General features: G+C 45.5%; 1 protein-coding gene across 1 annotated transcript; it reads left to right on the top strand.

Moving 5' to 3' along the window:
- The first annotated feature begins 30,311 nt into the window (after nt 1–30,311).
- SLC1A4 (solute carrier family 1 member 4) lies at nt 30,312–55,130 on the top strand. The gene is made up of 8 exons (XM_040623406.1): nt 30,312–31,004; nt 39,456–39,498; nt 41,731–41,793; nt 43,372–43,538; nt 47,875–48,108; nt 49,295–49,489; nt 49,796–49,930; nt 52,251–55,130. Exons 1-8 carry the CDS (start codon nt 30,478–30,480, stop codon nt 52,483–52,485), a joined length of 1,599 nt encoding a protein of 532 aa, XP_040479340.1. The 5' UTR covers nt 30,312–30,477; the 3' UTR covers nt 52,486–55,130.
- The last annotated feature ends 16,959 nt before the right edge of the window (nt 55,131–72,089 follow it).

Raw genomic sequence — 72,089 nt, 5'->3', positions numbered from 1 at the left:
CCTCCACTCTGTCCTCCCCCTGCAGCCAGATTTACCTCTCCAAAACCGCAGTCACGCCATGCCACTCCCTACAAAAAGCTCCTGGTCACTCCCTGTCCCCCGTGGATGACCGTCGGCATGGCACCTGGTCCTCTCCAGCCCAGTCCTGGCCCTTCTCCGCAGGTTCGCTCCCAACGCATCCTCACGCACACCTCACACCCCAGCCGCAGAGCTCACCAGCTCAAAGCTGCCTCGGGGGTTAAACACTGTCTGGCTGCACAGGGCACCCAGAGCGTAGCAAGCTGGGAGTCCTGTGTCCTGGGCACCTCCCCACCAGGCCGGCTCCTAGTACCCGCCCGTGCCGGCTGATGGCTGAGCTTTGCTCGGCTCTCTGAGCCAGGAGACATGCCCTTAGCTGGGACCCCAGCCAGCCCTCCACTCCCCAGATCCAGGTTACATACTCCAAGAAAAGGGGTAAAATGAAGAACACCTGCCCTGCCACTATTTGTCAGGGATTTTTTTTTTTTGAGATTTTATTTATTTATTTGAGAGAGAGAGAGTGCGTATGCTCAGAGGGGGAGAGGGGAAAGGAGAGGGACAAGCAGACTCTGCACTGGGCTCGATCCCATGACCCTGAGATCATGACCCAAGTGGAAATCAAGTCAGAGGCTCAACCAACTGAGGCATCCAGGCACCCCTCAAGGATTTTTTTTTTTAAGAAAACATTGAGGGCCGCCTGGGTGGCTCAGTCAGTTAAGCGCCTGCCTTCAGCTCAGGTCACGATCCCAGGGTCCTGGGACTGAGCCCCACGTTGTCTCCGTCCTCAGCAGGGAGTCTGTTTCTCCCTCTCTGTCTGCAGCTTGTGCTGTCTTGCACTCTCTGTCTTTCTCTCTGTCAAATGAGTAAGAAAAAAATCTTTAAAAAAATAAAAGGATTAAGGTAGTGCATATGGAATGGCCACGAGCTCTGTTCCNCTGAAAGCAGGTGAGCCACTGTCCCCTTGGGCTCCTATGCCTCCTCCTGCAGGTCTCAACTTGGGACTGGGGGAGGACGCCAGGGATATTTCATCCCCTGGCACCAGGGGGATAATTGGCAGTAGGTACTTTGTGTTCCAACTGCTTAGTAACACATGTAGGTACTTGTGGTTTGACAGGCAAAAGCACAAGGGGCCTAGTTTCATGGATGCATTGTATCACATCGGGAAGTGGGCAGCAAGCAGTCCATCGCTGCAGGGGATGGCCTCCGTGAGCCTCCATGATGAAGGCTGATGCCAACCTGCACCGAGAACCTGGAAGCTATCGGTTCATTAGGATGTCTGCTCGCCCCTCCATCCATCCATCCATCCATCCATCTATCCATCCATCCATCCATTCTTCCATCCATCCATTTCTCCAGAGTATGTTAATTTTGCCTCTCTCTTGTTTATTGCCAAATAAGACATTGTGGAAGAATACTATAGACTATTTGTGTTCCCCAAAAGTCATACGTTGAAGCCCCAATCCCCAATGTGATGGTGTTTGGAGGTGAGGCCTTTGGAAGGTGATTACAGCTAGATGGTATCATGAGGGTAGAACTCTGATGGTGGAATTAGTGCTCTTATAAGAAAAGGGTGCAGGGCACATGTGTGGCTCAGTTGGTTATTAAGCGTCCAACTCTTGGCTTGGGCTCAGGTCATGATCTCGTGGTCATGGGATCAAGCCCCTCACCAGGCTCTGTGCTGAGTGTGACGTCTGCTTCAGATTCTCTCTCCCTTCCCCTCTGCTCCTCACCCCTTCTTGCTCACACTCTCGCTCTCTCTCCAAAATAAATAAAAATAAAATCTTTAAAAAAAAAAAAAGAAGAAGAGGATGCAACAGGATGGTGGCTGTCTGCGAACCAGGGGGAGGACCCTCACCACACATGGATTCTTCTGGCACCTTGATTTTGAACTTCGAAGCCTCTAGAACTCTGAGGAAGAAACGTTTATTGTTTAAGCCACCCAGTCTACGGTATTTGGTTATAGTAGCCCCAAGTGACTGAGACAAAGAATAAGGGAAATTAGAAAAGCAGAATAGCTCTCCCAAACTCATTGCGATCCTTCCTTCCTCCCTCCCTCTTTCCTTCCCCAATTTCTTCTATCCCGACAATGGACAGGGAGTTGCTAAGATGATAAGTTACAAATCAAGTAAACTCAGTCCTTTTCTCCCCCTATTGCAGCTTATCTTTTAGCTTATGAAGTATTTCAAACGTATGGAAAATTGTGGAGAATAATGTTAACAGTCACCCAGCTACCCATCACCCACTCCAATGAACATTAACCTTTTGCCATATTTGCTTTGAGGTTTTGGGTTTTGTTTTTTTTTTAAGGAAATGAAATGTCATGGCTCAAAGTTGCCTCCCTCAACCCCGCTGCACCTCCCTTCTGTACCAGCTCTCCACAGCTGGTATGTAGTGTTTGGGCAGGTTGGGGGGCTTTTACTCTGTGGGTATAGCCCCATACACAATGTACTGTATTGTTTTTTGTAGTTTTGGATTTTATATACATGATATTATACCGTATGCATCCTTTTACAACTGGCTTTTTAATTTTATTGCATTTTTTTTAAATGGCATATGTTGTAGATGCCGGTTGTAACAAGTCCGGCAACACAGAGGTGGGTACAGGAAAAGTCGATCGTCTCCATCTGCCCCTCCAATCCCACTGCTCAAGGGAACCACCGTGAACAGGTGACGCGTGCCTTTCTGCGCCTTTCCTCTGCCCGCGCAAACACACAGAAGGGCTCCGATGCCGAGGGAAGAGCCACAGAAGGTTCGGGACAGGCTGCAGCAGGCAGGGGTGGCCACATGAACAGATGTTGCTCTCTGGTGCTGCAGCCGGGAGAGGAAGGGCAGTCAGAGGCTGTCGGGGGAGGTGTGCAACTTCCCGGCCCAGCCGTTAAGCCACAGCCGGCAGGTTTCACCACCCATACCCCTCTCACCACGGGCCCTGCGGTCTGAAGGCTGTCCAGGTCAGTTGATGAGCAGTGTCCTTTCTATAAAGTGCCCTTGGGCTGGGACATGAACAAGGTCTGCCTCTGGACAGCTGGGTGACCATAGCAAGTCGTGGAAGCTCTGCAGTGAAGAGCCCAAGGCCTCTCCAGTCCTTTCCCATTGATGACCTTCCCCCCCGATCGTCCTAGCCAGAAGCTGACCTGCCAGTGGGCCCGAGATGTCGGAGAAGCTTTGGGAGGCCAAGCTGGCTTTAGCCGCAACCAGGAAAGGGTTCACAGAGGATATGTGTTTTCTGACCCCTTCAGGAACCTGGAATGAGAACACAGAATGCCAAGAAAGTTTCCAAGTTTGGGGGGTTTTGTTTGTTTTTTACTTTTTATGAGTGAATAGGACCAGACACGTTATGCTTAGAGCTGGACTGGAATGTTGTTGTTGTTGTTTTCTTGCCAAAAAAGAGCCAATAATTAGAGCTTAAGTTATTTGTCTTCAAAATGCAAAGCAGTGAGAGAACGTGAATGGGAGACAAGTTGCTCCAGGGAGGAGGCCTGCCGGGTGCTGGACTGCTGAGCCCACTGCGGTGTGAGAAGTATCAACCTGGCTAGGGCTTACAAATCGGGATCTGAGCTTGACCCTAGGACCCCTCCCATTGTTAAATTCTATAGTTCTGTGTTTTTCCTTTTTCCCATTCATTCATTCAACAATTTTTTTGAGTGTCTCTGATGTTTCAGTCGTTGTGCTAAGAGCTGGGGATATCCGTGAAAAATCAGACAAACCCTCGCCCTTGTGGAATTCAGAACTTTTTACAGTCATCTCAAAACACAAAGACTTCTACTCTTTATCAGTATTCCAACAATTCATTCATTCATCTTTCCAATGATTTCCACAACACCCTCATGCCGATTGGATATGGGTATTCCTGGCCCCATCTCCTCATTAGGCAGACCTAGAACTAATAAATATGAGAGAGAAGCATCAGCATGAATGTTGCAACCTTGAAGGAAACACACACAGAGGTGGAAAGGCCCAGATCTCACTTCCTGGAACCTCTATCCAGCTCTTCTCATGGCCTGGAAAAACTCGAATGTACGGATCTCCAGATTTCATACCAAGAAGGAAGTTGAGTTCCCAGACCTGACTGAAGAAGCAGGTGTCGAATTGGGGAAAATGACACTGGGGTAAGACAGCTAAGGCTTCCTGACTCCTTGGGTCACACAAAGTCTCCCTAGCCTGCTCCATTTCTCCAAAATGTTGAAATCCCCATCTGGCATCCCAAACGACACTGACTGGAAGCCCCCCTCCAGGCTGGGATACTGACACCTCCTCGGGTCCCACAGAGAGCCTGGTGCCATCCGGTCCCTTCCGTTGATGCCATCCAGTAGCCACGCCTGGGCTTCCTAATGTGTCCAGTGGGGCTTTCACAGGGCACTTAATAAGTTACCCACGCCCTGGTTCCCCTAGCTCCAGGCTCCCAGCCAAGTTCTCCAAATTGTGTTCATTAGCAATGAAAGGGCTTTTTAGCCTTGCAGTGGAATGCAGCGGCTTTTGTCTATTTCCTCACAGGGCTGTGAGTTCCGTTTCAGGCTGCTCTTCTCTCCCAGCACGGCCCACCCATCAGAAGGCCTCCGGGCCTGAATGTGGGCCTGCGGGGCCGGAAGGTGGCTCCCAACAACTCCCCAGGCGGTCTCAGCTGGCAACACAGGCAGAAGAGGTTATCTGAATCTAATGTTCCTAAAAATATGCTGGACATGTTAGGATATCAAATGTCTGTATTGCATTAGTTATAACACGGGGAAAATAATAATGCATTCCCAAACAAAGAAAAAACCTCAACCAATATCCTCTCAATCACTAAAACACTCAAACACTTACAAACAACCCACCACAGAGCTCTAAATAATCCGAATCGGTGGTTCCTAAAAGTGTGGTTGCAGACCAGCAAGCATCAGCATCGCACGGGAACTTAAAAATCCAAGTATCAGACTCCAAACTAAACCTACTAAGTCAGAAACTCTGGACCAGGGACCAGCAATTCTGAGTTTTTGCAAGATCTCCAGGAGATTTAGATGCATGCTAAGGTCTAGAACCACTCATAGAGAGCATTTAACAATTACTAATTATTTAACACTTAAAGAACTCCTTAGTGGGTATCTTAAGGGATTTCTCGTTCTTAAATTTTTATTATTTTATTTATTTTATTTTAATTTTTTTATTGAGGTATAATTGAACTATTATATTCAGATGTACAACATCATGATTCAACATTCGTAAACATTGCAAAACAGCCAGGGCAATAAGTTTAGTTACTATCTCTACCTTACGGGCCGATGCAACGTTACTGAGTGTACCCCCTGTCCTGTGCGTTACATCCCCACGACTTACTCATTCCATGACGGCAGCTTTGCACTGCTTGATCCCTTTCACCCATGTTACACCCACACACCCTCCCCTCTGACAACCACTAATCTGTTCTCTGTATATATGTATCTGGGTTTTGTTTTGTTTGTTTTGTTTTTTAGATTTCATACTTAAGTGAAATCACGTGGTGCTGTTTTTCTTTGTTGGTCTTATTTCAGTTATCCTAATACCCTCAAGATTCACCCATATTGTCACAAGTGGCAAATTCCATTATTTTTTGTGGCCGGGTGGTATTCCTCTGTGTGTGTGTGTGTCTGTGTGTGTGTGTGTATACATACCACATCTTCTTCACTCATTCTTCCATCGAAGGGCACTTAGGTTGCTTATGTTGTTTCCATATCTTGCCTGTTGTAAATGATGCCACAGTGAACATAGGGGGTGCATGTATCTCATTGAATTAGTGTTTTCATTTTCTTTGGATAGATACCCAGTAATGGACCTACTGGATCATATGGTATTTCTATTTTTAATTTTTTGAGGAAACTCCATACTGTTTTTCATAATGGCTGTACCAATTTACATTCCCATCAAGAGTACACGAGGGTTCCCTTTTCCACATTCTCACCAATACTTATTTCTTGTCTTATTGATACTAGCCATTCTGAAAGGTGTAAGGGGATATCTCATTGTGATTTTTACATGCATTTCCCTGACGATTAGGGATGTTGAGCATCTTTTCATGTGCCTGTTGGTTATCTGTATATGTTTTTTGGAAAAATGTCTATTCAGATCCTCTGCCTATTTTTAAATCAGATTGTTTCTTGTTATTGAATTGTATGAGTTCTCTATATATTTTGGATATTAACCCCTTATCAGATATATCATTTGCAAATCTTCAGTAGGTTGCCTCTTTGTTTTGTTGACTGTTTCCTTCATTGTGCAGAAGCTTTTTAGTTTGATGTAGTCCCACTTATTTACCACTCGTTTATTTTTGCTTTTGTTTCCCTTGCTTTTGGGGAGTCAAATCCAGAAAATCATCGCCTAGACCAATGTCAAGGAGCTTGTTGCATATGTTCTATTCTAGGAATTTTACTTGCCTGAGCTTTATTTTTTTTTAAGATTTTATTTATTTATTTGACAGAGAGAGAGAGAGACAGCCAGCGAGAGAGGGAACACAAGCAGGGGGACTGGGAGAGGAAGAAGCAGGCTCCCAGCAGAGGAGCCTGATGTGGGGCTCGATTCCGGAACGCTGGGATCACGCCCTGAGCCAAAGGCAGACGTTTAACCGCTGTGCCACCCAGGCGCCCCTTGCCTGAGCTTTAGAAAACAAAGGCCTATTAATTCCCCCATGAGGCAAGAGAAGTTGCTAGTCCAGGACATAGCCATAGGGGCAGGGAGGCAGGTAGAAACAAGGATAACATTTATCCCTCAGTGAGCCCTAAAAAAATAGACACTACTGATTTCTTCATCAGGAGAAGCTGCCAAAGCCACCCATTTGCACAGCACCTCACGTTTTCCAGGAAGGCATCCACCCACATCACAGACTACAAACTTGGATTGGGAAGATCCCCCACCCTCCCCAAACACACACCCACAGAGACCCTTGTCCCCAGAGGTCACCTGAAGCAGCAGTGTCAAGGTAAGGACTCCCTCACTCTGCAGCTTCTTATGGGAAGCAGTGAGCACCTGAGTTTCTGTTTTGTTCTTACAAAGAATGCAATGCATTCTTTATAATGAGTATTTATAGTGATTATGCATTAAATCATAGTTATTATTTAAAATGAATGAGAGGTATTATGTGGTGAGTACAGCCTTCCCAGGAGACAAGACTTGAGTTTTCAGAATTTCCCTTACGACTCCTCTAAACTGTAAGCCCTCGGAGGTCAGTGTCCCAGGTCTTTTTTTTTTTTTAAGATTTTATTTATTTATTTATTTATTTATTTATTTATTTATTTATTTGACAGAGATAGAGACAGCCAGTGAGAGAGGGAACACAAGCAGGGGGAGTGGGAGAGGAAGAAGCAGGCTCCCAGCGGAGGAGCCTGATGCGGGGCTTGATCCCAGAACTCCGGGATCACACCCTGAGCCGAAGACAGAGGCTTAACGACTGAGCCACCCAGGCGCCCCAGTGTCCCAGGTCTGAATCACCTCTGTCCTCCCACCCTCAGACACTACTGGCCTTTGTCATGATTTAGTGAATTAACTCCTTTTTTCCCCGGTTCTTCAGGGAAGTGCCCAAATGAAGATAAAAGATAAAGCCCTTCGAGCAATTCCCTGTGGACCTGTGCGAGGAAGCGCTTGTGATGTTTGCATCTGAAATGAGACCCTTGTGCCAGGACTGGCAGAATTCTGTGGATGAGGGGAGAGAGTAAGAGCTAGCCTGTGAGGAGAGCCCACTGTACACGGCAGGTCCAGAATCGAGGCCAGCATCTATCTATCCAATGGAGAAGCTTTTCCCAAAGAGGGAGGCCATTGTTTCTCTTCATTAGACTGCCCGGCACCATCCAAACTCCCACCCTCCAAATGTTTGCTGTAAAAATTAGGCAACATTTTTACTCAAAATTCACTATGTGAATCAAAAATCATTCCGTCAGAGAATTGCTGTTGCTTCAACAACGTTGAGGATTCAGGAATCCTAGGCAGAGGCTATGCCATAGACACCTCTCTGCTCTTCTCCTAGCCATAGAAGCAGCTCTCGTGCCTATATTGCTCATACACATTGTGAACCAATCTTGTAAAAAAGTTGAGAAGCCTATGAATTAAAGTAATTAGCCTAAGAGGCTTAAAATCCCATAACTTAGAAGAAGAAAAGTTGGGAAGTGATAAAGTATATTGCAGGAGGTGAAAACATGAGAGGCACAAATGTAGCCACGCACATATCCCATCTAACATGTGTGCAATGTATTTCAGTGCCTTCTAAGCATTAATTCTGGATCTTTAACAAATAATTTCATTATCTATTTATATTATATTAAGGAACTGCCTATCAACTCCTTGAGGGAAGATGTGATGTAAAATGGGGTTCATGTGAATATAGGCCTAGGTGTAAAGCTATTTGTGATGTTTGGCAAAAGGATATGAAATGAAAGCAATTGCGGGCTTGAATTTTATCAAACAGCCAAAATTTTTATCATGAGCACAGTTAACTGGAACCCTTCAGTAACCATGTTTTTCTAAACTCTAAAATTCTGAGGAAGAAACAAGTCCCCTGACAATAACTTCAGATTAGGAATATAACTAAAATGAAGGAGCCCCAAAGCCATCTCAAAGTGCTGGAATATGGGACCAGCTTTGTTCATGCTCATAAACTACAAGGAAGGACCTCACATCGTGGAGGATCCCGATTAAGAAACTGGCAAAAAGGGGCGCCTGGGTGGCATAGCGGTTAAGCGTCTGCCTTCGGCTCAGGGCGTGATCCCGGCATTATGGGATCGAGCCCCACATCAGGCTCTTCCGCTATGAGCCTGCTTCTTCCTCTCCCACTCCCCCTGCTTGTGTTCCCTCTCTCACTGGCTGTCTCTATCTCTGTCAAATAAATAAAATCTTTAAAAAAAAAAAAAAAAGAAAGAAACTGGCAAAAAGCACTGGAGATGGATGGTGGTTGTAGAACAGTGTGAACGTACTTAATGCCACGGAACTGTACACTGAAAAAATGGCCAAAATGGTAAATTTCATGTTAGGTATATTTTACTACAATAAAAAAAGAATAGGGTGAGTCGTTGACTTTCTTGGTTTTGTATGTATTATTACAGGTGTTTAGTAAAGACTCTTTGGTAGTAAGACTCTGTGATTGCAGAAAAGGAAAATTACAAGGATGCAGGGGTATATCCCAGAACCCAAGGGCAAGAATGCTAAGAGATCTCAAGGATGAGTAGAATCAGGAACTGAAGAGCCATTGAGACTCTTCTTTGTCTCTGCATTTCTCTGTGATTCTGTTTCATCCTCATTCTCTCGACAGCTTGGTGTCTCTGTCTCTCTGGCCCACAAAATGGAATACGCTCATTGCCTTCCCCTCTCCATGGCTCCCAAGTTCACTCTCCATGCTATACTCCCATGCAGAGAAACTTGCAGCAGAAATTTGCACTCTCACTCCCAGCTCCATATTTGGAAGAAAGGGAAGCTGATTGGCCCACCCTGGGTCAGGTGACCTCCTTGGTCCACTCAATCCTAAATTAAGGGGTGATACAAACATGGCCAATTTCTCTGGAGAACCCGGACTAATGCACCATATCATACATGTTTGGGTTTTGTTTTTTTTTTTCCGTTTTGCTCCTTTCCTTCACAGTTAAATACAAAAGTCAACTACCATAAACAAACAAATATCCAAATCGAGGTTAACTATTCCTGGCATTCAGCATGCCTAATGATTTCCATCTTTGCCTTAACCGAATCAGGACTAAGCTCTTCATTTTTGATCACCAGGATGGGCATTTTCATTTTCCACTTTACGTTTGTTTTATAAAAGAACCACTGCAAATATAATAAAATATTTAAATAATTAGTCCTAAACTGTCACATTGACAAAAATGATAAAGCTGCAGAACAGAGCAGTCGGCTGGCAAGCAACGCTACCGTGTGAGAGCTGGGAACATTCATTTTTCTCCGCTGATGCATGAGAGTCTGAATTTGTCATACAACCCTCCACTTAGCAGTGTCAGTTAGAATGTGAAAAGGAAGTTTCGGCTGTCTGAAAGCCCAACCATTAAAGTTGAGAACCACCTGTGCTATGTAGCATTGAGGTGTAAGCACAGAACTCACTCTTAAGTCCAATTTGGCAAGTGACCAAAAGTGAGGCAAGGAAGGACATCGAAGAGACTAGAGCAAGGACAGATTGTGTCTGCTTTCAGGAGGAGGGGAACTAGGGATGGCATTTGTTCTGGGCCTTAAAGAAAGGTGACCATTCCGACACATTGATAAAGATTATTAGGGTTTTAGGAAGTCAGAGAAATAATATTCTTTTTTCCCCCCTCCCTCCTGAGTTTTGAACTATTTGAGAGGCAGACGCAGGAGTCTGGTTGGTGGAAATGAAAATATCACTCTTATTGTCTGTAGAGCTGTTAAGATAACATGACCTAAGTCTGTGGCCAGTGGGTTTAGGAAGGCTTAACCTCTGAATTAGACACACTCCCCAGTCTGGGGCCCAGTTGGGTGAATGCTTTATATGCACAGCAGAGGTGTCGGACCAGAGGTCTATCCCAAAAGAGGAAGGGGCTGGGGCCAGCCTGCCCAGATCTTTCTCTTAGAGCCACCTACCAGATATTATTCCTGAGATGAAGATTGGGGCGGGGGGGGGGGTGTTAACAGTTACGCATGAGAGGGAGCTTGTGCTGAGCTAAGACACGAATGTGTGTTGTTTTTTGACAATGAGCATGTATGATTTTCATAATATGATTATTTTTATTGTAGAAATGAAGTCATTCAGAATTGAGTGTAAGAAAGGAGAATCAGTTTCACTCAGGACAGGGACTAGTGTCAGCAGAAAGAGTAAAAGAAGACTTGTGACTATAGCCGGGAGAATGCCAAAACCATCAAGCAGAGACTAACAAAGACTCAGAGTAACGAGCACACATTACTGTTTTTAAAAGAGCTACCCAGGAAGTGAACATTGTGTTACTATTGAGCCATTTGGAACTTGGAAGTGAAAATTTGTAGTCATAAGGAGGATGCAATTGGTTCGGTGCTGAGAGGTACAAATCAATTTTTAAATTTTAAATTAAGTTAAAATTTTAATCTAAGAGAGCATATACTTTAAAGAAATCTAGAGATAAGTTTTCAGTTTTCTTAATGTAAACTGTATTTGTCATATGGAATAAGTTACTTCTACGATTTGGGCCAGAATTTTCCTAAACTGTGCTCTGAAGAAATTTAGTGATGTTCCATGAAAATAATTGATATTGATCTTATTTTTCTACCAAACCTTATTCTAGAAAAACATATATAGAAAAAATCAACCGAGCAAATATCATTATTTAATGATCTGCCTTTAGCACACCCTCCTGCAGCAATCCCTGGAGGACATTTGCTCTGTGCTTTGAGGGAAGGGCAGCATTTACCGACTGACATGTGAGCTCATGCTCTCATGCCCTGAAATTGCTTGCACAACGTGCACTCTAACTGCCTTCCTCACCCGTAGAACCCTCGTGTTGTTCAGGGTGCCCCGGGCTGTAAGACTTGATTGTTCTGAGCTCCCTCATGGTTAGTAGCAGCCACATAAAAGCATTTGGTGGGTGCAGGGAGATTAAGGATATATCTACTAAATGGGCTTTCTGGAAAGATGTTTTCCTGATGAAAGGGAAAGACTCAGCTGCTTTGCAACTTTTGCCTTTTGTCCTTGATCTTTCTCCCGCCTGGGATACAGACTTCACATCTGGAGCTGCAGCAGCCAATTTGTGACCATGAGGACAAAAGTCACATGCTAAGGATGGCAATCCAAGGAGCGAGACAAAGTTGGGGTCCTTCATGACATCATAGGGTCACTGTACTAGTTCTGGTCTGCTCACCTCCAAATTTCTTGTTATGGGGGGAAAACCGATTTACTTACACCATTGTCAGATTCTTGTTAAATGCAGGCAAATGCAATCCTATTATATGGCCATGTCCATCACTTATTGACTGATTACCATTAATATCACATACCTGGTCATCTAATTTCAGTATATGTTCATGACATTTAAGCACTGCTTATTCAATAGCAAGCAAATGCACAGTACTAACATGTTTAACTTTAATCTATGGCCAAAATAAGAAAGCTTTAAATCCAAAGAAGGGCCTCGGGGCTCTAAATGGTATCTGAACCTAACACAAATTTATAATACTTTAAAGCGCAGATTTAAAAAACCGAGCTTCACCTTCCTAAAAGAAAAAAAAATCTAGGTGTGTGTTGCCCGAGATGAAACAAGGAACGCTGTTTGGAGTAGCCTAATTTAAGAGGACACAAATATCACACAACCTATAGCTGACATCCTTTCTGTGCTCCAATGTGTCTGGCCAAGGTAGGACTTTTCACAAGAGACGGCACTGGAACCGGAGGCCGGAGGCTGCACCCAGCAGCCGTCTTGGCCACAGCAAGGCCGCTCCCAGTAGAAAGACAGGGGATTTTTAAAAGACACACAATATTTAAAACACAATATAAATAAATAAAATCTTAAAAAAAATAAAATAAAACAAATAAAACACAATATAAAAGACAAAATATACGAAAAGTTAAAACACAGGACACAACATCTATTAAAATTATTTTACAAGTCTTATTTATAAAAACATGAAAAGTTGAAAGATGTTTTGCTTGAATGTTTTTCCTTGAGGAAATCCCTCTGTGAGACCCTTCCCCCCCGCCTTCTTTATACCCGCTTACATCACGGCAGATCTATGTCTCCCACGGTTCCGACAATACATTATCATTTTTAGTGCATTCCGTGGTCAAGGTTAAGGACGTTTGGGAAACTCTATCCTCAACTGATAAGATTTCTAGTTTAACCTACAAAAAAAAAGTGTTTAAAAATCATAGTGCAAGAGACCTGGCTGGCTCAGTCAGCAGAGTGTGCGACTCTTGACCTCAGGGTCATGAGTTCGAAACCCACACGGGTGTAGAGATTACTAGAAAAAATGAATAATTAAAAAAAAAAAAACATTGTCCAAGAATAAGAATCAGTGTGGTCTAGAAAATCCAGGTTAACATTCATAAGGAGAACCTGTTAGTTGTCACTTTTATTCAACTCCCAATCATATTTTTTCATTCATAAAAAATCAGATGATGAAAGTGGGTTATATTCATTGAGAGAAATTCCAGCAATGCCAAAGTACACTCTGCCAGGGCAGGCCACATCTGTTTTATCTCCTCCAGTCTCTCCAATCCCTAACCCTGCACACAGTAGGGCTTCAAAGTGGCAGTCCCGCCTTTCCACGGTTGATGAGCTAAGGTGTTGCATGGTGGACCTCTCCTACGCAGGATTTTAAAAATAAGCTTTTAACTTTTGAATAGTCTTAGATTTACAGAGAAGCCTGTGATGGTAATACAGAGTTCCCATATACCCACACCCACTTTCCCCTATTTTTACCATCTTACTTTAGAATGGTATGTACATTTGTCACAATAAATGAACCAATATTGACACTGTATTCAGATTTCCTTAGTTTTCACCGAATGTCCTTTTCTGCTCAGGATCCCATCCAGGACACCACACTACATTTAGTCCTCATGTCTCTTTAAGCTCCTCAGACTGTCATTGTCTTTGGTGACCCTGGCAGTTTTGAGTACTGGTCATGTATTTTAAAGGCTGCCCCTCTTTTGGGATTTGTCTGATCTTTCTCACATGATTAGACAGGGGTTATGGATTTCAGGTAGGAAAACCACAGAAGTAAAGTGCATTTAAGGTATATATTGTCGGAGCACCCGGGTGGCTCAGTCGGTTAAGCATCTGCCTTGGTCTCAGGTCCTGATCTCAGGGTCCTGGGATCAAGCCCTGCAGTGCGCTCCCTGCTCCATGGGGTCGCCTGCTTCTCCCTCTCCTCCCTGCTCATGCTCTCTCACTATCTCTGTCGCTATCTCTGTCTCTTTCAAATAAGTAAATAAAATCTTTTTTTAAAAAAAGGGTATATATTATCCATATGACTTACCATTGTTGATGCTGACCTTGACTCTTGCACAAATTTAGCCATTCCTCATATACTACTAAATGGAACTTCTGTCTTTCACATCAAAATGAACATCTGGTTTCAGTTTAGAACAGTCAGGGTTCCCAGTTAGCTTAGACTTGGGCAACCTAAACACGGAGATGATTCAAAAGAGAGATGTGTGACCTTCACACGGACCCTGGGCGTGGGAGGAGGTACAGGGTGGAGAGGAGTCAGGATGACCTGCCCAATCCTACAACATGCCAAACCCGTGGGGGAGGCTTGCCAAGGGCCAAGGTCAGCTGCCAAGCAGGGCCAACTGCCCAGGCTTCTTCCTGTTCACTGGTGATGACCTTTCATGGTACGGCTCGGATTTTCAACCCCCTCTCTTCTGCAGGCGCCTTCCTGAGGGTAGTGACTCACCCCAGCACTCTCAGAGGCAATAAGAGTCCAGGGAAGCTAGGCCAGAATACGAGGGAAAGAAAAAAGAAAACAAGGATTTGCATTTGACAAGGTCACCAGAAGATGTCTACTCTGCCTTTCCGTTATACTGCAAAGCTTTGCTGCATTCTTTCTCGCAATAATCAGACAAGATTTCAAATTCATTTTCCTTGGATGGAATTAGGATTTTGAGGGTTGCTTTTCTTTTCTCCTTATTCTGATACATTAACCAGTTCAAGTAACTGAACTGGACCACACAAAATAGTAATAAAAATAGGTTGTATAATTATTATTTTAGACAACATTTATTAAGCATTTTACAATGTACCAGGAGCTATGCTAATTCTTTTATGTCTATAGCTCATGCAGTTTGCAGGGCACGTTGTGGTTGTTAGCTCTATTTCCTAGCTGATTATATGTGGCACAGGAAGGTTAAGTAACTTGCCCAAGATCACATAGCTAATAAGTAGCCAAGAAAGATAGAAACACAGTCTGACTCGTCACTCCATATCCTATACCATTTAACAAACCAGAACTCCATACTTTTTTTTTTTTAAGATTTTATTTATTTGACAGAGAGAGACACAGCAAGAGAGGGAACACAAGCAGGGGGAGTGGGAGAGGGAGAAGCGGGCTTCCCGCTGAGCAGGGAGCGTGATGCGGGGCTTGATCCCAGGATCTTGGGATCATGTCCTGAGCCGAAGGCAGACACTTAATGACTGAAGCACCCAGGCGCCCCAGAACTCCATACTTCTACACAGTTCAACAAACCACCAGACCATACAGCCACTCGTCAACCAGCCACCACCCCCACACAGCTACACAGCCCAACAACTCCCCACATTGTAGCGGAGTGTGTGCGATGCTCTCAGCAACTTGCAAGGTGCTGGGAATAGGTGGGTAAATAAAACAGTCCTGGCCCAAAAGATCTCACTGTTGATTCACTTTTTCCCAGAAGTGCAAGGGATCCAGAAGTCCCCCACGCCCATGAGCAGATTCAGGGGTGTTGGGCGAGTTGGCTGTCCAAAGGAGACCTCAGGTCAGGATAAAGAATTTCAGGCTGTGGTGACTTTGAGACCAAAGGAAATGGCCATGGAATGTGGCCATGATCCAAAATAACTAATATAGAAGATGATGAATAATAGTCCCAACCTATTAGAAAGGACACACACCCATCAAGATGGAGGACAGGCTGATCAAAACGGTAGCAGCCATGAACAAGTAGGAAGGACTGGACGTGAGCCCTGAGACAACCCCCAGAGAGGGAGCAGTACGTGCCCCAGAGGTCCCTGTACCAGCACAGGATCACTAGGTGCCCTCCACGCCATCACGAGGAGCACTGAAGGAGGAGGAGGCTTGGTTGGGTTTTGGGCACCCACAGGTGGTGTCGTGTGTCAGCAAGAACACTATGGGACCCCTGGTGGCCCAGTCGGTTCAGTAGCTGCCTCCCAGGATCAAGCCCCAGTCATGGTCCCAGAGCCGAGCTCCCTGCTCAGTGGGGAGTCTGCTTCTCCCTCTTCCTCTGACTCATGCTGTCTATCTCTCACTCGCTCTCTCTCTCTCAAATAAATAAAAATAGAATCTTAAAAAAAAAGAACACTGGACGTTACTTGTGTTTTCATTAATATTGTGTTAGCTTATAAATCTATAAACCTATTTTTTCTAAAGGTTCTAAGCCCAACGTACAGATTCTTTAATTTATAAATTCAGTAATTTTTGTGTGAAAATGAAAAACACTCACTTTCACTTTCTCTTTGATCTATTCTCAATGAGTTTATACATTTGAAAGATTAATTTTTCCTAAACATTGAACACATTTACAAACTCGATTCCTTGAATTCCTTTAGAGATTTCAAACCACAGTCACAAATATATCTGATTCTCCCAAGAACTTCAAACACCAAACAGCAGACTTATACATCTAAAAAGTAGACTCTTCCTAATTACTCATGTGACTCATAAATCGAAGCAGATTTACAAATTTCATAAAGAAATCAGATTAACTTTGATCACTTTAAGGCATCAGAACAAACAAACAAACCATAGATGAGCCATGCAACAATGTAAAAACTTGCTGTTGTATTATTTAAGCCCACTTTATACTAAGGTCTCAATGTTGTTGGTTCCTCACTTCACCCTATAGTAACAAATTACTCCTGTAACCAAGGGAAATTGCCGTGTAAGCCTTGTTATATTGACTCAAGTCAATGGGTTCTGGGTAATGGTGGTCCTCGGGGCTCAGCCCTTGGACTTCTCATTTTCTCTATCTGCGCTCTCTTCCTGGCTGTCTCCTCCACTCCTTTGGCTTTAAATGCCACTTGTGTGCGACTCCCTATCGTGTACCTTCCGGGCTAGTAGGCATTCATGTTTCGCACCCACGCCTCCGGGTCTTCTTTTTCCAGGAACACAAGAGAACTGTACTTCCTCACGCCTTTCAGGTGAACTGTGGCTACAGGACTTACGTTGGTCAAGGAAATGTGAGTGGGAGGTATGGGCCACTTCAGGGTGGAAGCATTTTCATTGCTGGTGTGAGGCTCTCCAGCTCTTTTTTCCCTCTGGTCGCAGCAACGGTCCCAGTAGTGAAGCCTCTATTAGACTGGATTCCAGAGTGAAGAGGCCTTGGAGCAGAGCCCTTCGTGAAGAAATCCCCTTTGGTCGGGTTAGTCTAGTGAGGGTCTGCAATCGCTTGTTACCTCAGCCTAGCCTTGCCCACCCTGACTGGTATTTATCAGCCCACACCTCTCTTCCGGACTTTGGAAGCCGACTCAGCAGCTCCACTGGGATGACTAGATAGATATTTCAGATCTAACAGGTCCACAACTGAAATTCTTTACTTCCTCCCTAAAAATCCTGCTGTTCTCAACCTTCCCCACCTCAGGGGAATATCAGTTCCACTTTTCTAATCATTTAGGCCAGAAACTCAGAGTCGTCCCTGTCTCTTCCCTTTCTCTCACATCCTATGTCCGATCCATTAGCAAATACCTTTGGTGCCACCTTCAAAATACATTCAGATTCGAACCATGTCTCACCACCTCCCGTGCCACTGCCCTGACCTAAGCCTCCACCACCTCACGCCTGGGTAATTACCACAGCCTCCCAGCAAGGCTCGCTGCTTCTATTCTAGGTCCCCTGACAGTCTTATTCTTAACACAGCAGGTCATTTTAAACCAGCTGAATCATGCCCCCAGAGCTCTGCAGCCACTCTCCACCTCACGCATAATAAAAGCCGAAGTCACGGTAGTGCCCCACGAGGCCCTGTCCACCGGCTCCCTCAACACCTCTCTGACCACAGCCCCTGTCACTCTTTCCCTTATTCACTTCGCTCCAACCACACTGGCCTCCTTGCTGTTCCTGGAACACACGGGGTACATTTCCTAGTTAAGGAATGCTGTGGCCATTCTCCATGCCTGGAATGTTCTTTCCAGATACCCACTTGGATAACTTCCTCATCGCCTCCGTTTTGTGCTCAGATCTCATATTCACAGTGCGGCCTTCCAACTTCATCCTGCAAGCTGCCCATCTCTGGATCCTTTTCACCCTGTTCCACAATGTTCACCATGCTCTAACCTACTATGAGTCTACTTTATTAGGCGTATTGCATTCTGACCTCTCTCCACTAAAATTAAGCTTCATGAGGACAGATGTTTTTGTGTCGTTTTTTCCTTCACTGTTGCATCCCAAATGCCTAGAATAGTGCTTAGAATAATAGCCACCCAATAACTATTTACTGAAATAATCGGTTGAATTACCAAATACCTGAATTACGATTTGGGACTGAAACACAGGATCAAAGTTCTCTTTCCAGGGTGATCTTGTCCCAAGCAAGTATTTGGGGGGATAAGCTGAATTGCTACTTCCTGGATTTTCCTGGTGGTGCTTAGGTGTTAACTAAATCCGATGTGTGTATGGTTTGCATTAGCACAAAGAGCATTTTCTGCAAACACTATTCGAGACTCATGATTGCCTTTACCTTGAACGTACTATATTTTAGTTGTTTCTTTTGAGTATCATCCTGTTTTGCACAGAATTTTTTTTTTCTTTTCAATGCTCAAGTTGTTACAGTCCAGTCAATGGGAGTCCCTGAAATCTCTGCAAGCATTTTTGCTTTTCACAACAATGAGATTTTCCAATCCATTTCTACTTTCTGCTCCAGAGAGTCATAAAGTCAGCCACTCTCCAAGGAGCCGTGATTCCTTTTAGTAGAAAATAATATTAGAGGGGCGCCTGGTTGGCTCAGTCGGTTAAGCATCCCACGCCTGGTTTCAGCTCAGGTCGTGATCGCTGGGTAGAGATCAAGCCCCATGTCAGGCTCTGCACTGAGTGTGGAGCCTGGTTGGGATTCTCTCTCCTTCTCCGTCCGCCCCTCTCCACTCGCACTCATTCTCTCTCTCTCTTTCTCAAAACAAACAAACAAACAAAAAACTTGGAAAACAGTGTTAGAGTATTCGAAAATCTTGCTGCTGTAGGGATCCCTAGCAGACTGTTCCCTAGGAAGACAGGCGGAGAGAGCCTCACTAACAGATCGCTTTACTGACTGAAGTTGTACATCTTTCAAAGATTCCATCAGTCAGGATCCAGGTGGGAAAACAGCAATCACACCAGGAATTTCCACTGGATGAAAGATAGTACAAGCAGTTGATTACAAAGGTGTTTGATAACTGGGGAAGTAGGGGGGAGGTGTGTAAAAAAGAAAACTGGGTAGTGAAAGCCAAAAGGGATGCTGGGGTAAACCAGAGATTAATGATGTAGCAGCTACTGCTAGGCTGGGAAGCAAATGGGAAGAGGTGGTGTTTCTAGAAACCAAGCCTTCCGAGGAGGGCTCCGCAGAGCCAACCCAGCCCGGAGTTCTCTCTGCAGGTGCATGCTCGGTCCTCCCTGAGGGGCGCAGCTCCGCGGGGGCTCCGGCTGCTGAGGAAGATGCTGGCACCCGTGAGGGCTGTGCAAGGCTGGGGACTGCGGTGGGGACTGCGGAGAGAAGCTAGAAGCTGGAGCTAGAGCTGTCTGCTGCTGCCAGTCATCTCCCAACCGGAGGAAGGAGCAGGAAAGAAGCCCTCCTCCCCTTACTTCTGCCCTCCCAGAACCACAGGCAGCGGGCTGGCAGGGGAATGTGGGAAATGTGGCAAATGTGGCTCAGCCCCAACACCCCGACCAGCGAGAAGGGTGGGCCTGACGTGGACAACAATAGCTGGATAAATAGCACAAAGGTCATGAGGTCACAGGGACTTTCCAATTAAACTCCAACTTCTTTCAGTCGTTTTTTTGTTTTTGTTTTTTTTCAAAATCTTGTTCTGGTATAAAATATTTCCTGAGTTACCAGTTCTCCATGTGTCATATTTCTTGACAGTTTTAATATGCCATCGAATATATATGTATACACATTTACACGTGTATTTGAACATCAGTGTAACATTAATGGACACTATTACATGCTAGTGTCCATATCTATTTCACTCAGAGTCTGACCTGGGGACTGGAATTACACTCCCTTTGTTTCTCTTTCTTTTATTGTAGTAAAATATACATAATATAAAATTTACCATTTTGTTAAGTTCAGGAGTGTTAAGTGTATTCCTATTGTTGTGCAACTGATTTCCAGAACTCTCTTCATGATGCAAAACTGAAGCTCTGTACCCATGAAACAATAACACAATCTCCCTCTGCCCAGCCAGTGGCAGCCACCGTTCAACTTCCTGTCCCTGCGAATTTGCCTACTCTAGGTAACTGGTTTTGGTAGGATCATACAATATTTGTCCTCTTGTGACTGGCTTATTTCACTTAGCATAGTATCTTCAAGGTTCATCCATGTTGTAGCATATGTCAGAATTTCCTTCTCTTTTTTCTTTGTAAGATTTTGTTTTTAAGTAATCTCTACACCCAATGTGGGGCCCAAACTCACAACCCAAAGATCAAGAGTCACATGTTCTTCCGACTGAGCCAGCCACGCGCCTCTTAAGGCTTTTTAATATTCTGTTATGTATACACGTATATACACCACATTTTATTTATCCATTCATCTGTCAATGGATACTTGGGTTCCTTCTACCTTTTTGGCTGTTGTGAATAATGTGGCTATAAACATGGGTATATTTCCCTTCTCTTTGATAACACTTATGTAGTTTTTTGATCCTAATTCTACAGGAGTGGTTCTTATCCATGCCAGACCTAGCACTTTCTTTCATCCAAAAATAAAGTTTGAAAAGAGGGGTGCCCAGGTGTCTTAGTTGGCTAAGCGTCTAACTCTTGATTTCAGCTCAGGTCATGATCTCAGGGTCGTGAGACCGAGGCCCACGTGGGGCTCTGCACTGAGCATGGAATCTGCTTAAGATTCTCTCTCTCCTCCCTCAGCCCCTCTTCCCCCCCCCAAAAAATAAATAAACAAATAAAGTTTACCTACCACATAGTTTCAGGAAAATCAATATAATGAAATAATATATATTTTATTGTGAGTAAATACCTGGGAATGATCACACAGGGAATATAATGAAACGATCAAATGTTTGCATGGTGCACATGGTGGCCCCAGCCATAAATGTAGCCTGTCTCAGGAGCATTGTTTGGTGATTCAAATACCACAAGTAATGTTGCTTGGTGACATGATTTCCAAATATGGGTCACCAATGCTTAGTCAAATTTGAAACAGAGCAACCTTTCTTCATAATCCACAATAATTGTAATCATAGAAACACAGTGCATATTTGTATTGGGCAAAAAATATTTGATGTTTCTGTCTAAAATAGAACTGGGTTCTTGGCTCCGATCATTTTCAACAGATTCCTCCCCTTGTGGGTATCATATAGGACACAGGACGATTGGTCGTGCAGGTGGTCCGGGGATTTACAGGATATCGAGCATCTTTGGCCCATGCCCACTAATCGCCAGTAGCACCCCCTCAATCATGATGACAGCCAGGAAATGCCCCCGTTCACTTCCAGAACTCCCCCTAGGAGGCAGTGCCACCCATGTTAGGAACTGCTCTTCTACAAGTAAGCAGAGCCTCCACGCCTTGTCTCCCCACAATAACGCTGTGTAATTTTGACAGCCATGAGGAAAACACCTCACAGACTTATTAGTCTAACTGGCCAATTAGTGCGCTCTGAGAGCCGTTGCCCATTTTGTGCCAAGGCCATGCTTCGCACAGGTTTCTCCCAGCCAATGGCTGAGTGTAGTGGGCACACTAAGGCACACCTGTTCCTGGGAGGTTCGAGACTCCTCTGACAGCTGATTTTGGCTGAGATTGAACTTTCCTTAGACTGCATGGCAGACATGTCTACCCAACTTTCCTTCCCTCCTTCCTTCATTTGGGTTAGACCTGGCATTGCCTTCCGACAGCCGTCCTGGCGCGCAGTTCCCTCCTCCCTTTTTCCTCCCGCATTGATATTCCCTGCATAAAATCCTGTACGTTTTATTCCATCTCGGCATCTGCTTCTCAGTGCATTTGGACTACCACTGTAACAAAGAACCACAAAACCTCATGGCTCACAACAACGGTGTTTATTGCTCACATTTCGGGGGGGGGGTGCGGGCTACTAGACAGCTCCGCTGATTGGCTGGGTCCACTTCCATATTTGGGGTAGTCTGGCTGATAGTTGATCCAGGATGACCTCTGCTGTGAGGACCGAGGACTCAGCTGTGCTCCACGTATCTCTCTCCCCCAGCAGGCGTGTTCTGATGGCAATGGCACAAGAGACAAGCCTAACTTGTAAGCCTATTTCAAACATCTGCTTGCCTTGGGTCAGCTATACGCATGGGCTAAAGAAAATCATACGGTTGAGCCCAGACTGAGTTGGAGGACCTGAAAAGTAACATAACAAAAAGTCAGGATACAGGGAGAGGTGAAGAATGGGGCTATTTTCAGAATCTACCGCAATGTCCATGCATTTTTCCTATTGGTGAAGCANCCCAGTTTCTAAACAATGGTAACCTCTCTTAAAATTTTCTATAACCACCTCACTGTAGAATAACTTGATAGAGAGGAAGTCTGAAATGCTGAGTATTTACCAAGGCACTCTGAGTTATCTGCATAACTCAAAGCTATTTAAACTGGAGAAAAACTTCCGTGACATTCATTGTCAAGTTAAGGCCATTTTCTTCCCCACCCCCTCCCCACCTCGATGACCCAGTGCTGTGACTGCCCAGGACAAAGATTAGGTCAGCTACAGACAGCAAGTAGTCTACATTTTCTTTGTGCATTATAGCTATCTGTTGAATTTTCAAACCCCTTCCACACAAAAATAGAGAAGTTCAGGCATGGTTGTTTTTAAAATAAATTTGAATGAATTCAAAGTTATCCATATGATAACATCACTTACTTGCAGGCCAACATTCTTTCTTAAGTAGGAGGAAAATCTGTTGTGTTACAGGTCAGTAGCCAGGAATTACATCAAAGCCTAGGTTCACCTGTAGCTGTGGGCACTGAGTATAAGCATCATTTGTCATGTGTGTCCTAGAAGAAAGTAGAGAACCTGAACTGTAGCCCACAGTGACCTCTCTCTCACTCCTTCAAGCTTCTGTAACCCATACCTTTTGGGAATGTTACTCAAATCTCTTGTGCAACAAAATCAAGAATGGAGTCTTCCTACGCCAGGCACTTTTCAGCCTGGAGCAAAGTCTCAAGAGCAAAGCAGTTAACATCCATATACTCCTCACCCAGTTTAATCAGCCAGTAATGTCTTGCCTCCTCCGGTGCATTGGTCTCTGTACATGTACATACATTTCCCCCTTTGCCAAGCCGTCCAAGAATGATGTGCAGACACCATGACACTATCTCTAAATACTTCTCAGCACTCTCCCAAGAATGGGGCCATTGTCCTATTATTTAGAACGCTGTTGCCACGTCTAAGAAATTCAACATTAGGTTTAACATACATGAAATTTCCCTAATGGTCTCAAAATTATACTTTGCTTTTCTTTTAATTCAGATTCCATTGGATTTGGTTGTTATATCTGATTACTCTGTTAACTGGAAGAATAAAAAATATATAGATGACTGGGTCCTACCCCAGAGCTACAAAAATAAAATTTCCAGGGTTGGAGCCCTGGAATCTATTCTTTCTAAACTCTTTCTAGATGACTCTGATGAGACTCGAGTTTGGGGACCACTGAGTTCTACCTGTAAGGTTAGTTATCTTTTCAGAAGTCCACCACTGTTTCCCAAACAGACCTCTGAGAATTCTAGGGCCAGGCTTAAATTAAATTAGACTAAATTCTTGGGAGAACCGTAACCCATTCTAATAGATGTCCATTTCTTTTCTCCCCTATCCAACCTCCCTCACCTCTGATTCCACCTGCTTCTCTTCTTAGCATTGTACAGTTGGTATGGCTTATGATTCTTTGACTTTACCATGGTGTGAAATTGATGTGCATTCAGTAGAAACAGTACTTTGAATTTTAAATTCAGATGTTATCCCAGGCTACTGATATGCGGTAAGATCCTCTCTCACGATGCTGGGCAGTGGCAGCCCCGGCTCCCCTTCAACCGCAGAGTCGACAACCGATACACTTACAACCAGTCTGTACCCATACAACCATTCCATTTTTTTTCACCTTCAGAGCAATAGTCAATAAATGACATGGATATTCAACACTATTATAAAATAGGCTTTGTGTTAGAGAATTTTGCCCAACTGTAGGTTAATGCAAATGTTCTGAGTACGCTTAAGGTAGGCTAAGCTAAGCTATGACGGGCTATAGTTTAGGTATATTAAATGCATTTTCAACTTACGATATTTTCAATTTGGGGACGTAACCCTATAAGTTGAGGAAGATCCCTACTCAGGAAGAAGGATTTGATTGATAGGCTTCAAAGGCCTAGCCCTAGACCTTTTCTTGGATTTCTCTTTAATTCTAAACTCTGTTAACTCAATGCCCTTGTACATACTTTTTGATTGAATCATGGGGTGGGGTAATGCAGGAAAGGAGGATTGGATTGTTGAAATGCAGGTTCCTAGGCCATCAGCCAGGCTCAGGAATATGCACTTTGATCAGCTCCCCAAGTAATTCATATTCCTTTCTTTCTATTTCACTCAATGGACCTTGCAGAGTGATTTACGTTCACTAAGCAACTCAGTAAACACCTGGTTGTGTCAATGAATTAAATCCTTACCAGTAAAACCCTTGCCCACAAAACACAGACACCAAACTAACTTTTATTCCCATCTTGAACTCATTTCTTCTGATGCTCCCAGTTCACTGTTCTAAGAAGAACACGTCGGCTAACAGCTTTAGCTACTCTCTAAAACCATAGAAACAGACATCTTTTTTCTGTTTCATTCTGCCTTTTACTCCCACTCTGACCAAATTCCCTTTTAGTGTTGACTCACAGTGTTTATCTGAGTCTGCACCTGACCTTTTGGTTCTAGGGGCATCTTTATGGCCCACTTTTCTCTTTTTCTTCTTTTTGCTGGCTTGAGATGATACTGAGGGGAGCCTTGAGGAAGGATCACAGATTACAAAGTCACCAGGACTTTGATGCCGCAACGTCTCTGCACACTAAGTTGTCCACCATGGAAGAAAAATAACGTATTTATTATTTTGGGTTTTCACCTCACTTGCTTTGTTTGCTAAGTAATCTGATCTATTTGAAAGGCAAATATTCTTTTTAAAAAATCACATTGCATTTTCTACAAAGCTGTGTTTTGCTGACATGGAAAGAATGAGACTAAAGTTCAACTTTTTAAGTATGATTGTTAGTTATAATTGTTAAGCTATCTGGTATCACTCAGTAAAGGTAAAGAAGTACTCTAGAATCCAAATTGGCCTGTGTGGGATACCATTTTCCTTTTTTAGTCCATTCATGGCAGAAAATAATCCCTGCTATGTGATTCTAGTGATGCCATTATCATTCTAGTGAAATAATGTGGAAAATACTTAACTGGCATTAGGTGTGAAATCAGAACTGAGACTATCTCTTTACTAGCCGAAGCCTGCAAGTGTGTACAATACAAAATATTGGCCAATACATAAGCATACTAGGAGTGACAAACTGTCACTGTTGACAACGTAGGAAAAACACCATTCTTACTTCTTAAATAAAAAACATCCACCGCATTGCTTTAGTGAGGGAAACTAATTCTTCTTCATGATAGATGATGCAGTCACGGTTTTAAGAACATGACTAAATGATCCCAAAGGAACTTTCTAACAGAGTTGTCCAAAGAGACCTTAGAGTGAGGTCACTTCTGGGAGCAGTGACATATGTGTGCGGATCTAGAAGGTATGCACGTTTAAGCTTTAAGGATGTTACTGTGGATCAAAGATGGCAGCAAATTCTTTGCTACTCCCTTTCTTGGAGGTGGTGTCTAATTCTCCTCTGTTGAATCAGGGCTGGTCTTAGGGACTTGCTTGACCACCAGTGTGTGAAAGAAGTGAGTGATACTCGAACTTCTGAGGCGACGTCAGAAGTCTTGCAGCTCCTACCTAGATTTCTTAGAACACTCCCTCAGAGGGAAGTCAACCACTCTAAGAAGTTTGGCTACACTGAGATCCCTATGCTTCGAGGAAGCCCACGCTAGCTACACTGATAGTCAGAAGAGAGAGAGATGCCCAGCCAGCCCCAGCTATTCCAGCCACACTAGCCCAGGCGCCCGCGGTGTGAATGAGAGAGCCATCTTGGACATTCCAGCCTCAGCAGACGTAATGTGGAAAAGAACCGAGGATCCCAGCAGACGGCCAGGCACGTGGCTTCGGCGGAGCTAGCACAGCCATGTCCAGTCATGGAGCCACCCCAGCTGAGGCGCCGGTCTGCATTTCTAGCCTACAGAATCATGAGCACAAAAAAATGGCTGTACCTTTATGCTGCTATGTTTTGGAGTGGTTTGCTGTATAAAAATAAAGAACTGGAACAGATGTTGAAGAGAGGATTTATATGACTCAGCTATTGCCCCAATGATACAGCATAACGCGTGACTCCAGAACTCAGTAGGTTTCATCAACACCATTTTATTTTTCTCACTTAGGGGTCCGTGGGCTGCCTGGGATGTCTCCTCTAGGCGGCAAGGCAGTTGGGGTTGCAGGGGCAGGCTGGATTCAGACACGTTTCTCACCTTTGTTCTGATGCCAGGCTAAAAGTGGCAACGTCTACCTGGGACGTGCTGACTCACACATAAGCAGGAGTCCAAGTGCAACTCCGCAACACATTTCAATGCCTCTGCTTGCTTCACATCCACTTATTTCATTGGCCAAGTAGGTCATATGGTCAAGCTCAAAATCAAAAAGGTGAGTAAATATACTCCCATCCCAGTGGGAGAAACAAGAGAGGAAATACCTACCGAACAGTACTCTAACCTATTAAGAGTTTCAAGCATCAAGTGGTGGTGGTGGTGGTGGTGGTGATGGCGAGTGGTATCAGACTGGAGCACGTCTACGGTATTTTGTAATTTGGTGCTTACACATCTAAAATCCAGAGAACATGTAAGCGTTGTGGGGGATGTGTCTAAATACAGGAATCAATGATTTTTTGTACTAAATACCAACAAGGAGGAGGCATGTAGAATTATGAAAAGACAAAAGAAATGTAATGGAAGCACAGAAGGAGAGGAATTAAGAAGAAAAAAAAAGGAGAGTAAAAGAAAGAAAGTTAAATCCTTCACCAACTGTTGGGGAAGGCCAGGAGCAGATAACCTGTTTCTTGGTTTGCGTCACATGGAGGCAGAGCAGCTCTAGGGCAGCCAGTCCCTGAAAGAAGCCCCCAGATACCAGCTCCGACTTAAAGAGAAGTGTTTCTAATTCAAACAGTAGGCCCAGCATAAGGCACCCTCAACACTGCTCTCTCACTCGGCACCACACTTATGTCCAGGGAAAGTGCCAGCAGGGCAGGGAGTTCCTCACTCCTGATGGAGGGTTAACTATTAACACAGCTCTGGGGGCGGGGGGCATGAAGCTGTGGGCAGCAAGCACAGTGGGAGCAAGGGGGCTTCGGAAAGGCTTTGGGTGAGAAGGGAACTGGGACTGCATGGAGAGGCAAGAAAATGTAGCAGCGGCACACAGCCCTGTGTTCGTAGCATGCATAGAGGGTATGTGCCTGGGGAGGGAGCCGACCCAGATCCCAGTAGGTCTTGAATGCCAGGATGAAGAGCATATTCTTAATTCAGGGGGAGCCCCTGAAAGCTTTTGAACAAGAAGTGGTATGAAGGAGTTGTCCTAGAATACCATTCTTTTCTGCTTCTTTTGTAATAGAAGCACCAATCTTTTTTTTAAAAAATATTTATTTATTGAAGTATAGTAGGCACACAGTGTTACATTAATTTCAAGCGTACAACATAGCGATTCAGCAAATCTGTATGTCCAGCTGTGCTCACCACAAGTGTAGCTACCATCTGTCACCATACAAAGCTATTACAATATCATTGACTATATTCCCTATGCTGTTCCTTTCATTCCCGTGACTTATTCATCAGAAGCACCGATTTTTAACTGGGGATATCCTGTGCAAAATAAAGATTACATTTCCTAACTTGCAGCTAGGTAAGGTCATGTTGTAAATTCTGGTTAATGAAATACAAACCACATAGTGTGAACAACTTTTAGGAAATGTTCTTCAAGGGAGAGACCATTGCTCCTTCTTTTTTTCCTGCCGGTTGGAAGTGGAACCTAATCCTTACACGTATATTATTCATTAGGAAGACTGGCCTGGGGCAAGGCAAAATGCAGATGGCGGGAACAAGTAGAGCATTGGAGATGGCAAGACTCATTAGGAGAACATTTTGATAGCCGAGATAAGAAGTGAAGAAATAAGACCTGAGCCAGGACAGTAGCAGTGGGAATGGATGGGAGGGGTGGATGTGATAAATATTGCGAAAGGAGTGTCTGTGGGACTTGGCAATTGATCAGATGAGAGGAGACGCTAGAGAAGGGAGAACCAAAGGTCACGCTGAGGCTTCAAACAGAGGTGACTAGGTGGTCAGTAACGTTAGTAACAGAGATAGGGACTCCTGAAGGCTGAGCAGCCTTGAGAGATGCCACCGTGAGTTTGGTTTTGGACATGTCGTGTTGGTGTGCCTGCAGGATATTCAGGTGGAGATATAAGCCAGATAACTGAAAATTCATTTCTGGAGCATGATTTGAGAGTCCTTTGGGTGAAAGTGGTCATCAAAACAAAGGGAGGGGCTGGTTGGCAAAATAGTGTGTCTATAGAAAATCCTTTCTTCAGCACACACAGAGAAATAAACTGTGTTATGAAAACATAAAAATATGTCCGCTCTTCACCTGACACATGCTCCCCTCCCTTCATCAAAAAAAGCTACAAACTCCAGCCAATGGCTGGCTGGCTGGCTGGCTTCAAGCAAGGAAATCCTCCCTGGTTTCAAAATTTGGATAGTTCCTGGGCGCCTGGGTGGCTCAGTCAGTTAAGAGGCTTCCTACAGCTCAGGTCATGACCTCAGGATCGAGTTCCACGTCAGGCTCTCTGCTCAGCGGGGAGTCTGCTTCTCTCTCTCACTTTCCCTCTCTCTCTCTCTCTCAAATAAATAAATAAAATCTTTAAAAAAAAATTTTTTTTTGGACAGCTCCTTAAAGTTCCTTAGGAAGGCATTGTGATTTGCACAAGTAGCTGTCATGACATGTTCTAAGACGACTCCTTTTCAGCAAGAGATCTAGAGTAATCGCCTTCCTCCTTAACTTAGGTTAGCCACATTTAAGAAGACTCCCCTTTCACAGAAGTCTTAAAAGACCAATTCCTTTCAAAAGCAGAATGAGAAAATATGAAAAAACTAATACACGTGACAGAGTAAAACAACTCTGCAGAGGTCTCTCATATATCCACGATGACCAGAACAGATAGTACATAAAAGTTGAAATAAAAAGGAAATGAATCGAATGTTAACATTAAGAAACCATCTTTGCAGGCTGGCTAACCGCTGTATGTACTGTTCTGCGACGGCTGGGGGTCGGGAGATGGAAGAGCTTAAAATCCAGCAGCTTGTGTGCTATGTGGTAGAAACGCGACTGGAAGTCGTGGCGAGACAGCTGTTGATTCTAGAGGAGTTTTGCGTCTTCAGCCTACGTACAGCCCACACACAGCCCGCAGTCAGCTGTCCGGCAACCGAGGGCCTATCCGGGAGGCTTTAAGCCCCTGCCTTGGAGAGCACTAGCGCGCACAGTGGCGAGCCCCGGCGCTGGGTTTGGTGCCACCCGGGATCCCGTTTCACTTACAGGTGAAGCTTTGTCAGAGCTCTTACTGAATACGGGATAAGGCTTTTCTAATTCATCCACCTATCATCCATCTTCTGTCTCAGGGCCAGGCCTGCGCTGGGCACGCCGGCGTGCTTTATCGTACAGGACTTCTGGAGGAGGGGATTTTAAGCAGGAGTAGGACGCGGCCGGGGGACCGTCGTGGGGAGGGGGAGGCTCGCTGCGCGCGGCCTTTTTGCTAGAGAGGCCGGCGCGCTCTTGGACAGACCGCGGGGGCGAAGGCACCAACCCTGGAGGGAACCCCTCCCCTCCTCCAATCCCCAGGACAGGGAACGCGGGTGGGTTCCACATTCTCCCGGGCCCTCTGACCCCGAGGGCCGGCCCGAGCGGCCCCGGCAGGTGCCAACGAGCCCGGGCCGTCCCTAGGGCCGCGCCCCGCCGCGGTCACCGGAGCCTGCCCCAGATAGCGGGGCCGGGAGGCGGCTGCGGGCTCCCTGATTGGCCGGTTCCGCCGGCGCCCCAGCTGCCCCGGCAGCGCCCCCAGCCCTGCCGCCCCTCCCCCCGCGCCGGCAACCAGGGCGAGGGGCGCGCGGCGGCGGCTCCCGGGCGCTGATTGGCCGAAGCTGCGGGGGGCGGGGCGGTGGGTGTGAAGGGGGCGGGCTCGGGCTGCTCCCGGCTCCCTCCCTGCTTCCCATCTGCGTCCTCTCTCGCGGCTCCCGCGTTGCATCATCTCCAGCCCGCGGCGGCTGAGGGAAGGTTGGGCGCGGTGCGACCCCTCAGGCCCGGCTTCAGGCTGCTCTCCCACGCTTCTCCTGGCCCTTTCCACACCTGCTTCTGCACCCACGCCGGGAGCTCCCCGCGGGCCGGCTCCCAGAACCCGCAGGGCACAGCCGGCGGGCGTCGCCAGCTCTGCCAGATCCGTTCATTGAGAGCTCCGGCTTATCCCAGAGCAAAGTCCCCCGCCTCCTCCAGCTCGGGGCCTCGGGCAGCGCCATGGAGAAGAGTAGCGAAACCAACGGCTACCTGGACGGCGCCCAGGCGGGGCCTGCAGCCGGGCCTGGCGCGCCGGGGTCCGCGGCGGGACACGCGCGGCGCTGCGCGGGCTTCCTACGGCGGCACGCGCTCGTGCTGTTCACCGTGTCCGGAGTGGTGGCGGGCGCCGGCCTGGGCGCGGCGCTGCGCGGGCTTGGCCTCAGCCGCACGCAAGTCGCCTACCTGTCCTTCCCTGGCGAGATGCTGCTCCGCATGCTGCGCATGATCATCCTGCCGCTGGTCGTCTGCAGCCTGGTGTCGGGCGCCGCCTCCCTCGATGCCAGCTCTCTCGGGCGCCTGGGCGGCATCGCCATCGCCTACTTCGGCCTCACCACGCTCGGCGCCTCGGCGCTCGCCGTCGCTTTGGCGTTCATCATCAAGCCTGGGTCCGGCGCGCAGACCCTCCAGTCCAGCGACCTGGGGCTGGAAGAGTCGGGGCCCCCTCCGGTCCCCAAAGAGACCGTGGACTCTTTCCTCGACCTGGCCAGGTAACGCTCCCCCACCTCGATAAGCGAACTGTGAGGGACACAAGCTCTCTAATGCTCTCCAGTGCGCGCGCGCGGGCGCGCGCGCGCGCACACACACACACACACACACACACACACACACACACCCTCATAAACTGCTAAGAGTTCATTCTTAATTGGCCGCTGCTGATGAACCAGCCCTACCGTTAGGTGGGTGTTAGGGAAGAGGCAGCTGTCTCATCTGTACTGTACTTATACTATCTGGCCGCCCTTACCAGTAAAAATGTTCCAGCCACACCCCAATATCTTCACCCTATTTTCTCTGCACGGTGCCCAAAGGCTTTTGGGAGCATTAGTTAAATTTTGCCTGTATCATCCTCACCTGTAATCTCTGGCCTTGCCTGTTTCAGCCCTTTGGCTGAGAGCAGGGTGGCAATTTTTGAAGACTTGTTAGTGGACCCAGGGATAACAAGGCTGGAGTTAGTTGTATGAGGCCCATTGCCCAGCAACATGGCTCTCTGGGGGGCTTGGGACAGATTGCTGTCCACACCATAGTCAGGACTACTGTAGAGTATTGTGACTTTCAAGGAGCTTATTTCTGGAAGGGTGAGTTCTAGAGGGGAAGGAGTTTTGCCTGCCTTTGCGACTCGTAGAAGTTGCATTTTATCGCTTGAGATGCAGTGTTGTTTCTGGATTATCGGAAGCCTCAGCCTCTCTTGGTTTCTCTGTTAGCCCAGAGTTCACAGATGGAGAACTGCAGCCTGGAGGCATTTGTGGTCCTGGCCAGGTTCAGCTGAGTGGGGAGCTCAGCTGGCTCCTTCTCCAGGTTTCCGAAAATTCTGGATTCGGAGCCTTGGAGGTATGTTTTGTCTTGAGTCACTGAGGGAAAGCTCCTCGTGGCTGAGGCTGTGAAAAACAGCAAACCCCGGGCAAAGTGACTTGACTTCCTGCTATTTCCTTTTCTCCCTCTGGAAAATGTGATGACCGTCTGCCACTTGCGAGTGTGTTCATTTGAAACTACAACAACAACAATAAAAAGTCCAAGGCTCTTGTATTTAAAAACACGCACACACACACAAAACCAAAAAACTCCGATGAGGGGGACCAAAAAGTTCATACCAAAAAGGCAGGTGGAGGTGGCCTATTAGGTCTTTGATTTGATCACAGTCTTTGGTATCTGGCAGCTTGATATTTGGAATCTTCTGAGATCCTTAAAAGTTTTGGGACTTTAAGGTGGGTGCTGAAAACAAACTCTGCTGAGGTTGAGAGTGCCTTTGGCTTTTTACATTCAGTATATCAGGAGGGAAGGTGGTTGTGGAGTTAAAGAATTCTTTTTTGCAGGGATCAGTGGCCCAGGGAAGAAGGTATGGATGCCCAGCTCTGACTTGCTAGTGGTACCCCAGAGGGAGGCTCAGTAGCATTCTTTTATCTCCAAAACAGGGACAGTGGCCCCCAAACAGTGCAAGGTAAGGTGAGGGGTTACTTTATTACCACCTGTCTCAGAAGAGACAGCTTATTTCCTGATCTTGTGGTTTTCTAGCTTTAGATCCAAGCCCCTACAGTGGCTGCTTCTGAAGTGAATGGTGACCCAGCATCGTGGCTTAGTGGTCAGTCTGAGTGCAAACTTTTCAGTGAGTTGGACAGCAGATACAGGAAAGGACTAAGAGAACCTTTGTCGTGGCTTGTTGGGAATAGGCAGCAAGCATTTCATAATGCTTCCACAGCCAGCCTCCAGCAGCGCAGGGATAAAGGTAGAGCGGGTGGTATGATCCTATTTTATAACTGAGGAAACTGAGACTGAGAGAGATTAAGCGATTTGCTCAAGGTCACAGAGTGGTTTATCAAAAGAGGGATTAGCAAAACTATGGGTCTCATGCCCCACAAGTTCAGGGCTCTGTTTCTCCCACTTTTCCCTCCCCTAAATCAATATGCTATAGTAATGGTGCCATGCTGCTGGTCTAGTCTGACCATCTCAGAAATGCTTGCTCTGGGCCAAAAGGGAATCAGATAAGAATATGATTCGGGTCAGGGCGGATGCCCACTTCCTCTAAACAGAGGACCAGAGCCCGGTCAGTGAAGGAGAGCCTGTGTGCTGCTGCTCAGATTGGCCTTCACGTCGAGCAGCTTATGAGAGGGAACTGAGTTCTGCGCCATGTCTAAGGGCTTCCTGGGTCTCTGGGCCAAAGTTTTAAATTTGCTTCCTTCAAAGAAACCCAGCAGATGCTGATTTTATGTGACTGGCAGGGCACAGTCCTTTCTGCCTGTGGGCACTGAATGAAATGAGACGGCAGGCAGACACCTCAGTTATCCAGCAGGCGCTCACGGGGTAACTGCCCGGGACTCAAACACCCAAAAGGAGTCGGAAAAGTCTCTGGTGACTTAGTGCAGCTGCTGCTGAGGCTTTCCTGGTGGTGGCGTGCCTCGGGGTCTCTCTGCTACGATTTCTAATTTTTCTCAACATGGAACTACAAGTCAGAAAGAAATGAAGCTAATAAATATTTGTTATAACTCTGAGAAGACTTTCAGAATGCCCTTGCTAAATGGTTTGATTTCCCAACACACAATGGATTAGAAATAACAAAGGCCGGGGAGTGCATGTGAGGCCCAGGTGCTAGACGCAGGCCCTGGGAGAACTGAGAAGCGGTGATGGAGAGCAACTAGCAGGTGGGAAAGTCCCAGTCTCCTCCTGAGCAGCCCAGAGCTTTACACCTGGGGACCCAGAACAGTATAGGACTCTCAGAACTGGGTGTGACCCAAGTGATGGATCTGTGACTGTTCATCCAAAATGAAATTGTTTCGGCACCAAAGAGACCGAAACAGGTTATAAGGAACTCAGTCATTATGGAACTTCTCGGTCCCTAACAGGACTTACTGAGTGTGAGTCCTAGAGCATGTCCCTAATTTCTGTGTCTTAGCTTCCTCATCTCTGTAACAGGGATCATGAAAGTACCTACCTCAGAAGATTGTTCTGAGGGTTACATGAGTTATGTCTGTAAAACTTAGACCAGGGCTGGCCCATTATGCTTGCTCTGGTTATAAATGGAGTGGTATTACAGAGCTATCGGGAATTTTTGTTTGTTTGTCTCACATGAACGTACAGGGATGGCCCTCTTTTCATAGTCTGGAAGAAAACAGAATAAATGTTGTGGGGAGGGAATGTTTGGGGGAGCTCAGAATGACTTGAAGCTAATGTTTTTAGGTGTGGTGGGAACTTCATGGAGCTTGGAGAAAAAGAAGTGAACAGTTACTATGTTTTGGACTAATAGAATCAACACTGTGGGGAAAAAAGGTGGGAGGGAGCCTGGGTGACTCAGTTGGTTAAGCATCTGCCTTCGGCTCAGGTCATGATCTCAGGGCCCTGGGATCGAGCCCCATAGCTGGCTCTCTGCTCAGCAGAGTCTGCTTCTACCTCTCACTCTTCCTTTATGCTCCCTCTCTCTTTCTCTCTCTCTCTCTCTCTCAAATAAATAAAAATCTTTTTAAAAAAAGAACCAACACGTGGGAAATTTGGAAAATGTAGAAGAGTCAAAACTGAACACAGAAGAGCCTTCCATTCTAAAAGGGAGCAGAAATCCTCACATAACCTCTCTGACATTACAGTTTCTGCATCCCCCCTCCCCAATGCATTACATGTTTATGGTGTTCAAAGTTGACCAGTTGACCTCAATTTTTTTCAGGTATAAGTGGAAAGAATTGAGACCACTGGCTTCTAATATTCCCTGGGGTGTTAAAATTTGTAGTTTTCAAATGGAATACCAGAGGCTTATCTGCAAAGGTGGCAGGTAGGGACAGCTCCTGGGCCCAGGCCTCTGTCTGCACCGGCAAGCGGAAGAATGGCCCTGGGCCACTATCTTTTGCAAAAGCATAGCAGGGTGCAGCCCTGTGCCTGGTAGACACAAGTGAGATTTTGCCTGTTGCCCAGTTTTCTAGGCTTTATTGTTTTTTTCTTGTGCTCATTTTCTCAACAGTGGACAGTGCTTTGAGCCTTTCCTTTCACAGAGGGAGGCGTGAGGGACTTACTTTCCTGGTCAAGGACTGGTGTGAATATGATGCCTCTTAACCCGCAAAGAACACATTTCTTTAATAGCTTCAAAGAAACCTATAGGAGACTGAGCTCTAATATTAGCCCCTGGATCACAGTCAAGGGACTGAATAGTCAATGGTTTCTTTTAACTGTTGGCCATGGCAGGCTGTTTGGCCTATGCCTATGTCTCTCTTCTATACTCAAGTTGAAGACTTAGCAAATCTAACAAGGATTCAGATTAATGGAGGTTTCTCAGCCTAATTAGTCACTAAAGGGGAAAAGTGGCAGCTTGTTATTTAAAAAAATAATAAAAGATTTTACCTTAACACCTTTCCTTCTGCTACCCAGGAGACTACCTGAATAGTTCAGAGACTGAAAAGAGCATACACCCAGCAAGGCAGCGTGGGTAGTGATTAAAAGCAGACACTGGGGTCAACTCTCTGAGTTTGAATCCAGCTCTACCACTTGCTAGCTGTATAGACAAGTCTTTAAGCCTCTCTCTGCCTCAATTTTCTTATCTGTAAAATGAGACTAATAATAGTATCTACTACCTACATTTGTTATGAGGATTAAGTGAGTTAATATTGGAGTGTCTTGCTAATATTCTCAAGTGTCCCAGCCCCTCAGGGATAGCCCTCAGGCCATTCATTACAGAGGAGTAGAACTGTTTTTAATCTTATTTCTCCAAAAGTCCCCCACCTCAGGGTCCTGGCATTAACCTTTCCAGCTGGAATCAAAAACTGGATATGGGCCTTAAAAGAGGGTAGATTACTCCCCTGCCCCCCACTGTCACCAGAGTGTGAGCCCACTACCCCCAGCCCTTCCTCTGCTCCCAGCCTTGTGGGGGGTACCAAGATCTGAAGGGGCATGTCCCTGTTAACTGACTCTGTAACAATAAACACTAAGGATAATAAATATTTAGCAGGTGTACATACCGTGCCGTATCCTGCTCTGAACAGTCTTTGAAATTTTCATAAATTCAGTAAAGAATTTTTGCACTTAAATAAAAGGAAATATCTCTGGAACAAAAAAATATACCTAAGCAAAAGTAAATTGTTTTCCATTCTTCTCATATAGGACAGGGAAACGCATACCACCCTTGACAAATAGGATCAGAAGAGCAAACAGCACCAGATGTATAAAGAAGGAACGTTTTTGAAGTTTTTCATTGTGTGAGCTGCCTGAATGTACACCACCGTTAACAGCAGTCCAGCCTCTCATACCGGGTTTTCTGTTTAAGTTATGTACCCAGAGGTTCCTATAGCACTGGAAAGGATTGTCCGTTCATTCTTTCCTAATTTGGTCTGACATGGGTCTCTGAATTTAGTATGGACCTGACATTTTTGCAGATGTTTTTGACTTAGACCTACTCTAAGAAATACACTTTAAATTATGGCTTCAGTACACATATATCCCCACCCCCACATACACAACATGAAGCAAGTGCCACAAAGCAGCGTTTTAAATGTGATACATGCTGGTATTTTCAATTCTGTCTAATGTAGTACATATTTTATTAAATGTTGGCTGTAACTAATAAATGCTTTCACAGCTTACTAATGTTAGAGGAACTCTGGTCCAATGTAGATCTGGTATTTTATAATTTAAGCAAATTTCTAAGGATCAAATAACAGAAAAAGGAAGTATTTGAAAGTTTGAATAAGAGGAAGAGCTCAGTGGTTAGAAGCACCCTAACACCCAGTGAAATTGAGTGCTGTGTAGACGTAAAGCATGGGAAGACCACTTGGTCCTTCTTACTCCCAGACTCTGGATCTCAAAACTCCAGACCTGCAACGTCCAGTGTGATAGACACTAGCCACAAGTGTTTACATTTAACTTGTTTCAATGTAAATAAAATAAAACAGTTCAGATTCTCCCTAGCACCAGCCATATGTCAAGTGTCCAACAACCACATGACTACCATATTGGACAGTGTTAGTCTAGGTGGAGCGTGAATGGGAGATGTACCAGCTTAATGTCTCTGGGTTCTTGGTGTCCCCATGTGCTAAATGAGGGTGTTGATCTTGATCACCTTTTAAATCTCTCCCAGCTCAAATGCTTCTTATTTTGAAAGCACATGGAGTTATTGTATGAATGTGAGGAGTTAAAGAAAAGTGCCTGAAAACAGAGCTCTGAGGGGCAAACCTACTTGCATGACAAACAGCTGATCCCTGAATGCAGGAGAGCTCAGGAGTAAGGAAGCCAGAGTTCATTCACAGCAGTGTCTGTGTTTAAAAGCCAAAGGGAAGCGGGATAAGCTTGCAGAGAGGAGATCAGAGTTGGAGGGCTGACACTACCCGACTGTACAAGACCTACAATAAAACAACCGTAATCAAGCCAGTGTGGTGTTGGTGAAGGAACAGTCAAACAGATCAATGGAGCAGAATAGAAAGCCTGTGTGAATGTAGTCAACTGATCTTTGACAAAGAAGTAGAGGTGATACAATGGTGCAAAGATAATCTTTTCAACAAATTGTGCTGGAACAACTGGACATCCGACACCTAGACACAGACCTTGCACCATTCACAAAAAATGACTCAAAATGGGTCACAGACCTAAATGTAAAAGGCAAAACTCTGTAACTCCTGGGGGAAAATGTAGAAACCCTAACTAACCTTCAGTATGGCAATGACTTCAGAACAGCACAAAAGGCACAGTCTGAAGAGTGCAGAGAAGTGTTCTGCTTACTCCCACAGCCTCGGCTCCCTGCCCTTAGTATGGGCAGGAGGGACTGCGCCTGGTCTGTGGCAACGACAGGGACAAGGGAAAGGAGGATGGCCTTGTGGATGCAGGAGCTACATCTCCCTGCCCCCAGGTGGTGCCTTCTCAGGGACCGGTATCTGAGAGCTGAGTTATAAAAAGTTCCGTCATCCCTTTGAACGTATGTATGTTTTTGGTTGTAAACTCTCTGCAGTTAGCACTATATCTTATTTTCTAGCCTTTTAAGCAATTTTGAGATACGATTTCAATACAATAAAATGCACCCATTTTATGTGTACAGTTCAATGAGCTTTAATAAAGAATGAGTTGCAATAAAGAAAGTCTAATAGTGAGAAGGAAACCCCAATTTTATGTAACCTAATCATGAAAATGACATCCCATCACCTTTCCTGTACTCTGTTGGCTAGAAGCAAGTCATAGGCCCTACCCACACTCAAGGGGAGGGTGTTGTACGAGGTATGACTACCAGGAGTCTGTCTGAGATTGCTTGCCAAGCTGGGTTGCAGTCAGACCTGCCTACCTCTGAAACCAAATGCACTGCAAATGGTTACCTAGAGATTCCAGTGCTAGGTAAACAGCTCAGCCACAGAAGTATGTATTAATGGATAAGTTTGGCACAAATTGTAAAGGATGATTCAATCTTTTACAAATGGACTGGCCCTGGGATTTTGTTATATATCAAGACCAGCATCCTGCATAGTGCCTGACCCAAAGGAGGCCCTCAGTAAAAACTGTTCACATGCATAGATTTTGGTTTCTAAATCTAGCTTAACTTGACCAGTCCTATTGCCCTCCTTTTACAACAAATATTTTATAAAATCCTTCATCCTGAAATGAAATCCATAAATAGAATTTCAATTCACTTCAATTTCAAAGCATCAGTATGACTCAACAGAAAGATAAAAGGAGAGTAAATTATAATAAAAAATAATGTGTTTCAATATGTAAAGATCCTAAAACGAAGTGGTTAGGTGCTTGCTTCTGAATTTACATTGACCATTAGTGAGACAGCTGTAAATGCAGGATGGTACTTGATACTGGTCTGTGTAATTAAGGACCCAGATCCTACAGTTTGCCATTGGTGATGTGATTTTCCAGAAAGATGAACTATCTTTAGAAACATTCTGAACAAAACAAAATAAAAACTAATTCCACGTTTTGCACAGTAATTGCATTCCCAGAAAATTCAGTGTATATGTTCAGATTGTACCAAAAAATACCTTGTTTTGGAATGAGTTTAGGCTGAGGTCATGATAAACAAGGTTTTCGTCTACAGGTATATCATATAGGGTATTTGGAAAGTATGAGGGTCACACTCAGTAGAATGAATGGCTGGGACCTGGCACTCCCCTCTGTACACACTCCCCCAATAACAGGAATACCCCCCAATTATTTCGACCATGAAAACACTCCCTTGGATTTCACCAGTGGGCAATACCACTCCTGTTGAAAACCACTGCAAAAGAGCTCAACTTCTAGGGGAAGGGAAAGTGAGGCAGTTTTTCTGGAGTACCACGGTGGAGATCAGGGTAAAAATCGGTGCTCGCGGAGTATCTGTTGTGGCCTAGCAGCTGAAGCATAGCTGGGTGTTGGATCAAGCGGGGACCACAGGAACTGCTGGAGGGGGAGGGAACATGGTGTTGGGCTGTCAGGAATGGGCATCTGAAAGTAGACACTTTGAACACTGAATTTTAAGAACACTGACGAAGTACTTTCTTTTCCCACAGAAACCTGTTTCCCTCAAATCTTGTGGTTGCCGCTTTCCGTACGGTAAGGGTTGATGCTTTGTGAAAAATAGGAAACTTATGGGGGCGGTGTATAAATGATGGTATAGAGTTAGGTAAGGTGGGTCAGAGAGGGGAAGTATTGTTAACAAAACTTGGTAACCCTGGCCTAAATTTTTATAGAGGGGACCCTGGAGTGAAAACAAACAAACCAAGCAAAACAACAAAAACCAAAAAGGTTTTCTAATATATCCCACTGGTTCCGCCATCTTGTCATATCACCTGAGTAATACCCTTAAATCACATTGTGGGGATCTCTTAAATATTTTAGAATCTTAAAAAAATACACTTTTATCTTTTTTTCTGATTATGAAGGTAATATATGCTCATGCAAAAAATAAAAAACGAAGTGTAAAAATATGGAAGAAATTAAAAATCACTCATAATCACTACCTAGAGATACCCATTAACATTTTGGTATACAGCCTTCAGATATGTTTTTTCTCTGCATGTGCACACACACATGTTTTAAAAATAAAAACAATTGTACTACACATCTTGTTAGTATGTACACATCTACACATATTGTTCTTAATCTCTTTTAAGGCAGCGTATTATGAACATCTTTCATGTCAGTAAATACCCTTCTGCATAATGTTAATTACCGTATTCCACTGTGTGAGCATATCATAATTGTATTCTGTCAGTCCCTTACTGGTAGACATTCAGATTGTTTCTGGTTTTTCTTAATTTTAACAAGACTGCAAGTAACATCCCTGTAGCCATGCTTTTTGAGGAGAAGGAGTATAAAGGTCTAGATTAGATGGACTAATCTCATTGCCTTTTCCAAGCAAAGTCTTTTCAGTTTCTATTTACTGCCTCTCCCTCTCTTTTCTCTCTTTCTCTCTCTCTCTTTAAAAAAAAAAAAAAAATCTACGGGTGCCTAGGAGGCTCAGTTGGTTGAGTGGCTACCTTCCGCTCAGGTCATGATCTTGGGGTCCTGGGATGGAGCCCCACATCAGGCTCCCTGCTCAGCAGGGAGTCTGCTTCTTCCTCTCCCTTTACCCCTCCACCCCTCCCCTCTGCTCGTGCTCTCTCTCTGTCTCTCTCTCAAATAAATTTTTTTAATCTGCTTATTAAATATATAAGTTGTGGCTTATATATATAATGTGAGGTAGGAAAAAAATAAAAGGTTTATGGGGCTTTCAGTGCCCATCCCAGAAGGTATGGGGTGGGTTTTGTTTCCCCTGTCACCCGTAGTCACAGGACAGCTGAACACCTCTGATTGTCTGAAAACATGATAAATCAAAGGTAAGAGAGACCAGACCGCATCAAAGGCAGGCACAACGCAGTACCCCATAATGGGCTCCTCTTGACAGTTCAGAGGCAGGTGTCCGTAGAAGGGGTCAGAAAAGGCATTTTATAAGAGATGCCATTCATTCGTGCATTCTGCCATAGGGAGACACCTGTGTGCATAGTGCAGAAGTATGTGAATTCAACTGTAGGACCTAAGTTTGGAGAGTCATTTCACTTCCGATAAGTGAGTCTCCCAAAGACTTAGCCAGAAAACGCCATCTTGCCCCACATCCTTTGCTTTGGAGAGTGGAGGCCAAGCAGATTAGAGTAGATGCTGAGGGGTGCCTGGGTGGCTCAGTAGGTTAAGTGTCTGCTTTTGGCTCAGGTCATGATCTCAGGGTCCTGGGATCACCCTGCACTGGGCTCCCTGCTCAGCGGGGAGTCTGCTTCTCCCTTTCCCTCTGCCCCTACCCCTCCCACTCCCAGCTCATGCTCTTGCTCTCTGTCTCTCTCAAATAGATAAATAAAATCTTAAAAAAAAAGGGGGGTAGATGCTGAAAAGCATTTAAGCACAAGTAAGTTCTAGAACAAAGTGGAGCATAAATATATGAATGAAAATAAAGTGACATTGAAAAGTGAACTTCGACATTATGAAATTAATACTAAAGTTCAAATAGTATAACATGTCAGCTGTTTGAGATCTCAAGCTATCAGCATGAAATTGTGCAGACCTCCTCCAAACCATTGTCCTTAATGGTGTGGGTCCCTAGATGACTCAGAGGCCTCCTGGGGTGTATACTGCCTTGGTCTTAAGCAACTTTTGTACAGTTCTCAGAAGCCTTTGTCAGGCCAACCAAGTGAGGAATTCCCAGAACACTTGGAGTGAATAAGAAGAGCAGCAAGAGGTCCAGTGGTCCTCTCAATTTCTCTGGTCAGCCTTCACCTCTGAACTGACAGCGTCCTTTCTTTCTCTTGTTCCCAGTATGCAACTGATTATAGAGAGGTGACCCGCAACACGAGCTCTGGAAATGTAACCCGTGAGAAGGTAAAGCTCTTTAAAGATCATTTGTGGCAAATAACTTATAAAGCAAATAATGCTTTTTAACGGAAGGAGCGTACAAGATGCATCTTCTCAACAGGACTGAGAACTCGGGGGTTTGAAAGACGTACCTGAAGAACGTAGATTAGGGTTGCTCCTTAGGTTATTCAGCAACATGGCCAAGGGCCAGCATTGGAATCTTCAGCAGATCCATTTCATCACCTTAGAACTGCTGTCCCGTCCTTCAAAAAATATCTTATAACGCCCCTTCTGCTATCCTGAAATATAATAGGTGATTTAACCTATCTCTACACGTAGAAATTGTCTCGGGGACTTAACTCACGATTAGGGTTGCTCCTTAGGTTATTCAGCAACATGGCCAAGGGCCAGCATTGGAATCTTCAGCAGATCCATTTCATCACCTTAGAACTGCTGTCCCGTCCTTCAAAAAATATCTTATAACGCCCCTTCTGCTATCCTGAAATATAATAGGTGATTTAACCTATCTCTACGCGTAGAACTTGTCTCGGGGACTTAACTCATTATAGCCATCATTCACTCACGCGTATTTCTTGAGTAGCTGTTATTGGCTGGACACTGGGCGAGGTCCCAGCCTGCATGATAGAGCTGAAAGGGACAAGGGACCTCAAGGATTATTCTGTGCTGCTACAGAGCTGTCACGGGAAGAAGGAGGTAGTTCGCCTTTTCCCCACCCCCACACAGACAGCTTCTCAGGACTGAGGGGCTCTGAGCCCTACCAGCCTTTCTTTGAGGAAAAGTTCTACTTAAAAAAAAAAAGTTGAAAGCTCCTAATTAGTCCCATTCACTTCATCTTGCAGATGAAGAACTGAAGGTCAGAGAAGTTATTTAATACCAGAGCTGGGACTAGAACTCAGGTCTATGGTAAAAATGCTCTTTCTCTTTTTACCATGCTGATACATGTTTCCTATTCAGAATATCATGTGTTTTGATGGAATAAAACATTTGTCCAATATATGCTAGTAGTCGTGAGATTGAGCATTATGGAAAAAAGGAATACAGTATATCTGTATATTTTATTTTAAGTTAGTGACTCAGGAAAGAATATCCTGAAAATCTTGCAACAAAGAATTTGTTGACATTTGGGACGCACAGTTGCAATCATTGACTCTTGATCTGAAGGAACTTTTCACCAGACCAGCTCTTTTATTTTTTTTAATTTTTTTTTTATATTTATTACTGCAGTGTAGTTGACATACAATGTTATATTAACCAGCTCTTCTTTTAAAAGCAACCCTTTGGGGGTATCTGGGTGGCTCAGTCGGTTAAGCACTGACCCTTGATGTCAGCTCAGGCCTTGATCTCGGAGTTGTGAGTTCAAGTCGTCTTGAAAATGCTACTTATAAAATAAAATAAAATAAAATAAAATAAAATAAAATAAAATAAAATAAAATAAAATAAATAAAATGAAGTGAAGTGAGGTGACATAAAATAAAATACAACAAAATTAACCAAAAGCAACCTTTGAAGTGATTGTCCAACCTCTACTTGAATTCTGATTCATCTGTTGTAAACTTAGACCTTCTGTCCCCTCTCATCCCACAGATCCCCATTGGCACAGAGATTGAAGGCATGAACATTTTAGGATTGGTCCTCTTTGCCCTGGTGTTAGGAGTGGCCCTAAAGAAACTCGGCTCTGAAGGAGAAGAGCTCATCCGTTTCTTTAATGCCTTCAATGAGGCGACGATGGTGCTGGTGTCATGGATTATGTGGTAAGTTTGACCCACCTGCTACTCTCCCTCTCATTTCTCCTGCCATCCATAAAAGAACCCAAGTCTACTGTCCTAGGTCACCCCTGTGGGACCACCTGGCTAAGTGCTTCACCTGTGGTTGATGCACCATAGGCCAGACTTGATACAGGGTGTGGTGGAAGTGGAGACAGTTTTTCCTCTTGTCCAGGACCTCGGAGAATCAGGCATGTGCCATAGTTACCAGTCCCTTCTTCAACACCCACAGTGACCCCTTATGGTTCTATCCCTGGTGATTTATTTATGAGTTTCCACCATTGCCCATATCATATGGGATGCCCATATCATCTTTTGGGGCTATGAACTCCATAAGTGTGCTACCTGCTGCATAAAATAAGGCATGTTTATCTTAAAACAGTAGACTCCAACCTACAAAGGGGCACCTTCCTATAATATTTCACAGCATGGAAGGCAAATTCATTTTCACCCGTGCATATATAAACTTGGAATGGTCTCTTTTCACATAAATGTTTCTTTATGTAGTATCAATAAAAGCACAGTTGTTTAATAAAAACCATTGGATTGATTTCTAGCTAACAAGTAAAAATTTGGCCAGAGCTCTCAAAGTGACTTCTCAGAAATCATACCAATTCCAGTGCCTATCCCTTATAAGCTTTATCTTGCTGTTTTACTTGAGCCAAACTTCTGTGGGTTTTAGCTTCTACTCGTACATTGTCCAGAAACGTAGTTTATCCTTTCATACATGAAACATTTTCCTTATTGTCAACCATTAACTGTCCCAGAACTTCCCTCTCTCAGATGGCACGGGGGTGGCAGATCTCAGGAGGGAAGCCTGAAATTTGGTAGTAAAGTTTGGAATTGAGTGGGAGGTCAAGTCCAGAGCCCCCATGGGTGGTGTTTTATCTTCCCCAATCAAAAATTCCAGAATCTAATTCTGTCATTGCAAACATGACTGTTCATATGACTGTTGTTGTTCTGGGGAGAAAAATATTTTCAGAAAGGAAGAAGTGTTTTCATCACATGTCAGGTTCTTTTCCTGGCTTATTTTTTTAGTCTTAAAATCCTCCCAAAGTTTGGGTTAAAGGAAATTATGCAAGAAAGTGATGTTCCTATGTTCAGACATTTGTTTTCAATCTGAAAACCAATTTATCGTCATTCCTTCAATAAGCGGGTGTTCAGTAAGGCAGACCCTGCTGTGTGTTTGACTGCAGTGTGAGATCTGTTGCCCAGCCAGTGCATCTCACACAGAATTAGGGTTTAAAATGCCTACCTGGTTAAAGGATCTCCACCAGGTTTGAGAGGGATCTCCCAATGGCAGCTCTTTCTTTCTTTCCTTAGCTAATTACCTACTGTAATGTCAAAGCACCCCCCTACCCTGCACTATTCACAGAAATAATGCCTCAGTGGATTAAATACAGGCTCAGCAAACGTGGCAGACCATATGGTCTCTGTCACAACTACCAACTCTGCCATTATAGGATGAAAGCAGCCATTAGACTATTTATAAATGAATGACCGTCGTTGTTCCAATAAAACTCAGGCTGCCAACCCATGCATTAAACTATCCAAGGAGGAAGGAAGAAAGGAGGAGGGGAGTCCCCTAAAAGTATTAGAAGAAAACATAGGAGTATGGAAACTCTTCTTAAATGAAAGCAAAAAGGAAAAGTCATAAAAAGCTGCTAAATTTGACTACATCAAAATATAAAATGTTTGGATGCAAAAGATACCTTGAACAAAAGAAGACACTTACTAAAAAAAATTTATATATATTTACATATAATGTATATATGTGCACACACACACGAATCTCAAAGCATTCCAGAGGACTGGTACCAGCTCACGAACTGTTTGTCTGCAATGAGGTTTATATGGAAATGAGAGTAAGTGTTTAGAAACTTTTGTAGCAATTTCATGTTGCTGCAACATCTGAGCACATGATCACTTTTCTAATATTTTATTTCTGTTGTCTTTTATAAGAATATTGGTCCATGACCAACTGGATAGAAAGACACCAAAGATAATTTGAGAAGCCCTAATCCAAAGCATTCTGGTTGTTGAAAAAGAAAAAAGACTGAATATACTATTAGAAAGTGGACAAAGTATGTGAGCAGGTAATTCATAGAAGAGGAAACCTGAATGACCAATAAACATTTTAAGGGATGCCCAATTTACTAGGATTAGGAAAATGAGAAGTTTGGTTGTATCAGGCATTGATAAGAGTGAGGATAGTTTCAAGCAAAGGGTGGAATGTTTAGAAGCATCCCTGGCCTTCATCCACTAGATGCCAGTGATACCCCTCCCCAAAGCTGTGACAACCAAAAATGTCTCCAGACATTGCCAAATGTCCTGCAGGGGCAGAATCATCCGTGGATCAGAACCAGTGGTATAGGGAAAAGATTGTTCTCCTGGACAGCTGGTGGGAATATGAATTGGAACAGCTACTTTAGAGAACAATTTGTTGATATCTACTAAAATTTAAAATATGCACACCCCATAACTCAGCAGTTCTATTTCTTGGTGTCTCTACCTAGAGAACACAGGCAGGTAGGCACAAAGAGGCTGCTTGCAACATTGTTTGTAGTGCTGAAAACCTGGGAACAGTCTGGAGGTCCATCAACAGAACAATGGCAAGATAATCTATAGTGTTTCGGTTTTGAGGCTAATATTTAAAAAGAATAAGGTAAGGTGGAAACAACCCAGATGTCCACTGGTAAATGAATGGATCAGCCAAACGTGATAATACACATACAACGAAATACGATTCAGCCTTAAGAAAGGATGAAATTCTGACGTGAGTGAACCTTGAAGACATGACGCTACGTGAAATAAGCCAGTCACAAAAGGGCAAATAATTGTATGATTCCGTTTACAAGAGGTACCTGGAATAGTCAAATTCATGGACAAAGAAAATAGAACGGTAGTTCCAAGGAACGGGGGCGGGGCAGGAAGACGAGGTTATTGCTTAATGAATACATAGTTTCAGTATAGGACACGGAAGCATACAGGACATGGATAGATGGATAGTGGTGATGGTTGCACAGCAATATGAATGCACTTGAAACCACTAAAGCGCACACTTAAAAATGGTTAAAATGGTAAATTTTATGTTATGCATGTTTTGCCACAATTTAAAATGACAAAATAAGGTAGATTTCCATGTATTGACATGAAAAGATCTCAAAGACATAATGTGGGGTTCAAAATAAACATACAGATTTAAGTACATACCTATGCATCTAAATGCTTAACAAGTAGAAGTAGTTATCTAAGGAGGGGTCTGGCATGAGCATGGTGCTGAAAGAGGATTTTGGCCTAATTTGTGTTTTAATTTTTTGAAAGGAGAATGCATTCATGAGTTGCTATGGAATTTTAACATTAATAACACTGGTTAGAATATCTCCGTAAAGAAAATTCAGGAAACCAGTGACAGTGGCTATCTCCAGGGAAGGAAACTTAGTACTTGGGGGGCAGATGTGGAAAGGACACTTTATTCGTCCTTTTGAACGCTTTCAAATTTGAACTATGTGATATTATTATCTATGTAATTGAAACTTACAAATAAAGTCAATGATTATAAAGTTCTTCCTAAATTTATGTTAAATTCAAAGCAGCTGACTTTTGGGGTTTTGTACCTCCCATAGTTCATTCCTTCCCTTTCTTCTTTCCATCTCGCCATTTAAAAAATTTTCACGTTCGAGGAGTGTTCCCTGAGGGTCATTGTTAATGACTTTTCCCACGGAATCATGATTTCCAAACCACAAAGAATTTAAAACTTAACAAAAGTCCCAGCTTTGGCTCAGTTCTGTATCACAGCAATTCTGCAAAATAAGTGTTAGTCTTTTGTGTTTCTAAGTTCTCAGAACAAGCCTGACCAAGGCTGAAAGTCAAGTTCTCAGTCCCAGCAGCTTTGATCTTGAGGAGTTCCTAGGCTTTCTACTTGGGAGCCCATGTGGTTGGTAGCATTATCCAAGGGGAAAGAAATCTGGGTTCTGGTCCTGACTCTATTACCCATGGTGATTTATCGTGTTACTTTTACTCAGTTTCACAGCCTATAAAATGGGCCCATCCTTTTCAATTCCTCAGGATCATTCTAGGGAGAGCTTCTTTTTTTTTTTTTTAAGTAGTTTCCACGCCCAGTTTGGGTCTTGAACTCACCACCTTGAGATCAGGAGTTGCATGCTCTACTCACTGAACCAGCCAGGCACCCTTAGGATCATCCTAGGGAGAAATGAAGACCACTTAGTTGAAAGTCCCTGTGTTGTGTACCAGGAAGGGCCTGCATCTCCTGGGCCCATTATCGCATCACTCTTACTGACAGGTACCTGTGCTCATGCCCTAGGTATGTACCCGTGGGCATCATGTTCCTGGTTGGAAGCAAGATTCTGGAAATGAAGGACATCATCGTGCTGGTGACCAGCCTTGGAAAATACATCTTCACGTCTATATTGGGCCATTTTATTCATGGAGGAATTGTTCTGCCACTTATTTATTTTGTTTTCACACGAAAAAACCCATTCAGGTTCCTCCTGGGCCTCCTCACGCCATTTGCAACAGCGTTTGCGACCTGCTCCAGGTGAGTCGATTCCAGGTGCCCTAGGCTGCTCTGAGCCATAGTCATATGGAACCAGGTGAGTCCAGTCGTAGATGCACAACCAGCATTTGACATATTTTAATTTCTTGAAAACTCTAAATTGGTCTTGTCTGGTTTTTTTAATTACCAGCCCCACACTTTTATGGAAGTAGGTTTCTGGGATTGCCGGAGGAGGGATTGTCTTATTCCCTTCTCCTTCTTGCTCCTTAGAGGTCAGATCATTATTTAATCCAGTTGTGGGTCCTCACCCTAACTGCCTGAGTAAAAGAAGGCAACCACTTAACTTAATACGCGTCTCAGGGAAGTTTCTAGAATAATGTCTGCCCAATTCTCCCTCTGGATACATGAAATAGAAAATAAGACCAAGGCATCATGGTAATGAATGGGTGCTTAGCTCTCCGGCAGTCCACAGTATTGTGGGATTGTCTAATTTAGTACAAAAGATGCACCTTGTCATTATTGGAAATCCTTCCCAAAAATTGGGCTTTCCAAGTATGTTAAAGAAAACTTTCAAAGGATGGTAGCACATTGCGTTCATACATTTGGGTTTTGCCTCTCTACTGCATGTTTCCTCCCATCCTGAGTGGCTATTTATGTGATAAGGTGGTGGTGGTAAGAAGAATTAGGGAGGTAGATTTCTTGGCTTAGAAATAAATCTGCTTCTCAGCTATTCCAGCCACCCGCAGGGCTAGCTGGAGAGAGCAGGGCTTGTTCTTCTAGTTATCCAGTAACATAGTCCCTCTCCAGGCTCTCCCAGCCATTGCTACTTCTTGGCCTAAAAGGAAAACAAGCCGTGGTTTGCCTCTTGCTTCTGGTGGGGAACGATTCAAGAGAGGAGATGCGCATATGGAATAAACAGTTCCTTGTTGTCTTGAGACCATTTGGCACCATGAGGTGGTGTGGGGTTTCTGGAACCGTTTGGAACCGGAGTATCCAGGTAAGTAACGTAACAGGTGAATCTGGGAGTCAGAGTTTGAATACTTTGCAATCGACATTACCGCACATTGTGACAGAAGCTTTGAAACAATTCCAATTTTTCTCTTTCTTCAAGGGAAAAAAACCAGACACTAGGATGATGCTAACTGCTCTGTTTCTGGGTCTGAGCCGAGCAGTCTGTGAGCCGGGCTGGGAAGGACTGTTGTCATGGTTGGCCATTTCTCCCCTCCAGCTCAGCAACCCTTCCCTCCATGATGAAGTGCATTGAGGAAAACAATGGTGTGGACAAGAGAATCAGCAGGTTCATCCTCCCCATTGGGGCGACTGTCAACATGGATGGGGCAGCCATCTTCCAGTGTGTGGCCGCGGTGTTCATTGCCCAACTCAACAACGTCGAGCTGAAAGCAGGACAGATTTTCACGATTCTGTAAGTTCATTTTTCTTTTCTCCATCTTTAGGTCTGGGTCAAAACTTGAGGGGTTTTTCTTTGTGTGTGTGATTTCCTTTGAAACACCTCACGAATACCCATCTCGCCATGACTTGGAGAGGTCCCCTTTGGAAAATGACAGCACGAATTCATTACTTGAAGAGAGTGAATCATCTCTGAAGGGCCCAGCCAGCAGCATCTAGGGTTGTGTGGTTTTCGGTTTCCAAACCATGGCTGCCATATTTTGCATTTCTCTGTGCCCACACCATGCTCTGTTAATGGCCAGTCTTCTGTGCCGTCCCCTAGAGTGACAGCCACAGCCTCCAGTGTCGGAGCAGCAGGCGTGCCAGCCGGGGGGGTCCTCACCATCGCCATTATCCTGGAGGCCATCGGGCTGCCCACTCATGACCTTTCTCTGATCCTCGCTGTGGACTGGATTGTGTAAGTAGCAAGCCCTAAGGGCACTGAATAAAAGAAAGTCTGTGGACTTCCCTAGGAGCTTGGCACCGCGCTGGGTTTAGGACATGCAGAGAAACTTCAGACATGCCTTGTGAAGGAGCGTACAGTTGAGCTGGCCAGACAAAAAGTTTTTTAATGATTTTATTAATTATTTGTCAGAGCACAAGCAGGGGGAGCGGCAGCCAGAGGGAGAAGCGGGCTCCCTGCTGAGCAAGGAGCCCCATGTGGGACTCGATCCCAGGACCTGGGATCATGACCTCAGCTGAAGGCAGATGCTTAACTGCCTGAGCCACCCATGCGTCCCAGGCAAGACAAAATTTAGAGCTAGGAAAAATTAAACAGTGTAAGAGTCAAAGGCCCATGAATGACCATGAAATGTCATTACTGGGAACTTGGTTAGGGCATCCAGGAAAACAGGGGTCCAAGACCTAGGCTGGGCCCCCAGTGCAGGCCCAGGGGGGACGAGGGTCTAATGGACATTGTTGGCTGCATAGGAGTCCTAGCTGTTGGAGCAGTGAGCCTTTGGGAATGATTGTCCTTGTCCTGGAACATGCAAGGAGTGCTTTCTGCAAGGGCAGTGAAGATGAACCCAGCTGATATGAGTGGTTTGGGCTCAGGGAAGGAGGAGTTAGGCAGGAGGTATGATTCAGGCCACCATCACCAGGGCTCCCGTAAAGGCACAGAACAGTGAGCATTGATTCTGAGTGTGGGTTCCTTGAGTCACGTGATACCTTCTTCAGGTGGAAACAATACTTGTTTTATAGGGAAGGTCACCTGAGGTACTAATGTTGGACAGTGGAGCATATGGACAAGAAAATGAGCTCTGGAGCCCAGGTACCTGGGTTCAAATCCCAGCTTTGCCATTTACTAGTTGCATGGTAGGAACTGTTCTGTGCTTTGATCTGCTCACCTGTCAAACAGGAATAATAATGGAACCTGCACCAGAGCTGTGTTGGAGATGCAGTAAGTTAGCATATCCACAGTGCATAGAAGAGTTCCAGGCTTGTGGTAACGCATTCAGTAAACATCAGTAAAGAAGGACACTGCTGGCCAGGCGAGCCAGAGCCAGGCACGGCATAGCCTAAACACTGGAGTCTGGCACTGGGCTCGTGGCTCTGCCCATTGTGGTTGGGAGTGGTGGTTTCCAGCCTTTTGTGTAAGCCCCGGAAATTTGAAGGGACTTCTCAGAATCCTTACAGTTTCTCAGAACAAGGAGGGTGAACTGTGCAGCAGAGACCCACATTGTCCGCACAGCTCATCAGCGGGAACTCAGTCCCTGAGCTGGTGAGTGCACAGGACCAGAGTGGCGTGTCAGAGGCCCCGTCCGCTTCCTCGGCAGCTGCCTCTGCATGAGGGAGGCAGGCCTTGAAGAGGCTGTTAGTCAGGAACAGGGACACAGGGCACCAGGCAGACTGCCCAGTAGAGACCTGAAGTCACAGGAGCTGCCGACCACCGCTCGGGCCCTGCTTGTACAACCCTCAGCTTCTCCGGTGCCCGCAGGCGAATTCACACTTTTCCCCTCTCTCCGAAAGGGGCACTGTCCTTGCTCCGAGCCCTAGGGGAAAGAGAGGGTGCTTCTTGGGCTAACCTGTGGGAAGACAAGCTTTGGAAAGAACAGTGCTAGGAGATGGTGTTTGCCAACTTCCATGGAATACATGCGGAGTTGAACATTCAGCAGAGATTCAGTGTTGAGGTGAGAGAAAGAAGGGGCATTTCCACAGTACCCCGGAGCGGGAGAGAAGTGGGATCCGAAACCCTGTCTACACTCTCCGTCCCAGCTACGTGTGACTCTCATACGATGTTGTCCACTACACATAAAATACACACATAGAAAGATGTTACCAGATTCGCTGGGAGTTGTGAAGTGTCAGAGTGACTTTTGTTTTCTTCTTTATACTTTTTTTTTTAAGATTTTATTTATTTATTTGACAGAGAGAGAGAGAGAGACAGCCAGCGAGAGAGGGAACACAGCAGGGGGAGTGGGAGAGGAAGAAGCAGGCTCCCAACAGAGGAGCCCGATGTGGGGCTCGAGCCCCAGAACGCTGGGATCACGCCCTGAGCCAAAGGCAGACGCTTAACGACTGGCGCCCCTCCTCTTTATACTTCTTTCCAGGTTTTCCACAATCAGGGTCTGTTACTTTCCTGAGAATAAGAAATAATGAAAGAAACTTAGTGTAGAGTAAAGTGAGGCCTGTGCCTCTCGTAGCGTGCTCTCCGGACCCCGGCAGGGCCCCCAGGCTGCTGGGGCGGCCGCCCGGCTCGGGGGCACCCACGGCAAGGCCTGCCTTTTCTTCCCCCGCAGGGACCGCACCACCACCGTGGTGAACGTGGAAGGGGACGCGCTGGGCGCGGGCATTCTCCACCACCTCAATCAGAAGGCCGTGAAGAAGGGGGAGCAGGAGCTGAGCGAAGTGAAGGTGGAGGCCATGCCCAACTGCAAGTCGGAGGAGGAGACGTCGCCTCTGGTGACGCACCAGAACCCCGCGGGCCCCGCAGCCGGCGCCCCCGAACTGGAGTCCAAGGAGTCGGTTCTGTGAGGGGGCTGGCTCCGGGTTTGCCCGCCGGCGGGGCGCCCCGCCGTGTGGGGGCGGCCAGCGGGCGCCGGCACTGCGCTCACCGACTTTTAGCCCCGAGCAATGCTTAGGCCCAGTCAGCGGTTCGAGGATTACGTCTCCGTGCGGGCATTGGGCTCCCCAGCGGGAACTGGTTACCTACCGGAGAGCAGGATACTCTGCCATATGGCTTGATCCATGTACAGGTGCAACTGTGTGTGCTTTGGAAACCCGTCCTGGAGCCGCGGGCTGGGGCGGAGCGGGCTCCCAGGGACCGGGTAGTGACAGCTTGGAACCACGCACATGTGCTCTCCACTGCGCCAGGCAGCTCTGCCCTGGGGGGCTTTCTGGGCAAACGTAGGGGGTTTACAGTCCTTTGTCACGCTGCCTCGTGAGCCAGAGTAATTGGAAAAATTCCCAGATTCTTACCCTTGGCTGGAATTCACCGAGCTGGGACTCGAGGTGTGGCTGGTTCTGATTGACTGGTTGTTGGTGGGCTTGAAGGCGCTGCACGTTGTCCAGTTAGAAATACTCCAGATGGCGCTTAGCACTGTGGGGGTCTCTGGTCAGTGGCATTAAGTAAACAGTTTAAATGCTGAGGTCGGGGAGTGGGGGGGTGCAGCCGGCAAGGGTAAGTTAAACACCCTATGAGGACAGATGGACAGACAGACACACACATACACACACAGGCATACACCATTGTCCTCATTCTCATCCCAGCCCCAGGGAAGTTTTCTGTTTCCACTACGTGGCCTCTGACAACACTGTAGCTTTATCCCCATCCACTCTGATCTGGCAACAGGCCAGAGAGGGGCCTCTTCCTCCATCATCATTTCAGGACCTGCTGGTTTATCAATCCATTCTTATAATTCAGCTAGCCCCCTAAAATGCTGCACTGTGCAAAACAGAAACAAAAATGAAAACACATAAACTCACTCACTAATTGGGGTGGGGTGGGTGCCCCCATTCCCAGGTCCCCAGGTCCCCTGGCTTCGGCTGATTGCTGTGGGCTCGGTTTCTTTTCCTGCCAGTAGATCAAAAGTTGAAACCTGTAAGCCAAATGTCCCCGTTCCTCCAGATACCTGCCGACCTGGTCTGAATCTAGGTGAGGGGGGTGTATCAAGAAGACTGGTGTTGCCAGGGACAGGGAAGACCGAAAGGCACAAGGATGTTCTTTCTCTGTGGCTGTTGGTGTGTTTCCATGGTGTGATCTGCATGGTGATTTGTAAAATGGGGCTGATGTCACCTGCCTCTTACCTACCTCAGAGGGCTTTGGTGAGGCAAACTGAGGGAATCCGTGAAAACAACCCTTTCGCTTCTTGGATATCAAGCGCTAACACCCCTATGCTCTTCTTATGTTTTACCCAAGTGATACCTTTCTTCACGGAGGCCTCGCGCTCCGGTAAAGACAGCTTCTCTGAGCAGAACTTTGTTCTCTGTGTGCGTTAGTAGCTCTGTCCCACCGCTGGTTCTCTTTGCAGATACTTGCTAGCATCCAGTGCGACCTCTTCCTCACGTCTCAGGCGTTCGCGAATGAACCACCCCATCCTGCAGCACATTTCCGCATCCCTGGCTTCCCTGTGACTCCCAGACCCCAGGCACCGGCTCGGCCACCTCACAACGGGCCATTAACAGCTTCGGGATGTCCCACCTCATGTGTTTTCTTGTTTTCCCTGTTGCTGTGGCATGGCTGTCACCCTGGCCCTGCAGAAGGGGACACACCATGAAGATGTGTATCCCGTGCTGTTGGGAATGGGCGGGCGGGGACAGAGGCAGCCAAGCTCCTCCGTTTTAAAATCGGGGGTGTGTGCCTGAGTGGAAGGAGTGGGCAAGAGCCACGGGGCACAGGGCTGGCCCGGCCAGTGGGAAGGCCCAACTCGCTCCAAACTTCTTTAAACCAGCTGAGCCACCCCCATCCCCTGTGAGGCCAACAGGGACCAGGAACTGAGCTGAGAGCTGCCTGGAAACCTTGACCCTCTGGCTCCTTGCTGATCCCCTTCTGTTTTGAAAGGGGAAACAATCACCTTGTCCCAAATTGCAAATGAGCTTTCACTATTTCTCTGCCTTCGCCTTGGGTAGATCTTACCTCTCCTTCCACGTGTATATGGCTCTGTATGCACACACACGCATATATATGTGTGTGTATCCACATTGTTTTAGCTCCAATCCAGGCAAGTTGAATTTGGATAGAGGTGAACTAACCACAGCGTTGGCTTCTGCAAACTGGTTTTCCTGTTTCTAAAAGTAAATTTCACAAAAGGTAAAAATCAGAGTTGCACATGCAGTGAGCGTACCTCCTCTGTCCCGAACCTGACAGTGCAGTGGGAGAGTGCTGGGGCCTGCAGCAGGGTGCTTCTGTATGAAGTCCCCCACGACGGCTCCCCTTCTCCTGGGAGGAAGAAGGTGCTGTGTGTCTTCCTGTTTTTCAGTCTGTAGGAGCAATCAGACCACGACCCAGACCCGGCTGGGGAAAATCCTACTTTCTCACTGTCTGAAGCTGTCTCCCCCACTCTTCTAACATGTTGTCGTAAATACTGTTCAAATACTGTTCATCTCTGACTGTTTTGTGTGCGTGACATTTGCCTTAAAACATAGCAGTCCTCAAAATGAATACAGTATTTCTGCTAGGATCTGCACGTTCCTTTATTCCTTTCCTGTGCTCTGAAGTGCCAGTTACCAATGGAGCTCTTCTAGGGGATCACCTGAGGGTGACTGAGTTGATTTTGTTCTCGCAGCGTTTAGCCAGCCTGACCCCCTGAGGCAGGATAGCCGCTCAGGTGGGCCAAGCTGCTGCAGGGCGGTCGCTGATGGGGCTCACAGGAGGTGAGTGTCCAGCAGCTTCCGGGATGCCTCCTAGTCAGCGCTAGCAGGGCTCATGAGAAAGTGGGTGGTTTCACTACATACCTCCGTAAAATTAAGTCTTGTTGGAACAGCTAGGTCAACAGGCCTTAACTGAGCATCTGTAAACCAACAGCCGCGCTGGAAGAATGCCCTAGTCCATAGAATTACTGAGAAAGTCCCTGCGGGAGGCACTTGCTCAGGCCTCCACCATCATCCACACCCAACCCAGCCCATTCTTCCATATAATCTCATTTTCAGTGACACCACATTCCAGCACAATTAGGGAATTTAGGAGCTCCTTATAAAAGATTAACCGACAAGCTCACACTGGTAGCCTTAGTTTCCAGGCTCTGGGGCCCCTGAAGAAATAGGTCCCGTTCTGACCTGCACATTTCCAGCTCTTCATATCATACAGACACCGGTTTTAATTTCTGGACAAGGCCCAAAGGGATGAGGACAGAGCTTACACAGACCAAGGGCCTGATGGGGCCTGTTAGTAACGACCAGGTTCCTACCTTCGAGGACAGCTGTCTTGCTTCTCGGTTTTGAAGAGTGTTTGAAGGCTGAGGTTGGTACTCAGTGCCTCAGCTTTTTAATATAGCCAAATCAAGAGGAGCAGTTCCATAAGCTGCCTCTTCCCAGGTGAGCAGGAAGTGTGCAGACCTCTGGGGTCACCTGAGCCTGTTGAGGGGAACCTCACACGGCACCCATGAAGGACATGAGCGATGTAGCAAGGGGGCGTGTGCACTGTCTGGGTTCCATCCCCGCTCTGCTGCTTGCGTGCTCTGTGACCCGAGACGCAACAACCCCTCTGTGCCTCAGCCTCCTTATCTTTTTTTTTTTTTAAGATTTTATTTATTTGAGAGAGAGGGAGCGAGCACAAGCAGGGTGAGCAGGAGAGGGAGAAGCAGACTCCCTGCTGAGCAGGGAGCCTGACGTCAGGACCCCGGGATCATGACCTTAGCCAAAGGCAACGCTTAACTGACTGAGACACCCAGGCACCCCAGCCTCGTTTTTAAAATGGGAACAATAATCTTACCAGGGGCATAGGCTATTGTGAAGGTAGAGGAGTTAATTTGCGTAAAGTGCTCAGAAAGTGCCTGGCACGTGGCATGTGCTCTGGTAGTGTTGGCTCTCAAATCAGACACCCAGTGGCAGGAAAGGTTCCCAGCCAGCCTGTGTCCCTTCATGTGCGGGCCCAGCAAGTGGCATCTGATTCCTCATTCTCCTGTGGAGATAGAGAGGAAGATCTCTTACAGCTGGTGGGTCTGTGGCTGGAGAGTAGAGGAGCGTGCCCATTTTGAACATGTATTCTAAAACTATTTGGGTAACTGCTTGAAAAAACCGGCCCTGTAAACAATGGTCAGGATGCCTTCGAATTTCTCTTATTCACAAAAGAAGCCCGCTGCTCATGCTTTTTCTCTTCAGCTGCATCCTCCCACCTTGCCACTCAGGGTGCCAGCAGCTCCTGGCACTACCCTATTGTCTAGACAGAAATTTTCTCTCCTGGTGAGACTCACCCCCTCCTCATCATGCTCAGGGAGGCACAGGCAGGATTTGTGTGGGGGTTCTGGTCTCCCTCCCCATCTCAAGGCCTTTGCCCTGCAGTCCCCCTTACTTGGGGCTCCCAGCGAGTGAGTACATAGCAAGAAGGAGAATCTTAAGTCATTTGAAAGAAAACTTCCCTCTTCAAAGGAAGACAGCCATGAGTTCTCACTGGCTTTTTGTCTTTTCAGAGAATGGCACTGGGTATCCTAAAATTTCTGAAATCAGTCTCAAACCTGAATTGTGTGTCTTAGAAACAATATGTAAAAAAGTATTGGGCTGAATTTTTAGCAGATGTAGGATTATTTAGAGCAAGACACAAGACTGATTTGAGAGCCTTGGGATCCCTCGAGTGGACTGTAACAGGTGAACTTGCCCCAGGTTCTAGGACACAACTGCCCCCAAGCTCTGCCTTTAGGGGAAAAAGAAAATCATGCATAAAGCTCAGAAGTTTGCCTTCTTTGAAAAAATAGTTTCCGGGGTGTCCTGAGCTCAGTAAAGATGCAGTGTCTTCATTTTTTAAAAAATATAATGGTTTTATTTACATATAGTCCACATTCCATAAAATTCACCCTTTTAAAGTATACAATTCAGTGGTTTTTTAGTATATTCACAGAATTGTGCACCCACTACCACATTCTAATTCCAGAACATTTCCATCACCCCAAAAAGAAACCTAGGACCTCTGGCATCCACTAATCTGCTTTCTGTCTCTATGGGTTTGCCTACTCTAGACATTTTGTATTTATAGATAGAGATGTTTCCTTTCATAGATACATCCCAGATAAAGAAAATTGATGTTCAAAATGTAATCACTGTCCATGTTCCCAGTACACTCCATTCTGCCCACACATACCCAAAGGAGATTCTGTAAGATCTTAATCATTAAATGCAGACTCACTCATTTTAGCGTGTTGAGCCAAAAAAAAAAAAAAAAAGAAAAAAAAAGGGTTTCTGGTTAATGGGAACACCTAACTAATTTGAAGCAGCTCTCCCCAAACATGTATAACTGATGAAGGCCTACGCATCTGACCATGGGCTAAGTGAAAATGGGGTCTGGATTCTGCTAACATTCTGCTAACCACTGGTGTTGTTCCATTGTATTCCATGTAAATGATGCTGCCTGGAGCTGGGCAGTGCTCCAGCTTCTCAATTCTACAGGACAGCCCCAATTTGGAGGTGAGTTGCAGTTTAAAGATTTGACTCACACTCAAAGCATGTTGAATGACCTGTAAAAAAAAAAAAAATTCTAGGGACGCCTGGGTGGCTCAGTCGGTTAAGCGTCTGACTCTTGGTTTCCTCTGGGGTCGTGATCTCAGAGTCGTGGATTTGAGCCCTGGGTCAGGCTCTGCGCTCTGTGCAGAGTCTGCTTGGGATTCTCGCTCCCTCCCATTCGTGCTCCCTCTCTCTCTCTCAAATAAATAAACGAATCTCTTAAGAAATTATTTTTAGTAAGTGGACGCTAATGAATCTCAGAGGCCATAAGGTTGAGGTCAAGAGGGACCAGCTTCATCAACTTTACCAGTCAGGTTGGTTTTCCCAGGTGCGAGCAGGCTGTCACAAGGCATCTGGGCCTGTTGCTAGGCATTTTGTAGCCTCAATGTACCTTTTGTCTCTAGTCTGCAGAGCACCCTGGGCGGGCTGCCTGGATTATTCATTGCCCCCATGCCCCCCCCCACTTACCTCCCGCCAAGCCCCTCTAAGAGAGCTGATCTCATGACAAAAGGGTGGCCCCAGGACCTTGTGAGTGGTGATCCACTACATTCCGTTCTTCCAGAAACACAAGAGCAACAATGGCCAGTACTAAAAAACGACAGATACCTAGGAGTAAAATGCTATGTTTATATCAACAAACTGAGGTATAGGGTTAGAAGTCTGTTTAGCAGCCTCCTGCAGGTGGAGATTGGAAGGGGGGAAAGAGGGGCCTCTGGAAATGCTGGCAATATTCTGTCTTGACTGGATGGGTGTCTGCCATAACTCACTTAGTTGTACACCTAGGTTTCCTGCACATTTCTGTGAGTCATACTTCATTAGGAAACCAAATGGGGGTGGGGGGTAGGACCTGGTAGGAGACTTAACTCTGCTGTGGCCACCAGTTGCTTTGGATGAGCATGTCTTTTCTTAGGTATCCTACAGCCCATTGGAAGTTCTCAGCCAATTGCATCTTGGCCATCTAGGGCAAAGGTCAGCTAACTGTGACCCACAGGTTAAATCCAGCCCCTTGCTTGTTTTCGTTTAGCCCTCAGACGCTGTTCCAGCAGACTAGCACTGTGAGCCACGGAGGCCACGCCTGGGGGGCTCCCTCCCCCAGTGTCTAGGTCCCATCCACACCAAGCAGGCCTGATCTGTGTAAGACAGGCAGTCTTTGAGTAGGAAGCTGACCCCTAGTCAAAAATATTCCTTATTAGAAAAATCTACCTGATTACTTCATCTTAAAATCCTCAGACACCTGCAGAGAGAGGAGAAAAAGCCACGTTCACAAGGATGAATGTGGCAAAGTAGCAAGCCCTACCCAGTGGTTCTCAACTTCCAGTGCTTATTAGAATCACCGAGCTTTGAAAAAAAATTGCCTCAGCCCCATCCACAGGGATTCTGATGCAATTGGTCTACGTTTGGGCCTGATCGTTTACCTTTTTTCTTTTTCTTTTTGTAAGTCCCAGATGATTCTAATGTGCAGCCAAGGCTGCAAACCACTGGGTTAGTGCAACATGGTGATTCATAAGAAATACATATTTGGTCTTTGTCCACGGTTCCTGGCTCACAGTTCCCCACGACTTCGAATTTCCTGAGCAATAAGAGCAATGGGAGCATCTTTTATCATAATATTTGGTCTCTTGTCCTCAGTTCCTGAAATAATGTCAGAGCCATAGAGGTAAAATGGGCATCTTGTCATTCATAATAAGCCCTTTTCCACCACAACTGAGTTCATGTTGACGAGGTGAATTTTAGAAAGTGCCCAAAGATGGGTGCTGGTTGCCAGGGGAAGCAATCATGAGTGAAGTGTTGGAACTTTCAGTCCTACCCCCTGATTTCTGGGGAGGAGAGAGGGGCTGGAGGTTGACTAGATCACCAATAGACAGCGATTTAATCACTCATGCCTACATAACGAAGCCTGCCAAAAAGTCCAGAAGGGCAAGTTTCAGAGAGCTGAGAGCTTTTGGGTGGGTGAATGTGGGGAGGTGCTTGGTGGTGTGGGAACCCTACACACACACACTGGAATTTGGTATTAGAATCAGAGCTAGCCACTTCGTGTCTTTTCTTAGCACATATGCCTTCTTCCACTATCTAGTTAGTGCTATTGACATGAAACCTCTCTAGGTGGCTTTTAGTACATATATTCAACCTTCCTGCCATCTGCCTTTTTGTACAATAAAAGTATACTCCACTTAGTATTGTTCTGTGCAAATGGGGAATTACATGGGGAATTACAGGACTGAAGAAGAGTTAACATCAATTTTCTTCTTCTTCTTTTTTTTTTTTTAATAATACCTGTTAGCCAGTATTTAGAGAATTATCCTGTGTCCTCGGCCAGTGAGCGCTCTTATGGCATGCCCTATCGTCAGCTCTGGATCAATGAGCACTTCTGTTTACTTTTTCATTTTGAGTCATGTAAGTCAAAGTGTGTATTTCCCCATGGTGTTTTTGTTCTCATGGCAATAGCTATCAAAAGACGTCCAAGTGACAGGGCAGGAGGTGCCACCAAAGTGCCAAGGAAGAGGGTCCAGCTGGACGTCCAGATGAACACCTTCAAGGAACCAGATGAAGAAAAAGAAGTCGGCAGTCAGGAATGGAGCACTAGAACCCCTCTAATAAACATCAGAGCACGTGAGAGGACAAGATCGAAACTGTGAACAGTAACTAGAAGAAAAGGTAACAGGAAACTTGTCACAACTTCAGAGGATTTGAAGAGAATGATATCCCAACACATCTCCTTGAACCCAGGCTGAATAGCTTTGGTCTGGATAGAGTCCTCTACTAGTAAGGATTCCAGGTTGCAGACAACAGCATCCACTGTAGTGACGAAAAGCAAAAAAGCATTGATTACGCAGTATCAGTGAGGGGTGTACAGAATTTCTGAGGATAGGGAAACAGGTGGGTTGCTAGTTGCCAGAAACAATGCAGCTAAGAGTTCTGAGCTCTGTAAGAACTGTTCTAACAGAAGTTGCATCACTGCCACTGCCCACACACCTGGGACATTAGGAAGCAGCCAGTGGAACACCCACCCCACCCCGCTCCCCCCCACCGCCAGCAACTGCAACCTCCCAGTGTAGCTCTACCCTGTACTCCTCACTTCCACCTTCCCAGGCTCACCTTCGGAGTTTCACACAGGTCCCTGTGCTTGGCAGAGCTTTGAGCAAATCCAGGAAAGCGGTCTCCAGTTTCTTAGTCCTCACAGCTCAGGAAGCTACGCCTGAGGGAGGTTAGAATGGCCCTTGAGCCCCTGGGTCTGCCACAAACCCCACTTACAGGACTCCTGCCCCTGCTGCAGACAAGGTCGGGAGATCCCTAAATGCCTGCTATGACAAACGCAGACTTCCAGACGAGTGAATGAACGCCTCGAACCTCATGGTGCTGCTGCCCACCAGCCAGTGGGTCCGTCTGTGGCGTCACCAGCACTGCTCAGCAGTATTCGTTTCACAGCTATGTGGACTTGCACTTCTTTTTTATCCCTCAAATGAGAAAAACAGAATAGAGAGTGATGATGTTTATGATATTAAGCATAGGTCTATGATATCACAGGTTTATGATATTAAGCATAAGTTTAATAAAACGGAAACAAAGATTACCAGGAGTACCCAAAGCAGTCAACCTATAGCCTCAATGAGACCCTTACTGAGGAAAAAAAGATGAGTTGCCTATTCACATGTACAAAACACATTTAAACTTGTAACACTACATATGTATATATTTAATATTAATATTAATAATATATATATATAAAATTTTGTTTTAAGTAATTTCTACACCCAACATGGGGCTCCAACTCCCAACCCTGAGATCAACAATCACACGCTCCGCTGACTGGGCCAGCCAGGCCCCCCCGCTAAAACTGTATCATTGAAAAATAGATCTGATGGACAAAGTGTCATTAGATAAGCCACTTATCTTGCTGAGAGTGAAGTGAAGACATGAGGGAAGGGCAGCAGAGGGAAAGGGGCCCTCCTCACCACGGCAGCAAGGGGTTTGAAGGGGTGTTGGGCTGATCCGTCTACGCAATGTCTATCGTGGGCAGGGTGCCATGGGCTGCACAGAGCTCAACACTTGTCCTGTGTATGCTGCTTCCTGTTGGCTACAATGAAATCTCCTTTCACCTTCTGACTAATGTCTTCTCCCACTTACAAGCATACTTTCCCCTGTGTCATTTCCACCTGAGGGATGCTGGTGTCTTCCCACAGAGCCCGGAATTGCTCGTTGCTGAGGAAGCCACCAGCCTGCTCCTGAGGCATTCTTTTGTGAACAGCAAACTACTGGTCCTACAACTAAATTCTCATCTTTTGCTTCTTTTTTTCCTTTTTTCCTTCTCTTTCTTAAAAAAAAAAATGGATTGGAACTTCACCAAATAACCAAAACCATATTAGCTGGGGACCAATGGAGTCATTACTGGAGCTAGAGGGCCACCCTGTGGCTAAGTGTCCAAAAATGAGGTCCAGGGTTCCTTCCTCCCCCATATTTCTGCAATGAATATTTTCATCCAAAGAGCAGACAGAAACACCAGGACAACTTTTGCTAAGTTTCTGCTCAGAAGGTTCGATTGGCTTTCCAAGCTAGAATATTTAGGCCAAGCATGTGCCTAGACCAGCATCATCAGCATCACTTAGAAACTTATTAGAAATGCAGATTCCCAGGTACACCCCAAACCCACTGAATCAGAAACTAGAGGTGGGGCCAGCAATCAGTTTTAATAAACCCCCCAGGGATTCTGATGAACCACCAGTTTAGACGGGGTAGAAGAGCCTCTCCCTGGGCTGGGCTAGCCTAGCAGCTGTACTGATTGTTGCTGATGATAATTATTGTGTCACTCATTCAGCAACCGTTGCATTGCGTTCATTCAACAAATACCTAGTGTGCGTTTAAAGGACATCAAGAAAGCCTACGTGATTGGAGCAGAGTGGCTGGGGGCAGTGGAGGAAAGGAGTTTTGAGAGGCAGGCAGGAGCCAGGTTGTGTAGACAAGCAGACCACAGTGGGGACTGATCTGTCATGGGAGCTGCTGGAAGGAGCTAAGCAGGGAAGAGATAGAAGACTGTCTTATAAATAATCGCTTCGGCTATGGATGGAGAGCAGACCGTCGTTGGAAGGAGAACAGATAAGAAGGGGCGCCTGGGTGGCTCAGTCCGTTAAGCATCCGCCTTCAGCTCACGTCATGATCCTGGGGTCCTGGGATTGAGCTCCAAGTCGGGCTCCCTGCTCATTGGGGAGTCTGCTTCTCCCTCTCCCTCTCCCTCTCCCTCTCCCCCTGCTCATGCTCCCTCGGTCTTTCTCTCTCTCAAATAAATAAATACATAGAATCTTAAGAAAGAAAGAAAGAAAGAAAGAAAGAAAGAAAGAAAGAAAGAAAGAAAGAGAAAAGGAAAGAAAAGGAAAGGAAAGGAAAGAAAGAAAAAGAAAAGAACAGATAAGCTAGAACAAAGCTCAGGAGAAGGAGAGTGGTGACTTGGATTGGGGTATGGCAGTTAGACCTGTTGAGATGGCTGGTTCTGGATGGATTTTGAAGGTAGAGTCAGTAGGATTTACAGATGGATTGTATGTGAGATGAAACTGAAGGGAATCTAGGTGGACTCCAAGGTATTGTGCGGGAGCAAAACGTATTTAGTGAGAAATAATTAAGTGCCTCCTAAAGATACACTTAAAATGTATTGCATAAAGATCAAATGTTTTAGTAGGCAAGACCAATTAAATGAAGATTATGGGTTGTTTTTCTTTCTACATAATTTACCTAATTCTTTGTTTTAGTCGATATATTTCATCTTTTAGAAAAATGTTTTAATTTTGGTAAGTAGCTTGTTGGAATTTCACAGACAATACTTTCATACACTGGTATCTAAAAAGAACATAGAGGTTTTACTTAAGGTAATCAATGGCTATTCTTCATATTAGAAGTAGAAATAGAACCCCTTTACCAATTTGCTACTTTTGTTCTTCCTGCGGTACAAATTAGCAGCAATTATGCATGCCTGCAGACATACGTTTTAATATTTAATAGAGCCATATCCTCCCCCATTTAACTTAACAGCCAGATACCTGGCAACCTCAACCATGTGGAACTCAGGTATGAATTCCCAAACTATACTCAGCCGCTTAAGTGATGTGTCTAAAATTAAGGGTAATGGTTTAATAAGCTTAATTGTTTGATTTCCTCTGGCAACCTTCTGTTCCCAGGTTTAATCCAGTTCAATAAATAGTTACTGAGTGCTTACTGTGAACAGGGCACCCTGTTGGGCTGCCATGAGGTGTGTAGAAGGGATAGCAGAGAGTAGATTACAACCACATGAGGGTGGGGGAACAGACCTGCTGGCTGCCTCAAAGAGGAAAGAGAACACGGAAAGACCACCACCTACGAAAGAAGTCTCAGAGCTTTTGAATCAGCACTAATAACACCAGATAATTAAGTAGCTCCCTAGGCTAAATTACAGCGAGCTCAGTGCCTGAGCTTTCCTAACAACGACAATGAGTTGTAAAATTAAAAAGAAAAACAATTGTTAGTAACTTAATTTCTTACTGGGAAATGATACAGACATTTTAGAAAATGTTTAACCAAAATAATTAGCATTTAACTTAAAGGGTCTTCCCTGATTGTCATAAATGATTAATTAAATTTGGACTATCTCATTAACATTACAATTAATAGGATGTTAATTAAGTGTAAATGTATTGTAAATGTACCCGAAAAGTTCTATTAAGGAAGAATTTGAAAACTGAATCTTGCCTGGCCAAATAGACTGCTAGTTTGGATCTTTTCACATTAATGGGCTACAGGCTAGGTGGACTGGGACTGGGGAGCAATTGCTGACTTGTTACCTTGGGCTCTTTCTTTAACATTTCTCATAATAAAAGTTTTTTTTCAATACACACAGAAGTAATAGAATAGCATAAAGAACCTCCATATGTTCCTCACCCAGTGATCAATCTCCTCTTATCTATATCCACCGACATCCCCTCCTATATTATTTTGAAGCAAATCCCAGACCTCATATAATTTTAATCCATGAATATTTCAGTATATATCTCTAACAGGTAAGCACTCTTTTTTTAAAGTTTTTTTTTTTTAAGATTTTATTTATTTATTTGAGAGAAAGAGAGCACAACCAGAGGGGGTAGTGGCAGAGGGAGAGGGAGAAGCAGGCTCCCCGCTGAGTAGGGAGCCCTACACGGGGCTTGATCCCAGGACCTAGGGATCATGACCTGAGCTGAAGGCAGACGTTTAACCAACTGAGCCACCCAGATGCCCCAGGACTCTTTTTTTAAGGATTTTATTTACTAACTTGAGAGAGAGCGAGAAAGTGAGAGTGCGCGTGCGCGGCGCGGGGAGGAGGGGGCAAGGGAGGGTGGGCAGGGGAAGGGAAAAGCAAACTCCGCACTCAGCAGGGGAGCTCAGCCCAGCCTGACACCGGCCTCAATCCCAGGACCCGGGGATCATGACCTGAGCCGAAGGTGGACACTTAACCGACTGAATCACCCAGCCGCCCCCAGGTAAGGACTCTAAAGAAATCCCCAAAATTCCATTATCATATCTAAAAAAATAAATAACAGTAATTATTTAATAAAATCAAACTCTGGTCAATTTTAATTTCATTTGCTTTATAAAGTTACAATGTGTATTAGTTTGATACGATTTCAAATCCACTTGTTTATGACTTAAGTGAAGTTGTTTTAATCCACTTGCTTATGACAAAGACCAAAAAAAAAAGTTCTTAGAAGGAAAGTTGTTTTGATATAAGAATGGAGTAAGTTGTGTCAGGATGGTATCGTCTGTTCTCACTGAGAAGAGATGAGGAGCTCAGTGCAGGGGGGCCCTACTGCGCTTATCAATAAAGACATGAGAAGCAGCTCTGGCGAGTTAGACTATAAATACTGAGAGTTTGTGAGGACTACCAGAGAATATTTGTCTGGCCTCAGCTATACTTTGCTGATCTAAATAGCTCTCGAAGACCTTGGGGCAATTAGCTCCTGCCTTGGTAAAGGCTGCCGTAAAGGGGACTCTTTTCTCCAGTCGTGAAAGCTGAGCAGCAGCCATAATGGAGATCCTCTGGCTCGCGTCCCCAGCAACGAGCCCTAGCAACCGGGGATTTTTACTTTCGCCCTGGCAGCAGGAGGTCAGCTCCGCTTTGGTTAAACTCTCCTGAGTACCAACTGAGTATAATCATATACCTCAATTAAATTTACTTTACTCCTTTCATCTTTCCTTGCCTGGAACAATTATGTGATTAATCTACCATTGGGTCTGGAGTGTGTTGTTTACTGGCTTGAGACATTATCCTGTATGCTATTGACTTGTGAATTTCCCACAGTGAACCGGTGTTAAATACTGCTGACCCTTGGACAACATGGGGTTGAATTGCATGGGTCCACCTCTATGCAGATTTTTTTCTATACAGTACAGTACTATAAATATATTTTCTCTTCCTTAATATTTTCTTTAGCTTATTGTAAGAATACAGTATGTAATATATATAACATATAAAATACATATTAATCGACGGTTTGTTATCGGGAAGGCTTCCAGTCAGCAGTAGGCTATTAGTAGTTGAGTTTTGGGGGAGTCAAGGTTATATATGAATTTTCGATTGCTTGGAGGGTTGGTGCCTCTAACCCCCATGTTGTTCAAGGGTCAACTGTATATTGCTGGCCAAGTCCTACTCAGTCTCTGATCATTAACTTGCCTCCCCAAACAAGTTATAACTTTTAAAAGGTTTCTTTGAATTAGGATCTATATCAGGTCCACACTCCAATTGATTGGTATGTCTTAGTCCATATGTCCCCCACCCCAACCCGCCTTGCCCTTTAAAACGTTCAGACTACTAAACAAGAACTTCTCCCTTCCCTTGAGCAGTGTGGTGTGAAGATGTATGATTTGGGACTGCTACAAACCATTTTGCTACTGTGCAAGGGGAAAGCCCGTCAAAGTCCCAGCAGGAAACAGCTGGCACAGCCAAACTGGGCAATTTGAGGAGCAATTAATATATATAAATATATATGGACTATCCACAGTTATGGCAAGGTGTAGGGAAAACTCAAGAATAGGGAAGTATCTTGGGACCATTACCACTCTAGACCTCTGGGGAGGGTGATGACCGAATGCAGACAGCAAGAGCTGAATGGAGAGGGTCACCTCACAGGTGAGAGCTGAAAGCAATCTGTTGTGAGCCCCAACAGAGATGGAAGTTTGTTTATTTATTTATTTAAAAGATTTTATTCATTTATTTGACAGAGAGAAAGACAGCGAGAGAGGGAACACAAGCAGAGGGAACCAGGGAGCAGGAGAAGGAGAAGTATACTCCCCACTAAGCAGGGAGCCCCAATGCAGGGCTCGATCCCAGGACCCCAGGATCATGACTTGAGCCGAAGGCAGATGCTTAATGACTGAGCCACCCAGGCGCCCAGAGAGATGGAAGTTTAATAAATACCCCAACCATCCTCTGAGCTCTGCTGGTACTCCACACTGGCCAAACCCAGGTGGAAGGCAGAGGGCAAGGGAGTGCACTAGTGTAATCCAGGTTAGCCTCCAAGATCACTGAACAGCATGCAGAAGAATAGAAAGACATGAAGAGACAAAAAGAAGATATGGAAAAAAGGAATGCCAGTTGTAGAACCAGACTATTTGGGTCCAACTTTTGGCTCCATCACCTATTAGTTGTATGGCCTTAGGAAGTTAATCTCTATGCATGTCAGTTTCCTCCCCTATAAAATGGGGATAAAAAAGTACATGAATACCAGTAATTAGTATTTAATAATAAAACTCTTGGTGAGATTAAATGAGAATTATTAATATGTGAATTTCTTAGCACTGCCTGGTACATAGTAAATGCCCATTAAATGTTAGCTGTTATTATTGTACTGGATATTACCTTAGAAGTTTCAGTGGAGACACCAGCATACAACAGATTGGGATACTAATGGAAGTTGTGAGTTAGACTAATTCGTAGGATTTTCAAAGCAGAGAGCTGAGATCTGTTAGACAAATTACATGGATGGAGGCTGTCAAAGAGTACTGGTGGCTGGAAATGAGGAGAGAAGAATTTCTGGAGCATTTCTTTAAAGTAATAAAGAAGGGGTTTGGCAGTCATTGAGCTGAGGCCCCTCAGCTTCAAACGCGCCCTCTGCTCTAGGCTTCATGATGCTGGGTGGGGTCTCTAGACCCAGGCCAGCTGCTCTTTTAGTCTCTGCCAGTAGGGGGCAGCAGAGGCCATCACAAGGCTGGACGAAGCAGGGCTTTTTCCTTCCTGCGTGTGTTCTCTCCCGTCTCGGCCACCCTAGCAATGCTTCTTCAGCTTGGCAGCCACAGTTCATGCCAGTGGCATCAGCTGATTGCAGTTTCGTTTCCCACCTCTCTCTGATGTAGCTCGTCATACCCCCTTAGGCGTCCAGCGCCAGTTGGCTGGCACCCCCTCTTCAGAGGTCTGAGTTGCAGTCCTGCAGGCCCTTCAACAAGCTTCTACATTTAATAATTCCAACTGCTTGTCTTTGTGCTCCCAGCCCTCCGTGTGGTAGCGGCTTCGCGCAGATGCTGTCTCCATGAAACCTTACTGTTCTTTTGCCTTTCAGTTCTGCCTAGTTAACAACTCTTATGCTAACTTTTCTCAGTTACAGTAGTTGATGTGGTTTCAGGTCTCCCAACAGAACGCTGACTGACCGGGTGGGGTGGTGCCTGCCTTCATCCAGGCTAAGTGAGAGGGCCAGCAATCAGAGTTCTTGGAGGGCTGGGTGTGTGTCCCCTGCAGCTAGGGAGGCAAGTGGATGAGTATCTCCCCCTCATTCAGGAAATCTACAGGCAAGAGGTGGGCTGATGAGCTGCTTTGGAAGGAGGATGGATGGGAAGTTTTCTATAAAGTCTGCAATAATCTCGTGGAAAACAAAAAAAAAGAACCCTGGGGTGGAGTGGGGGGGACTGGAGCTGGGAGCAGGTGGAGACTGATTACTTCTCCCCACCCCCCCAACACACACACACACCTACCTCATGGCATGTCCTTGTAGGGGGAGGGGAGAAGATATAAAATCAGATTTGGAGTTCTGGTTACTTAGAACTCACATCTTAAAGGCCAAACTGAGACCGTTTATGATTTAAAGCGATGACCTCTGTTTACTTAAACTGACTAGAAAATAATGAAGCTTACAGGGTTTGATGCAGATGCAGGGGAAGAATTACTAACCTAACCCCCGCCAAAAGGGATGATGGGATTTAAAACTGAATTTGCAGGGGTGCCTGGGTGGCTCAGTTGGTTAGACGTCTGCCCTTAACTCAGGTCATGATCCCAGGGGCCTGGGATTGAGCCCTGCATCCAGCTCCCCGCTCAGCGGGGAGTCTGCTTCTCCCTCTGCCCCTCCCCCCATCGTGCTCCCTCCCTCTCTCAAATAAATAAATAAAATCTTTAAAAAGTAATAAAATAAATAAAACTGATTGCTGACGAACACTGCATTCACACCCAGTCAGTCCACTGTCTGTGAAACTCTTTGTGACAAAATGGACTCCACCTTGTGGTCATACTTGAGAACTGCACCACTGCCCTCCTGTTTCCCCCAAGGGCAACAGGATCTCTGTCCCCTCTTCCCTAGTCCTTTTCATACCTCAAGGTCTCTTAAAAAAGAAGAGTATACTAAAATAAAGGCTACTGTGGGGAATCTCATGCAGACATCTTAAACACAATTTGCCTCAAACTGCTGTGGGATCGTTGAGCGTGATGGGCAAGAAAGAATTCTTGAGATGTTGTACCAAGCAACTTAGTTTATTTCAGTAGCTCGGGGACAGGACCCTTGGGCAGAAGGAGCTGCACTTTTGCTGTATAAAGCTGGTGCTCTAGGGGGAAGGGATGTGCAGGGAGTACTAGATCATAGATGTTCGTCGAATTTCTACTTGTAAAACTACTTTCGCAAGATTTCTCTGGTGCTTATCATTCAGCTTGATATTAACTATCGGTAAGATGTAGACGCTGTCATGAGACCCTTTAGCGATCAGTACGGATTTGATGCTTGTCAGAACTATGCAGGCTCTAGGTCAGCCTTCTGGGCTAAAGGTGAACATCTTTCTGCTTCTATCCCTCATCGGAACCACCTATATTCTTTATTCTCCAAGTCTCTACATTCTCTTCTACCAGTATTATCCATTTTCTTTGGTTTCTTCAAAGCCACAAAAGGCCAGGTGCTTTAAAAACACTTTCACATTTAATCCAACAATAACCTGAGAGACAACAAGTGTTACTGTGGCCATTTCACAGATGAAGAAATCTAGGCAAATGGGCTCCAAGTTTAAATAACTCGACCAAGGCCACACAAGTAATGAGTAGAGGAGTGGGATTTGAACTAGGTCAAGTAGATTGACAGCTGAGGCTCTTTCCACCCAGCCATGCTGCCTCTTGGTTGATAAGATTTTCATCTACTCAGGCTTTGAAGCTGGAAACCAGTAAGGTGGTTTTTTTTTTTTTTTTTTTTTTTTTTTGGACAGAGAGAGACAGCGAGAGAGACGCAACACAGCAACACAAGCAGGGGGAGTGGGAGAGGAAAAAGCAGGCTTCCCACTGAGCAGAAAGCCTGATGCGGGGCTCGATCCCACGACCCTGGGATCTTGACCTGAGCCGAAGGCAGATGCTTAACGGCTGAGCCACCCAGGCTTCCCGAGTAAGGTGTTCTTTTATTTATTTTTTTTTTTAAGGTTTTATTTATTTATGTGACAGAGAGACTGCCAGCGAGAGAGGGAGCACAGCAGGGGAGTGGGAGAGGAAGAAGCAGGCTCCCAGCGGAGGAGCCCGATGTGGGACTCGATCCCGGAACGGCGGGATCACGCCTTGAGCCGAAGGCAGACGCTTAACGACTGCGCTACCCAGGCGCCCCATCCGAGTAAGGTGTTCTTGATGCTGTCTCTCCTTCACCCACATGTGGAGATGGTTTACTGACCCCACCTCCTAAAGGACACTGGGACATGTCCTTTCCTCTTTTGCACTGTCATAATCTTCCTTTGGCCCTTCCCTGTCTTTCCTTTGGAATAATGCAACAGCCTCCTAACGGTTCCCATCCCTCCTGCACACTACGCCACGGAAGAGAGAGAGGTCCTCGTTTTAAAATCTGACTCTGAAAAGGCACAACCCATCCAGAGGACATTTAGGCCCCATGTATCAAGAGCCTTAACAATATCTATACCCTTTCAATCGGTAATTCTATTTCTGTGAATCTACTTCGAAAACAGAAGCCTGCGTATATAGAAAAGGCGAAATGCACAAAGACAGTGGGGGCAGTGTTAATGATGGGGAATATTCATCCTCTGCCACTTCTTAAAAACTCCATTATGGATAAATTATCTACATCAGTTTGTTTCAACTCCAAGCCAACAGGAAAGTGTGGCCCAGGCCATCCTGGGGAGGTCCTTGGAAGACCCTGCAGCGTGGGTCCTCCTTGGTCACCGTGGAGGCCACCGCTCTCTCAGTTTGCCTGGTTCCCTCAGTTCTAGGAGCTCACGAGCCTACCTGCCACCCTTGGGGACCTACAGATACACAGTGGGGCTGTTCCTCGCTGCTCCTCTGTGAGGTCTGGCCCCCTCCCTGGAGTGCCGTCTGGGAGCTGGCACAGGACCCTGGGCTCCTCCCCCAGCCTGGCGACCTCGCCTGGGGAAGAATGACCCCTGCCAGCTCAGCTTTCCCTCGCAGCCATTTCCTGTCTCCTCTGCCTGCGGCAGTCACTAAGTCACCTCAGGGGGTTTCAGTTTTTGAAAACAAAGGCAGGAAGGGCAGTGTTTTGTGGACAACGTCTTCCAGCAAGCCACAGACCTCCCTGGAGGAAAGTAAGCGCAAAGCCCCCTGCTACCTGCTGGAGGAGGGAGAAACATGGGGGAAATCCCACATTCGTGTCTCAAAAAAGTAGCCTACCTTGAGAAGCTCGAGCAGGCAATGTCAAAATGTGAATATTACACATGAAGTCTGTGGGCTGCACAGAGATGCTTCCATAGTCTGGACATCACACAGTTTGCACAACCCCATTCCCCCCACTCGTTTACCCCAG

This window comes from Ursus maritimus, unplaced genomic scaffold (assembly GCF_017311325.1).
Source record: "Ursus maritimus isolate PB19 unplaced genomic scaffold, ASM1731132v1 scaffold_6, whole genome shotgun sequence".
In the NCBI taxonomy this organism is placed as follows: domain Eukaryota; kingdom Metazoa; phylum Chordata; class Mammalia; order Carnivora; family Ursidae; genus Ursus; species Ursus maritimus.
This window is presented reverse-complemented; position numbering and strand designations above follow the sequence as displayed.

Bases quoted from the DNA above. Each gene is read 5' to 3' on its own strand.
- SLC1A4 (XM_040623406.1), top strand. From the start codon at position 30,478: ATGGAGAAGAGTAGCGAAACCAACGGCTACCTGGACGGCGCCCAGGCG. The intron at 39,499-41,730 runs GTAAGGGTTGAT...TCTTGTTCCCAG, and splicing joins TGGTTGCCGCTTTCCGTACG to TATGCAACTGATTATAGAGA. The intron at 48,109-49,294 runs GTGAGTCGATTC...TCTCCCCTCCAG, and splicing joins GCGTTTGCGACCTGCTCCAG to CTCAGCAACCCTTCCCTCCA.